The 72089-nt window shown below is 37.2% G+C and overlaps 1 protein-coding gene across 3 annotated transcripts; it reads left to right on the forward strand.

Moving 5' to 3' along the window:
- The first annotated feature begins 5757 nt into the window (after window positions 1-5757).
- On the forward strand, window positions 5758-45608 carry CEP120 (centrosomal protein 120). 3 transcript variants are annotated; one of them, XM_084505149.1, is made up of 22 exons: window positions 5758-6179; window positions 7361-7505; window positions 8009-8165; window positions 9099-9213; window positions 10162-10303; window positions 13352-13500; window positions 15238-15435; window positions 17114-17341; window positions 17557-17773; window positions 19045-19158; window positions 20393-20570; window positions 22707-22856; window positions 23668-23850; window positions 26682-26778; window positions 26862-27014; window positions 27492-27581; window positions 28146-28238; window positions 29895-30056; window positions 32991-33113; window positions 34572-34670; window positions 43289-43434; window positions 44081-45608. In XM_084505149.1, the coding sequence occupies exons 3-22, from the start codon at window positions 8038-8040 to the stop codon at window positions 44319-44321; spliced, it is 3006 nt and encodes a 1001-aa protein (XP_084361275.1). In that variant the 5' UTR covers window positions 5758-6179; window positions 7361-7505; window positions 8009-8037; the 3' UTR covers window positions 44322-45608. The 3 variants fall into 3 exon arrangements, with proteins under 3 accessions (XP_084361275.1, XP_084361274.1, XP_084361276.1); XM_084505148.1 differs by lacking the exon at window positions 7361-7505; XM_084505150.1 differs by lacking the exons at window positions 7361-7505; window positions 19045-19158 and having other exon boundaries at window positions 5763-6179.
- Window positions 45609-72089: the final 26481 nt, after the last annotated feature.

The raw sequence follows: 72089 nt of genomic DNA on the forward strand, positions 1-72089 counted from the left end.
GCCTAACATGACGTCTTGATCTCCAAATTAGAGAGGTGTGAATTTGAAGGGTGTACCATTCAGTAGATAAGGAATTGGCTGCACCACTTTGGTGGTCAGTGGCTCCGTGTCCAGGTGGAGGCTGGTGACAAGTGATGTCCCTCAGGGATCTGTCCTGGGGTCGGTGCTGGTCAACATCTTTATCAGTGACATAAACAGCAGGATCAAATGCACCCTCAGCAAGTTTGCAGAAGACACCAAGCTGAGTTGTGCAGTTGATACAACAGAAGGAAGGGATGCCATCCAAAGGACTTGGACAAGCTAGAACTGTGGGCCCATGTTGAGCCTAATGTAGTTCAACAAGGCCATGTGCAAGGTGCTGCACCTGGGTCGAGGCATTCCCAGACATAAGCACAGAATGGGAGAAGAACTCATTGAGAGCAGCTCTGCAGAGAATCTCTTGGGGGTTCTGGTGGACAAAAAGCTCAACACGAGCCAGCAGTGAGCACCTGCAGCCAAAAAGAACAAGTGCATCCTGGGCTGCATCAAAAGAGGAGTGGGCGGCAGGACAACGGTGGGGATTGTCTCCCTCTCCTTGTGAGGCCCCACTTTTCAAAGAAACCTTCTCACTGACTCCCATGGATTCTAAATTAGGCCCTTAGTTTTACTTAGATTTATTAGTGCTCTCAGAATTCAAGGGGTTTCCTAGGAATAAATGAGTGATGAGGAGAAAATGGTGATATAAGAGATTCCCTTCATCATTAATCACGATGAAATGTCATTCTGTGAAATTATTTCAGTTTAAATTTCAATCACAGTGTAACCTTTAAGATGTCTCACCTAAAGACAAGTATGTTAAAACTCTGAAAAATGTGGATGTCTAAGAACACCAGAGCATGGGAAAATAGAGCCTGTACAGTGTGCTCACTATAATTAAGTCACCAGATATTTTTTTCCCAAAAAATATTTTGTGGAAGTTTTCCTCCTTCTAAGTGATTAGGCTTACTTACTTACCAGGAAAGCAGTGAGTAGCCAAAAAACAGGAGATCAAGTGACAAGACAATCAGGTATACTTCCCACATGCATGCACAATCAACCACAAGAAGAGTAATTCAAGTCACCCTTTTAAAATACACATTACTCTTACAATTTTTCTATTCCTACTATGAATGGATAAGAGCATGTGTTCATACACTCTGTGCATGAACACATGAATTATTTTGGTGAAATGATATGCAAACGTTGAAAGAAACGCAAAACAGGTCAAATAGGAACTAAATTAAAGATTTTGAGTCAGTTACTAACTACCCTGAGGTTATTCATTCAGTTATTTATTCAGAAACAAATATGATGCATTTTTAAGCTGAAAACAATTATCAATTTAAAAGTACATTTATTTATTATTATTTTTTTTGGACAGAGAAATGTTATTTGTAGAACCCCCTCCACCCTCCAACATAAATAGTGAATAAAACAATACAAACTTCCAAGCAGAAGGATCTTCAGGACTCAGCTACTGTGAAACAAGATGCCTGAGTGGGAAGGATAATTCACTCTTTTTTGAATTGTATATGTACAGTCTGTTCTCAGCTAATCACATGATAATGGTATTCTAGCCTGTTTGCAGCATCCAGAGGGAATCTTTGAAGCTATTACAACATGCCTCAGTGGTGACTGGCTGCACAAATGATCTCTAATGGGAAATACAATCTTCTTAATTTGAGCAAGCTAACAGAAGGCAGGCTCAATGAGAAAGGACTGGTTGCCTATAGCATGGCGAACCTGGGGATGATACAGAACACTTAATAGTCTCATCACCTTCTAACCTTAGGTGAAAGCTCATCTCACATTTTTAATATAAATATATACTAACAATAATGCCAAAGCAAACATTTTCTGTATACATTCTTCTTAATGGGAGAGTCAAACTTCTAAGACATGCGTATTGTAGTGTTCAAATCCTTGGCTTACTAGAATGCTGGAAGCAATGTAGAACAGAGACTTAACGCACAGATAGACAGAATGGTCAAAGATGTAATTTTAGTAGGGAACACCAAATTCCCGTAGCTGTGAATATAGATAAAAGGGCAACAAGTACAAATCTTCTGATGTTAACAGAAAGAAATATTAAAATGTTTGAGAGAATGAAACAGGTAACCTAAGTAACCTTGCAAAAAGAGGTAAACTTTAATATATGGAAGTAAAATTATGATATCGATGGGAACTAAGGCTGTAATTGAAAAAGCAACCGTGCCAAGGAAAATTTGTTAATAACTATGAAGAACTATTACAGCTAAATAACCTCTGGAACAAGAAGATGAAAGCAATGAATTTTGACTAAAGCATTTAATAATGATAGTCATAATATATTGATACAATAATTCAACCATTTACTGTATGAAGAAAATTCAGTAACCAATACTAACTGAAATATTGTGTCAAATATTCACTACTTCATTTGCTTTCCTGAGCTATCTAATCATTTGTATTTACCTAATTTTAATTATACTGTTTCCATAGTGATGTGGGATAAATGAAGATAGTAATGAAGCACAAGATACTGGACAGACTCTATCTTCTTCATGAAAATTGGATTATAAATTGGCAAATGGATCTTGAAAATGTTGTAGTTCTAATTCTATTGCTCAAGGAGAAGCATAATGGCATTAATTTGCCTCATGTGCATTAAACAATTAAATTTAGAAAATGGAAAAACATGTTGCCTTCCACATAACGTTTCATATAATCTGATAGAAATTGACTGCATTTGAAAAAGGGTATTTTATGAAGAAAACAGTTTCATTGTTCTTAGTGAGGATTTTTTGACTCTTTGAAATATATATATATTTTTAAGCATCTTTTTTGGACAGATTAAACAAAAAGTCACAAGTAATTAAAAATGAGTGTGCTGCATGGTAACATTTAACATCTTATTAATACAATCATTGTCTCTATATTGTTCTGCTTAGATACCTTTCCAACTCCAATATATTAATGGAGATCTGACAGTTATCAGATTGTCCTACGTGCGTGTCAAAACATTCCTTTCAAAAAGGCATAACAAATTTAAAGAAAGCAGGTTTTAGTGAACTCAAAGGCTAAATAAGTTGTTGGTTTTTTTTTGGGGGGGGGGAAAGGGGAAGGGGGAATATGTTTATTAGAAAAGTAGTTTAGGAGAGATTGTAGTCCCTGAAGAAACTCTGTAAAAATGTATATGCAAGGTATTCAAGCAAAAAGATTAGGAAGAATTCTAGTTTACTTAAGCTTTTCAATAACTAAGGAGGATTAGCCAAAAATGCAGAAGAGTATTAGGCTGGCAAACACATGAGTTTGAAGTACAACCAGGCAAGTTTATGAAATTGCAATTAAAAAAAAAAAAAAAGCATTATTTGGTGGTAAAGATTAAAGAAAAAGACTTGGTGTTCTACAAAACAGTGTGAACAAATGAAGCAGAAGACCAAATATGTTTAATGTCTCTCTCCCTCCCTCCTCCCCTTCCCTTTATTACTCATTCATTTTTAGGTCTTTACTAGAAAAAGGGTAATGATGATTAGGCTCCTGGCACAACTAACGCCTGTAACATATCAGGCTACTGCATGGTGTCTAAGGATAAAGTTTCACAAGGTAGCTGACCTGATTTAATGACTTGGTGTTGTTGAAAGGGGAGATCCAACACACTTTGCTCTGTGGGATCCCAAACACCCATAAAGTAGCAGTTAGCCACACCCTCTCATTATTTTATGTTAGCCCTGGCATTTGTCTGACCCTTTGCTGAAACAGTTCAGCTTGCTAAATAGGCAGAAAACAAATCCAAGAACAATAACATGCTGAGGTGATTGTTTTTCCATCACTAGTTCAGAAGAAAAAAAGTACAGAGCATGCAGGAAAACAAGCAGTAATTCTGTTGTACAAGGTCTCACCTGATACAGGCTATCCAGCTGTAGATACTGTCAATGAAGATGGGTGTGGACTAATTAAGAGTTCAGAGAGGGGCAGCAGAGCTTAACAAAATCACAGAAAACAGCTAACAGAGAGAACTCAGAGACCTGAGATTATTTAGATACCACCATCCTCCCCACACCAAGAAGGGAGGAGTAAAAAAAAAAAAAAAAAAGTGGTGAGAAAAATAACAACAGTCTTATTCAGGTAAGCAGTATATGTTAGAACAAAATTAATTAAAAAGGATAGAAATTGATTGTAAAGACTGTTTAAAGAGGAAGATAATCAGACTACTGCTGTGTTCTGTTTTGGCCCCCTCACTACCAGAAGGACATCAAGGTGCTGTAGCATGTCCAAAGATAGGCAATGAAGCTGGCAAAGGGTATGGAGAACAAGTCTTATAAAGAGTAGCTGAGGGAGCTGGGGTTGTTTAGCCTGGAGAAGAGGAGGCTTCGGGGAAACCTTATTGCCCTCTACAAGTGCCTCCAAGGAGGTTGTAGAAGGGTGGGGTTGGCCTTTTCTCCCAAGCAACAAGACATAGGACAAAAGGAAATGTCCTCAAGTTTAGGTTGGATATTAGGAAAAATTTCTTTACTGAAAGGGTTGTGAGGCATTGGACCAGGCTCCCAAGAGAAGTGTTTGTGCTACCATCCCTTGAGGTATTCAGATGTGTAGATGTGGTACTTAGGGACATGGTTTAGTAGTAGACTTGGCAGTGCGAAGTCCATCCATTGGTTGGACTTGATGGTGTTAAGTGTCTTTTCCAACCAGAATGATTCTATGATTGGACTGAAGAGAAGGTAAGAATGAAAGTGGAAAAGTCTCTCACAGGATTAGGAAGGTTAGAGAGACAAAATACAGAAAAGTATGAATTAGTGAAGGAAGACCACAACTTGAAGTGAAAAAAAAAAAAAACTGATGAAATATAGTTGAACATTATGAGGAAATGGAGACACCTTTTCCTGATTAGAAAGAAACCTTAAGTAGCTGTTTCACCTAGAAAAAGCACTAGTGCCTTTAACTTCAAGAGCAAACATTATTTAAAAAAATAAATAAATCTTTGTTTACTGACACTAGTTTATTTTGACTACAAGCTGAAGCACTTTGATATGGAATAAGCTCATGTAAATCACCATAAGATGACGTTATTTCCAGGAATCACTCCAAGAGAAATCAATTTTCAAATGAAAGAGGCTGCCAGGTAAATTGTACATTTTGTCAGCTTCTGTAAACATGTCCCCTCTATAGCCAAAGCTACTCACTTTTCAGCAGTCTGCCTCCAGGCGTTTTTTTTGTTTGTTTGTTTGTTTGTTTGTTTTTCCCAAAATATTTAGGACCTAATTTTCAGAAGCTTATATAATGTTAAGAATATAAGAACCATGACTGCAAACGTGAGGTAGAGGGCTGTAGTATCAAATACAGTGCTGTACAACAGAAGGTGCCATGACAGAAAGCACCAGACAGAAACTCATACATTCCATTCAGAATTATGAAAATTCATTGAACAGTGCTTCAGTACTAGAATCAACCGCAGCTAAAAGAAGGTGGTTCTCCATCTCCTTATAATTGCAACTCGTGGAATATTTGTAGCATTTAAATTGAAGTTGTACTTAAGTGTCATTTATGTTAAGTATGTTTTAAATTGAAGGTTTTTGTGTCAGGACAGAGTTATTACTACAGTCTGTCATGTGAAAATAATAATAAAAAATCAACATGAAAGTTTTCTTTTGCATTATAAAGTCAAAAGAAAAAGGTATATGTGTAAGTTAAGATACTGGTGGCATGCACTCCTGTTATTACTGCTGAATTACTACTTCACATTAAAGATTCAACACCTTAGAAATGACGCAGGAGCGACAACGTTGCGTTTTGCTAGAATTTATTCAGACTGCCCTGCCACAGAATGCAAGGAAAGGGGCCGTAACGCCTCAGCGTTACCACAGGAAGATTATAACGCGAGGGCTGCGAGAGAGCCAGCCCCGCCATGGCCGCCCCCCGTCCCCTCCCCGCCATCACCGGGCGGGAAGAAGCTGCCGGAAGAGCGGGCGGAGCGGCGGGCGGGGCGCGCCGTTGCCAGGCGGAAGTGCGCCGGGAGGCGGCGGTTGGCGTTTAAAAGGCCGTGAGGCGGCGGCCGTTGTCCCGCCGGCTGCGGTCGAGCCCCGCGGCACCCCGAGGGCGGAGCGGATCCGGATCCGATCGGAGCGGGGCGATGGTGCCCAGGGCCGCCGACCGGCTGCTGATCGTCGTCTCCATCCTGGAAGGTGAGCGGGGCGGCGGGGGCTCTCCGTAGGGTTCTGCTCGCGGTGGGCGGGCGTTCTCCATCCGCTGCCAGCGGTCTGCGAATGAGTTTGTGAGTGCTGGCGTCTGTGCCTGACTGTGCCAGTGAGGGCTTGTTGTTGCTGTTGGGGGCGTGTCTGTGCTTTCTGTTTGTAACGTGCTCTAATTCCACCTAATTTTATGACCTACTTCACACAATTATTTTTTTATCAGGCAGTGTAGCAATAAGATAAGGAGTGACAGATATAAACTAAAAGAGGGTAGACTTAGATTAGACAGTGGGAGGAAATTCTTCCCTCAGAGGGCAGTGAGGCGTTGGCACAGGCTGCCCAGAGGAGCTGTGGATGCCCTATCCCTGGAGGTGTTCAAGGCCAGGCTGGATGGGGCTTTGGGCAACCTGGGCTGGTGGGAGGCGTCACAGAATCACAGAATTTCTAGGTTGGAAGAGACCTCAAGATCATCGAGTCCAACCTCTGACCTAACACTAACAGTCCCCACTAAACCACATCCCTAAGCTCTACATCTAAACGTCTTTTGAAGACCTCCAGGGATGGTGACTCCACCACTTCCCTGAGCAGCCTGTTCCAATGCCTAACAACCCTTTCAGTAAAGAAGTTCTTCCTAAGATCCAACCTAAAACTCCCCTAGCACAACTTTAGCCCATTCCCCCTCGTCCTGTCACCAGGCACGTGGGAGAACAGGCCAGCCCCCACCTCGCTACAGCCTCCTTTAAGGTATCTGTAGAGAGCAATAAGGTCGCCCCTGAGCCTCCTTTTCTCTAGGAGGCTCCTCTTGCATCCCTGCAAGAGGGCTGGAATCAGAAGGTCTTTAAGGTCTGTTCCAACCCAAACCATTCTATGATTCTATTTCTCTGGCTACTTATGTTGTTTGCCAAGGTAATTTAACTTAAAGCTTAAGATTCTGTCTTCTGAAAGGCATGTAGCCCCTTCCCATTTGGTGAAATATGCAAATCTTAACAATTCATTTTGCCACTGAAATTATTAAGCAGAATATAGGATGGTGATGAATCCAGGACAAATCATAAAATCATTCATGTTGTAAAAGAACTCTAAGATTGTGCAGTCCAATCATTAACCTGATACTGACAAGTCTACTGAACCACTGAAAGATGTCTCTAAGCTCTACATCTACATGTCTTTTGAAGACTTTCAGGGATGGTGACTGGACTACTTCCCAGGGCAGCCTGTTTCAGTTCAGCAGAACCCTTTCAGTAAATAAATTTCTCCTAATATCTAACCTAAACCTCCCCTGGTGCAACTTGAGGCCGTTTCCCTTCATCTTGTCACATGGTATGACCTTAAACATTCTGTTAATCCAATAATGATTTTTTTTTTTTTTTTGAAATCACAAGTAACTGGAAAAACACCTTTCACTATGCTCATGAGGTCATGTTCCCTGCTTTGATGTAAGACAGTGATCAAATCTGTAATGAAGGAAGAATGTTTAAACTTTCCTGTTTGTTACCTTTTGGCTTGATCTCTTCCTCGTCATAGATTTATCAAAATTAAATCATACTGGTTGCTGGGTTTATTAATTATAATTAATTGCAATTCTGAATTATGTTAATTATTATGTGTTACTTAATATCTCACTGTTTCTGCGTGCTTCACAAATGGTTTGTTTTAAACTTTTAAATAGTAAGAACACATTCTTAAAATCCAATCTTAGAGTATATCAGGGAAGATATGAGAAACATGGGAAATATTTTTATGTAATCATTTAAGATGAAAATATGAGCTCTCAATTTTTTTTTTTTTTAGTTATGATGTCTTGCTATTACACTCTGTTGCAGGGCGCTATTTTCCAAAACGACCAAAGTACATGCTTATAGTTGAAGCCAAGTTTGATGGTGAACAGCTGGCTACTGATCCTGTAGAGCATACTGATCAGCCAGAATTTGCCACTGAATTGGCTTGGGAACTTGATAGGAAAGCACTTCATCAGCACAGGTAACAGTGGAAAGTTAAATCTGAAATAAATTAAATTTGCTCTGGAGTTCAACTTATTTTTCTTGTGCTTACAGCTACTGAAATACAATGTTTGTATTATTTTCACTTGAGCTTTTTTGGATTTTTTCTTAGAAGCCTTCTTTTAGCTATATGTTGATCTACCGTTTTGTTTCCACAGCAAACTAAAGTCATGTGTGAAAGATAAGTGAGTTTAAAAGCTTCTAAAGCTTCCATTTATAGTACTTTAAACAAAAAAAAAAAAAAGTCAAATGAGAAAAGCTATAGTTTAAGCATTGGATTCAAGCTTCCCTTATGTATTGTATTCTATGACACAGAATTAAGTTAACTTTAAGCTTGAAAAGCCTATGAAAAATCTCTTTGAAGATTTCAAATAAAGCTGAGAAATTGGATTTGATTTCCATACATGTCATTGGTTTTGACTGAAAATATTGAGGTAGTACTTTTATGTGTCAAATAAGTTCAAAAGGTTATATAAACTTTGAGGAAAGAAAAATGGCTGAATGTATTTTATGCTAGACACTTCAGCTGTATTTTTAAGAACTTCTAGGTGCTTTGCAAAAATCTTTTTCTCACAAGTGTAATTGCAGTTTAATGCAAGTTGCATTACTTATTTCTTGCACATCAATAAGATTGGGTTTATTTAACATGACTGTTCTTATTAATAGCATTTGAGGCTTTGTGAGATTCCCAAGAAACTCTTCTTATAAAATTATTCATTTGCTCATTCTCTGTTGCTTCATGCTGAATTTTTGGAAGTTCAGTGTAAACTCAGTTGCTGACCTGTTAGAACTAGCTATGTTATGAATTTCAATAAATTGTTTTTGGTATGCTTGAAACTTGTGAAATACTTTTTGTGAGCTAACTGCAGAAATAACTTCAGCATCTTGGATTTCAACTGAAATGTTCTTACAGGCTGCAGCGTACACCTATCAAACTCCAGTGTTTTGCATTGGATCCTGTATCTTCAGCTAAAGAGAATATAGGCTATATTGTACTTGATTTAAGGGCTGTGCAGGAAAAGAAACAGGTATAAAGACTTTACAAATTGATGTTTTCACAACAGTGCTGCTACAGATAAAGTAGAATCTGAATCGAGGCAAAGACATAACTTCTGAGTCTTGTTTTGAAGGAGTATGAGTCCTACTTAAGATCTCTTTAAAAATAAAGTGCTATTGACTGTGTAAGAACATGGGCAAACAAAAGCAATTTTGTACTAATCTTAATAGAATGATCTACAATATGAGAAAGCTAAGTATGTATATTTAAAAAAAAATTGTGCACTTCTGAATTTGAGAATTTAAACACTTCTAGGCAACGTATTAAAGCATTGCTATCACTTACCAACTACTTCAATAAGTTTTTACAAGTTATTATTGAGCAAGTGAATTGAGTCTCCATCAAATCAAGACTTTAGAGCCTGAAGTTGTTTTTGGTGTGTGTGTGTTTGTTTTTTTTAATGTGTTTCTGTGCAAGATGTTGTAGGGGTTCTAGCCCCTTACATGGCAGGGGGGTTGGATGGGGAGGGACAGACATGGGACATTTATATTGTCTATATAAAAAGCATTCATGAAAATTCTGTGTTGTACTTGATCAAAAAAATTCTGACGTAGATCATGACCTGACCCTGGTTTCTTATTTTAAATCACAATTCATAAGGATTTGTGATTCATATAATGCATTCTGCACCCTTGCAGCTGAAAACTTGAAAGTTTTCTCTTCTAAGTGAAGATTTATGGTGTATTTTGCTTGCTAACTTGTCTACTGTGCTGATCAGTTGAAAAGAATGTTCAACTCTTTTTCCATTCTATGGCATATTTAGTGTAGTAGTGTACTCAAAACAGACTCATTTTAGAAATGAATGCCAAGGTACATTTCTGTAAGTGACAAGGTAGAAATACTAGAGCACGTCTGTTCTCTGTGACCATATTTTAATTATCCTTCTGCTTTTAAAATGCCTTTGTTTTTGTTTATGCAGACACCAAAATGGTACCCTCTGCTTAGTAACAAGTACACTAAATTTAAATCTGAAATACAAGTAGGTGTGGTGTTGGAAACTGATACAAAAGCATTGGTGGATGGTTTTAAAGCAAAGGAGGCGCCCCCTAGAGAAGGGAGGGGTAAGTAACATGCTGTTATTGGCTTTGAATTAAAGGTGTTCCTGTGACACAGATCAACGTATCACTTGTTGCAGACATGTTGTTTGAGCCTGAAGATATTTTTTTTGTATTGTAGCATTAACTAACACTACATGATACATACAGAAAACATGTCTTGTGATAATAACTCATAGGATTTCTTACTTTGGTAATAGTGTGATTTCAGGTGGACTGAGATGCAAATTAACTGGTCTTTCAAATCAGGATCAGGGACTCAGTACTAATGGCATTTCACTCTGGTTAGATTTCAGGGCTTTAGAAAGTTCTGTAAACATAGAAATAAGAAAGCTTCACAGAAAGCAGTTTCACTAGTTTGGACTTGAAATTGCAAGTCCTACAGTAGGGTACTGTACTGTTTGTTGGGTAGACTGCTTTTCTTTTCTGATTTTTTTTGTCAAGTTGAACCACTCACATTGTGTTCATTTACAAGAAATATTTGTAGCATCTACACTAAGTTAACTGTTGGGACTAGTTCTGATTCCTTTGTACTTTCAAAAAGTAATTAGTGAAATGTGTCAAGTCTGTTAGAACTTGAGTATTACTTGACAGTAATATAGTAGCCAGTGTCTTAATTTGTGCTGTGCTGATCAGTAAGTCTTGTGTCTGGGAATTTTTTGTGAGTTGTTTATTTTCTTTAAATCCCCTTAAAAGTTTGTGTTTAAAACAAAAAAGCATGTATTTACCTTCCCCCACCCAAAAATCTATTCCACTTAAAAACTGAGCCTTCGTTAGACTGGTGTATTTTCTCCTGCATTTGTTCTGATACGTTGTGTTCCTGCCCTGAAGGTAACTTTTTTGCAATTCTGCATTAGTAACTTGTTTATCATCATCATCTACATCAGTGGTTTTGTAAAAACAAAATACTCAGTTGCAGTGTTTTTCCAAGATTTCTGGCTCTGACTTTGTCTTCTCAGCCACATTGCAGGAGTAGCTAAGGAGTTCAGTTACTTAGCTTTCTCCTTTCATGTTTACAACAAAGCACCAGGAATTTTACGTACTCTTAAGTTTATAATAAATTAACAAATCATGTTCTTTTCCTCTACTACCTATTTTGTGACCTTTTGATCTACAAGCTGTCTAACCTGTCATGACACTGGTAGATGATATAGGAATTTCCTTCTCCTTTCGCCCCGCACTGTCTTCTACTTCTTGTTTTTTGTGGAGATAGAAGTCAAACAAGTTTGCAAGCCTCCTGTGTTTTTACCATCTAAAAATTAGTCAATGCCATACTTACACAATGGAGGAAAACAAGCATGTAGAATTTCACAGGTTTAAGGTTCATGTTCTAAGCATTGCATATGACAACACTAGACCACCCAGTTCTAGTTGTGTTGGATAGCTAATGGGATGTTCTTGTTTTTTGGATTCATGCACTTTGATTTTCACTTCACTGACCTGAGTGGTCTGATGTTTACAGTGTCTGAAACTGTGCCTTTTGGCTCATCAAAAGAGCTGTGCAATTATTAGTCTGCTGTAATCTGAGGTGCTTTGAAATGTATTGAATTACTGGTACTATGGAGTGGTAACTGGTAAACTAGAGTGGAAAGGGTTTATTCTTGAGTAGTCATTCTTTTTTTAAATCCCCGATTTTTATATCGTATCTTTTTTTAAAAAATGTAGGATGTGGAAACTAGAGATATGTATTTTAAGTAGTATTTTAAGTGTGCATTATGTACAACTACAAGCCCTGCATGCCCTGTCTTCTAAACGTGCATAAAATACATTGTATAACATGTTTTTGTAAGTATTATTTTATTTAATTCAGTTCTGATTGCATCATTTTACTGTTTCAAAGTATGTGTAATCTATTTTGTTAAATACTGTCTCGCTGTAGCTCTACAAATAACTGTGGTTTCCCTGTTTCCTTGTTTTCAAGAGCTCTTCTGTTTATGTTTAGCTCTGAAGATGAGTTTCAAAATTACATTGGATCATAAGTGAATTCAATGATTTTAGATGTATCGAGGCTACTGGGCTACCTGGCTGGGGCATGCAGCAGATGTTAGAAATTCTGCCTGCCCCAGGAATTGAACTGGCTGTTACACTAAGTAAACTGTCTTTTTCAGTCTCAGCTGTTTAATAGTCTGTGGTTCTGAAGTCTGACCAAGAGTTCAGATTTCACTTGTTTCACTTTAGAGTTCGTTTTTAGAGGTTGAAAGCATATGGGCTGTCAGGATCTTACAATTGCAGGTGGAAAGCAGTGATCCATAGGCAGTAGATAGTGTTTTTCATATTGCATATTTGTTCAGTTTTTATTTTTCCTTCTGATAAAGAAATACAGGTGAGAAAATCAATGCTTCTTTTTGTTGTTCAGTGACTTGACCAGTCAGCTTGTAGTCCATGGTGTATATAAAGTGGCATGATTTTAACTCACACTAAAATAAGTTAACTACAGCTCTTTTTAACTGGCTTTACTTTAAATACCTCTATGTTGCTGGAGGCTAGCTCATTAGAAACAGTGACCATGGAGCTTGCACCCTGTAATCCCATTCACCTGTGTCTGAGTCCTGTTGTGACCATTTTCCTCTATTTTCTAGAGTATTATAAAAACCTCTAACGCAAGTCTCCACTATTTTATACACTGAAGACTTCATCTAAGTCTTCAAATGAGACATTCGAAAGCTCAGTGGAGTGAAACATCATGCTTCTGTCAACAGTTAGTCTGTCATATGCAATTACTGTCTTGCATTTTTTTGACAAGTCAAAGAAAGAGTGTGATGGACTCAGCCTATGAAATTAAGTTCTCATCATTGTAACAATTAAACTAACATTCTTTATAGTAGTGTGCAAAACAATGTGTCCACTAAATAGAAATTATCTAAAAAAAATGTAGCTATTGTGAAGTATACTTAAACTTTTGCTTTGATGAAATGCTTTGAAAACAATCAAAAGATCTTCATTGCATGTGTGGTAAGAGAAATTACAGGTAAGTAAAGGTAAAATTATGATTATCAATTGCTGCAGGAATCTTGTATAACATCCTAAGTTAGTAATTTTTCTCTTCCCTATTAGTGTCTGCCTTTCTTTCTGGACTAGACCCTAAAAGTATTGTACCGGTCCTGATTGAAGAAGAGGGCTATCATCAGATTGGACCAGCAGAGTGTTGCAGAGACTACTTTGTTTTGTCTGTAACCATTGCATTTGCCACACAGTTGGAACAGGTTTGTTTCATGGCCAGTTTGGTTTTGAAGAAGTACTATAGAAATATGCCTGTATTTTTGCCTTCCTATGCCTTATTTCTATTTCTAATTTCTAGGATATTTGAAGATACAACTTCATCTTGTTGCTTGTAATAAATAGCCTTGTCCCAATATTGAATTAATAAAAAATTGAATTTTGAAACATTTATGTAGTATTTATATGTCAAATTAGAGATGAAAGATCAGAATTGGGGGGGAGGCATTACAACTGTAATTTTAAACTATGCATTACATTAAAGTGCATAATTTATATTGTAATATTAAAAAAAATGTGTATGGACCACAGCAGATTTACCTTATGAACTATTCTACAAAAATGTAAAAATGTCAATATAGCAAGTATGGTGGAATATTAAACTTCACCATCAGAGCTGCTTTCCCTAAAGGAAAGGGGCCAACTTCAAACCTTCCCAGACTGGCTCTTGAAAAGTTTGCCTAAAATTAGAACCAAAGGTGATCTTGAACTTAGGAATTGGCTTCAGTTTTCTGTTTGACATATGTTCTTTTAAGAGTGCAACAATACAGGGTTTCAGGTCCCTGGTCACCCTGCATGTTAAATGATTCAAGCCCCTGCTATTTTGTCAAAAGGATTTGGTTGACTCAGACAAAAATAGTGTGCTTTGGGGAAGCTCTCAGGCATACTGTATACTTTGCTGTTTTTCAGAGAAAGTCCAGAGGACAGCAGCTAAATATAGTGACTGTTTCTTCCAGGCTAGTTGTATGGTAGGCTTAATTTTCTACTTGTACAGCTGTTAAAAACTGAACTCAAAGTAAAAGCCTATCTGAAAGCTGATAAATCTTAGTATTTGATAGAATGTAGTGGCCATATGCAAAAGTTCTGGAAAGATTAAATACCTTTTAAATTCAGTCTGTATGAAGTGGTAGAGTTTATATGTTGCTTAAGGGAAGGACTTAATAGCTTGGATAAAGTGTCAGGCTAATGTGATTAATTCAGCTTTAGACAGCTGCTGTGTCCAAGCTGTTCTGTACCACAACACTGATATGCTCTTCAGGCTTCTCTGCATTGTCTGATTTCAAAGTACAGGCTTGCCCAAGTTATGATGGCTGGAAGTTGTGACTTTCATAATGGTCTGGAATTATTGGTAGCTCAAAGTACATGACAAACTTTGCTTGGTCATATCCACTTCAGAGAAAATAATGTAACTTTAAATGCCAGAATTACAGGGGTGTGTGAAATAAATTCACTGATCACTCCAGAGCATTTGTGCCATTTGAACTCAACGGATGCAATGTCTAAAGAAGGGAGAAGCTCTGTTTTTGAATGTTCCAATCTTTTATTCAGTCATATAAGTTATGCTATAACAATGCAGATTGTTACATAGATACGGAATTTATGCTATAAATACTTTGTGGAGGTGCTGTTATTCTTGAATATTTGTACAGGGCTTGCCATTATTGATTATATTGTATCATTTACAGCCCTTGGTTCTGGTATATGTTGCTAGTAGCTTGAAAGGGATCATTTTGAAAGTTTCTGGTGTCCTTGTTAACTGTTTTTGAATTCTATTTGAATGTTAACATGAAAATTTTCTTTTTAATTTTGCTGTAAACTGTGGTTCAGGATAGCTGCTCAGAAGTGTGAGATCACGATAAGCCCTTTAGTTTCCAAGGAAGTGCCTGAAGTTTGCTGTAGCTGTACAATAATGAAAGATTCCTTCTTTTCTGTTTCTCTCTTAGTTAGTTCCTAGTACTATGAAGCTTCCTGAACGACAGCCTGAGTTTTTTTTCTACTACTCGTTACTGGGAAATGACGTAACAAATGAAACTTTCACTGATTTAATTAATCCAAATTTTGAGCCAGAAAGAGCTTCAGTTCGAATACGTAGTACAGCTGATGTTCTTCAAGTTTATCTTTGTGCACAGTCAAAATTGCAGGTAAGTGTTTACTTTTCAAATGTGAATGGAAAACAAATTAAATGATGAAAATAAAAGAAACAGAATCTATCTCTGGTTGAAAGGGAAAATATTTTTTTCTGGAACAAGATTGTATTATAACTTGGTTTTCATACTAATGAGGGAAATGCTATAGCAGCAAGTTTTCTGTGTAGATGAAGTGCTTTTTTTTTTTTTTTTTTTTTTTTTTTTTTTTTTTCTTAAATGATGGGTATATAGTGAACTGGGTTCCACGTCATGATGTAAGGTAGAATGAATGAAACAGGACATTCTTGAGTGCTCTGAAGCCTCCTTGGAAATCAGATCATCTCAAACCCGCAGCCCTGATTAGTGCTGCCTGTTAGAACCTCATCCATGCCAGCCATGGAGTGAACTCTTGAATAAGTTCTATAATCCATGCTATCAACAGGGCTTGTGAATAATAACAGGTCTGGCTTTCTCCCAGTTCTCAGCCAAATGCTTTTTTACATACACTACAGCAATATTTGGGCTGTTAAGGGATGTGGCTTATCTTTAGCAACAACTTGTTGCTTTAACTTTGAATGTTATGTAATATGACAGACAGTGTTTATGATGATCTGCTTTGGCTTACACTTACGTGATCACAAAATTAGACAACTTTGAGGATAGTACAGGGTTTCTAAACACAGCTGGTAAATAAGACAGTGACAGAATGTAATTCTGAGTATGGGCCCTCTAAAGTTGTCTTTTTCTTCTTCCTCCTCTGTACTGGATTATAGGATTTGAAGTTGTATAGACAACTTTAGTTTTGTTATCTAGGTTAGTTTAAAAATGTTACAGGAACTTTTATTTTTTTTGTTATCTTGAAATATTCTTCTAACGCTTGGAGAAACATGGGTACTGATGTGTTTGGGAATTTACCCTAGCCTATTGCCTTGAAACAAAGTATTTAATATATGTACACACTGTATTCTGATCCTTAATATAGTAATATATGTATATACACATAGTTTTACACCTCTTGGCATTAATGTATTCATTTTCTGGAAAAAAAGGTATGTTAAATGTTAAGGATCAGAATACAATGCTGTGGTTTGCTTTTTAAAAAAGTTTGGACAAACGAACAAATTGGTGTGTAAGTTTCAATAATTAACTTTCACTGAGTGACTTCTAAAATTTTAAGATCCTTCCTTTACTTATATGGGCAAATATTATACTGCGGAAGGACGAAAGAGTTGAGACAAGGTTTGAGAAAGGAATAATGATCCTGATAAAGAATTAAGAATGTGGTGACTTAATTCCAAATATCCTTGCCATTTAAGTGGAGTCTAAATATAATAAAGACAGAGCTTTCAGAGAACTTGCTTTAATTGTTCTGTACATCATGGTTGTGCATCTCACATTAAGAGCAAGAGTTTGTAGTGTATTTAAAAAGCACAAGCTACTAAATTTGTCATCCAGAATGGATGACATGACAGGTCATCAGAGGGCAGCCAGCAATGATCTGTTGCTGTGCTAGTACTTGACAAATCCTACCTGCTCAGCATTGAAATATACTCCTCAAAATATTTGTTGTCAGCATATAGGGACTAGACGAGGGATGAAGATATTTTTGTTGTATTTGCTGCCTCTAGCAGAGCTTTGACAGACAGTTCTGGTGGAAATGCATATGGCGGTTACATTCTGGTATGTCATACAGATCCATCTTTGCTGTGGTGACCAGTCTCTTGGAAGCACTGAAATACCCCTGTCTGGACTACTGAAGAAAGGAAGCGTGGAAATTGATCAGCACCCTGTGGCAATAGAAGGAGCATTTGTCCTTGTTCCACCAAATAGAGCTAAACAAAAGATGCCACAGTTGCCCTTGGATATGGCTCCTACCGTGGGTGTATCTGTAGTTCTGCAAAAGGAGAGCTTAAATGTACAGGTATAGGCTATTCATTATTTTTGATTTAGTTATTGTTGCAGTTTCATGTCTGAAGTTATTTCTAAGTCAGTTAAGTACCCATTTGAAAAAAACTTGCTTTTATGAGTAATCTTTTCATTGTTTAACTTCTCTGTCATAAAAAAAATCTCAAAGTTAAATGTTAAAAACAGACTATTTCCATGGAGCCATGATAAATGAGGACAATATCTCTTCAGCCTCTACAGCCTTTGATTCCCCTAAATGCTCCAACTGAACCTAAACAGCCACAGAAGAAAGTTCTTTCACCTGTTAGTGGAAAAACAGAGGGCCTGCAGCAGACATCCAAGGATGTCCCATCTCAGAATGACCACTCTTCCCCAACAGAAGATGAAGCAACAGAAAGTGAAGTGGAAAGTCTTAAGTTTGAAAAAGGCACAAACCTGAAAAAAACAAGTATGTGATATGATTTTTTTCTCCCTACTTGCTAAGTGCAGTCATTCTTGGATTATGTACTGCTCATTTGTTGTCATAATTCCTAAGCAAGTAAGAATTACGTATGTAGAATAAGTGATAGGATGAAAGTAAATGTAATTTGAACATGGTAGTTGTTGAAAGCACATGGAAGATCTGAACTGGAGATTTGATGTGTGGATTACAAGTGATACGGATGATCTTCAGCTTGAAAAATAATTCCAGATACACTTGAAATTACCTGAATTTGAAAATGCAAGTTTCAGTGCAAACCCATGAAGAAACTGATTTCTTCAGGGAAGAGTAGCAGTGGTGTAAGGTTCAAGTATATTATTACATAAAACAGTAGGGGAAATGTAGGATTTTTAAGGGAAGCTCAAATTCTAAAGAAATGAATTGTACTGGGTCTGGCTGGGATGTTAACTTTCCCTGCAGCAGCCCATACAATGCTGTGCTCTGCACTTCTAGCTAGAACAGCAGTGGGTTTCACACCAGTGTTGTGTGTGCTGCTGAGCAGTGCTGGCACAGCATCAGGACTGTCTCTAACCCTCGTAGGGGGTGGGCAAAAAAATGAGAAAAGAAACATCATCAGGGCAGCTGACCTAAACCAACCAAAGGGTTGGTTTATATATACCATACCACATGATGTCACACTCAGCAATAAAAGACAGAAAAAGGAAGGGGGGGGTGGGCTCTCGTTCAGAAAATGTCTGTCCTCCCAAACACCGGTTACGTGAAATAAACGGTGAAAAAACTTTATTGTTACATACATGCTTTGCCCTGTTTTACTTAGCTTGTAGACTGACTGGGGGAGAAATTGAGAAGCAGAGACAGGAGGGGAAGAAATACCATAATGAAAGCATAATACTCAAAACAATCCTTGTTTGCTAAATTTTACTGGGTATGCATAGTCTTAAGAGATTGTATACAAATAAAGCCTAATAGTTATTTTCTAATAGCATTTGTATCACTGTTGTTTTGATGTTGGTCCTAAAGAGGTCCAGGTCTGCAGAGGAAAATCTGTGCCCTAGAACTTGTTCTCAGGATTTATCCACTATTTCAGACAAGTTTCTTTTAATTCTAACAGTTCCTATCTAAACATGGATTATCTTATATATAAAGTTTTGATACTTTCTATAAGCCCAGCAACCAGTTTGGGGGAGAAAATCCCAATTATGCTTTTTACTTATAGTAACTTTGCTACTGCTCATGCTTCTGGCAAAATGAATTGTCATTTTACAATTATCTTTCAGGGTTGGTGACTGAGTCTTGCAAAGAGGTTAACACAGAGTACACCGAAGAGATGCCAGTTATCACATTGCAGAGCAGAACAAAATCACCACTATTGTCAGATCTGCAAAATTCCAGTAATGCAAAATAACTTATCAAAATCAGTTAGTATGTTGAATGGAATCTTAAGTATAGCAGCAACTTAAATGAATTTTAACTGAAGACTATATGCAATTTTATGTTCTCTGTGAGAGCCTTAAAGCTCTACTCATCCATTTAATTGCACAAAGCAAAATTGTGACAAACTCTTACCTAAATGACTGAAAAGATTTAATTTCATTACTACACTATGCTGATTATCTGATACTGAAGTACTGAAACTTTCTTTTTTTGTGTTGATAATGTAAACAAAAGACTTCATAAAACATCAGGAAAACCGTCAATGCTAGTAGTGATATATTTTTTCCACAACAGTGGAAACATCTTAGATCAGAACAACTAGCAGTAGAAGGCAGAAGCTCTCCTCTGTCCATTCTTGCCTTTTTCTCTTCTTTAGTCTTACATGTTTCTGGGAGTTGCATTCTGGAGACATGTCTTTAAAACTTGTAGTTTGACATCTTGCTTTTTGAAACAGGTAGTGGGGAGGCTAAGACCCCAGTTTAAGTACATGAAAAATCTGCATTACTTCTGTGACTGACTTGATACAATTGAACAGGCTACTTATAGCATGGCTTCTGTTGCCCGAATTATAAAATGGGTATAACAGGAGCAATCCTGTCAAAGTGCATGCATGAGCAGATGTGCTTTGCAGACTTAGAGCAGTTCGGTTTTTATTTCAAATTAATCCTTAGCCTGGGAGCAGTAGTTGATGCTTTCTTACACAAGTTCTATGGTTGACCAGGTGCTCTGTCCCTTTCAGTTCCAAACTAAATTGTTTAGTTAATTTGAAGAAAGCTAAATTACTATTTTTTTTTTATAAGCCTGCCTCTTCTGTGTGCCCTTAATTTGGCAAGGAACAGTTAAGCATACTATTGAAACCGAAGCCTTATTCAGTTCTGCAGAATGATGCAGTATGTTAGATAATAGTTTTTTAATTTCTTGGAGTAAAATATACTTACATATTACAGAACTTCTAAGTTTTAAACTATTTTTATTTCTTCAAGAAGATTTAAAGTATATTTATTTAGAAGCAATAATTTAGAGTGGCTACTTTTCAATGTTATTTTAGTATTGGTTTATATTACAAGGAATTGAAATGTTTCAGGAAGTAACCTATTTGTACTTGCATACAAAATGAGATGTGTTTAATATATAATCTTTAATAATTTGTTATGCCCCAAGTAATATGCACGTTCTCTTCTGTGTTTTCAGCTGATGCTGCACCAGTAGCTGCATCTCAGTCCAACCCAGTGGGTGCATCCAGTTCTTCTGAGCCTTTGTCAGCACAGAAAATTGTCATTCCAGCAGCCTCTCACCATTTTTGTTTTTCAATAGACTTACGAAGTATACGTGGTCTGGAAGTTGGTTTTCCAATAAATTGCATTTTACGGTATGATTTATTTTTGTTTATCCTATTCTTGGTAATAAGTGTTTTTCTTCTCAAAACAGTATCTTTATAGTCAGTTTGCAGGCTAATGCCTTATTTTTATCATGAGTAGCTGAATGCTTTAGGATTTTCAACTAGTTCATCACTAAACTTCTGAGCACTGCAGTATTAAAGACAGCATATAACAGTTTGCCTGCAGTGTTGTTTTATTATATCTCTCACTTGAATATCAGAGCCCAGGAGGAACAGATCAATATTCAGTCTGTAGGAGATGAGTAATCCTCTTTAGGATTAAAGGAAGAATTCAAATCTTAGTAGAGAGAAGTAGCATCTTTTGGTTACACTGGTTCTTGGAGTTGAAAAAAAAAAAAAATTTTTTTGGGATACATGAATTTTGTGCCTTAGACAACAGTACAGAATTTCAGTGCTGGTTTGTAACAGCTTTATAGAAATAAGCTTGTTACTGCTGTTAATACAAAAGAAAAATTTGGGAGTATTTCTGGAGCATAAGCTCCAGAGAATATAAATTAGCAGGGAGGAAAATAAATTGAAGGAGTAAAGACTAAAAGATGTTAAAATTAAGGGCATTGAAGCCCCTATTTCTGTATTCATGTTGTGTATTTTTAGTTTAGTCTTCTTTTTTTTTCCACTCTGCTAGTGAAGAGAAAGACTTTATTAGCTTCTTACTTTTCTTCCAGGTTTTCCATAGAATTTAGGGTCAAAAGTTCATAGATACTGGAATTATTATTATTATTATTATAATTATTTTTTTTTAATGGAGAGGTGGGGAATAATTCCTGGTTGAATAATATTTAGCTCTTGACAGCATACATGTTGTTCATAGCAGTTAGTTTGTATTCTGGTTTTCATTAGGGCCACTTCAGTGTACATCTCTAATGTATGATTCTGTTTGAAGAAGTTAGATAATTGTAGCTGTAAAGGTCTGCATTTGCTTGCCACTTGTTTTAACAGTCTGGTTGAATATAGTTTTAGCTGGTCACTGGGAAATCTGTTCTTGATGATAAATTCTTGACGGAGTTTAAGCTTTTTTGAATGGGGCAAAAAGATGGTTGGGGGAATACTTTGAAACACAACTAATATAGATTTTTATTGTTAATGATTTTTCTGTTTAGGCTACATTATAAAGTGGTGTGCGTGTAAAACAACATAAAATGGCTATGAATTTCACATAAAAGCAGATTCAGATAACACTTCAAAATTATTTTTTTCAAAATAGGGATAAGAAATAGGTTTTGTTCGTTTTTGCACTTCAATTTTTAGTCTGATGTATGTGGCAATAAATTGAAAGGAAAAACATCACACTTAAAAACTACAATCAGCTGCAGGGTAAACAATTGCATTTAACAGCATGTTGGGAATGTTGTTTAATTCAGGTTTAAACAAGCTTTTAACAAATCTGCCTAAGCAGTTAAACTTTATAAGTGGCAGCTGTTGATACAGCATTTATTTTTATTTTTTTTATTTTTTTTTAGCAACTCAGCTTACAGCTAGCATTATCAGTTCAAGCAAATCAACGTTCAACAAGTTCTTGACTTCCCCTTTTTAATTTATCACAAACTCAATTTGCCAGTACAGTAGTTTTGGGTGACATTGTAGGTCTGTAAAAGGATGTGTCTTTCCTTTCAGTCAGTTGAACTGTGGACATTTAAAAACTAAATGCTTCAAATGTGACTCAGATTTTCAAGCGATTCTGGTATATATTTATACTTTGGTTCAACACCAGTAATTGATAAGTCTTAGTTGTAAATGGTTAAAAATGTTTTCAAATAACAATCCATATATGAGCACAATACTTCTTCCTTAAATTATTTTATAAAATGAGAGATACAATTTTAATTTGAAAAGAATAGTTCAAGTTTATAAACATCCATACAGATTACAAAAGCTTTTTTTTATCAAAGTAACAGTAAATATAAGTGAAGTTTGATGGGTATTGGTGTAAACGAAAACACATTATTTGAGAGATGAGTTCTACTATTAGGTACATTTGTGCAGTTTTTACTTTTATGTTACCTGTGTTTCAGTAAAAGGATTCTAAATTAGTCTTATTTTTGCAGAAGTCTATGCAGAAAATGTCTTAAAGTGTTACTTTACTGCTTTTGTTATTGCCTTTATTAGGTACTCGTATCCGTTTTTTGGCAGTGCAGCGCCTATTATGACAAGCCCACCCACAGAAATCAGGAAGAACATGGAAGTTTTTCTTCCACAGTCCTACTGTGCATTTGACTTTGCAACTACACCTCATCAACTTCAAGATACATTCTTCAGGTGATAATTTACATTCTTTTATCTTAATTAGCTTGAATGTTTTATCTTTCACTGTAAATACAGTCAGGTTCAAGTATTTTACTTAAGATCTTGAGTTTGAGAACTTAGGAATCAACATGAATATTTAATGCACTTCTCTTTTCACTCCTTCTTTATTTTGAAAGACGAGGACTCAAATTCCTGGTTTTATCTCTGAGTATTTATGCAGGGATCATTGCTTGCTGCTGTTGTAAGCTTTTAAATTAAAGGTTTGATAATTCTTCTAACACAGCATATTTATGCCAGTTGAAGTCTGTTGGCTCTGTTTTCCTTTTTTAACTTGATGGCAGTCATATCCATATTTCATCTTTGGAAATATGAAAACCTGGAAGGCTGAGTACAGTTGAGTTGTGAATTCTGACACAGTTTTCCAGTAGTCCCACATGCTTTTGATAGGGGATTTAGATGTGGTTAAAAGAATCATTGTAATTGTGATGTTTTGAAAGGAAAAACACAGAAGATGTATTCCGTGAGTGACAGTGACTGAAGTTCACATGTAGGTATTTATAAATGAAGATCTAGGTCTGTTAAGATTATTCAGTCAATCATTTTCATTGCAATGTAGTTCTCGCTAATAAATGGAGGAAAGAATAACTTCAGCGAAGTAAGTGATGAAAAAGACAAAGTTTGTGAATCTCACTCCTCTGAAAAGCAGTAAGGCTGTATCATTTTGTTGCTTTGACCAGCACTGAGATTGGAATTGCCTTTTTGAACATGAGGTCCCATTTGTCTTCTGTTGGTGACTGACGTGAAAATCATTTCATTGTTTCAGATTACCTCTGCTGGTTGAGTTGTGGCACAAGGATAAAACAACTAAAGACATGCTTCTAGGGATTGCCAGACTTCAGCTTTCAAATGTTTTGGCTTCAGAAAAAACCCGTTTCTTGGGTGGTAATGGTGAACAATGTTGGCGTCAGACTTTCAATGAAACAGTCAGTGTCACAGCAGCACAAGGGTAATAACTAATTAAAAGTTTTTTACTCTGTAGCAAGCCTTGAAGAACTATTTGTTTAGTATTTCTGTGAACAAGGTCAAACTTTCTCGATTATAAATTTGAAAGGTAAAAGGTAAACATAAATTTGAAGAAATTGAGAGTACTTATAAAGGCTGTGTTTTGTTTATGTGTCTGCATTGGTAGCCCTGCAGCAGAAAACACGACAAAGAAATAACACTTAATTTTTCACCTTTTAACAATTACTTGCAACACTTAGGTTTTCTTGATAAAAGCAGAAAATAAGTAAGAGGTTTTGGTGATTGAATCTTAAAAATCATACACTTAGGATTACTATTGATGGAAACTTATACATACATGTAAATATTTCTGTCAATGCATACATACTTAAACCTACTGTTAATATATCAACTTGCTTGTTTTCATATTAGGAGCTCTGGAGAATAAGATACCAAAAATGAAATAGAGAAGCCTGAAATTAAAACAGAATAGTGGCTATCAACAGAATTGAGAGGTCTCACAAAGTGGGCTGGTGTTATTTGAAGAAAATCCTATTTATTTTTAAGTGTAAAATGTTTTTGGTGGTCTGTAAGTATTTTGGAAATCAGTTGTAAGCTCACATGGTTTTAGATGAAGCCAAATCTATATTTTTTGCCTGGCAAGTGAACAGTTTGGGAAACAAATTAAAGGACCAGAGAAAATAACTGAAAGTTAAATATGTCATTTAAACTTAGCACTTTTTAACCTGAGCTTTCCACTCTGAGGCCAGCAGAATGGTGATTTGCTTTCCTCATTTGACATTTCACTCTATAGTTTCACAGAACACAAATCCATCACTTTCACATTGGTTCCCTTACCCTGCAAATTTACCCCCATCCTTGCACTGAAGTTTGTCTTCTAATAGCTCACATTTGTGAGACAGTGCTTTAAATTGGATGGCTGAAACCTGTATAGGAAATATTCTTAGTAAAGAGTGCTAACTGTATTGGTGAATAGGGGTGTGTGTGGTGCAGTGGAGTTGGGAGTAGGCATCCAAAACATTAAAAATTTAATTACCACAGATATATTGTGCAATCCTGCATTGATACTAGAGTATGCTGGTTTATATCCTATAATAATGATCTTGGGTAATCTTCACACACAGATCAAAGAAATAAGTACCCAATTAAATAAAATGAGGGACTTTACTGAGAAAGTTACTTAAGAATTGTGAATAGCTGCTGATGTTCCAGAAAGAGTTAAGTCTGTGTTTATCCCTAGTATGTTTTTAGACATACGTGACTTCAATTAAAGTTAGGAGGACAGTAGAGAAATTTATATTTTCAATATTATACACTGATAATTGCGGGGTTTTCAGCTCATGTACATAAGAATAAGCGGTAGTATTAGTGTGTGAATGTTAATCCTTCATGTAAATGAACACTTATCTTTTTTTATATTTATGTACTTCTGTCCTATGTCCTTGTTGAAAAAGTGAACTGTGCTAGAAATCGGTGTGTAGACCCTCATCTTCTGTATGGTGAGGACTTAATTATGCCTTTAAAAATAAACAAAAATTCCACTAAGACTGAGGTCAGCGTTAAACCTCTAATCCTATGAATAAGTAAAGCATGCTAACATTTGACACAAGAAACTTCAGGGAACTAACACAGCCTGTCTTTCATCCTCCTAAACTTGTATTAAATTGATCTCTGTCTCTCTTTAAATTTTTGTGTGGCCTGATTCAGTGGAGAGTTGGTTTATGATCTCAGCGGACACTAAGGTTGACACTTTTAACAAATAAGTTTGCTAAAATAAAACCTGCTTTTGCACAAAACCACTAGATGGCATTCTCAAATTCATGTAATTGGCTCTGTGTTTTGCTGTTCTGATACCACTATAAAAAATGTTATACCAACAAGAGCAAAGCTAGATGGGTATGTTAACTGACTTAAAATACAGACCTCAGAATTCTGAATAATTATTGCTACCTTTATTATTTATCTTGCTTTTTATTAGTGACTGATAGGAAGTTATAATAACTCAATGCAGTAATTTGTTTTCACTTTGCATGAATTAATGTAGCCCCTCATTTCCCTTGAAAAAGAATGATAGCGTAGATGATTGCACCTTTGTAAAAATATGTTGTCTACTTATATTTACTTGAAGAAGAAATTCCAGTGAAAGAAACTTCACCGGTGAATTCTCGAAGCTTTTTTGTCAAAAACTGCAGTTTCCAGGTTTTGAGGGATATTGTTCTGGACGCTTTCTCACTGTACTAGGACAGATACTTACCATACTTACTGTAAGGCCCCCTCTAGGTGGATTTAAGGTTGTAAATTGCCTGTGCTGAAACATCTGGAAATGGTATTTTTTTTTTTTAGGAATCTAAGGATGGATTACAACAAATGATGTTATCCACAATATATTGTCACCTGACATTAGAAAGTTATGGTTAACTAACACCACCAATACAGTACTAATGAAATTGAGTACCTTAAAAATGAATTCAGTAGCACAATACTTTCAAGAGGTAGACTTTATTAAACAGATTTATGACCACAAGAACAATATCTCTATCATTCTGTTCTTACAGGGATGAGTCAATTGTGACAAAATGTTAGTTAAATAGGTTCTCAATTACAAGTTGTTAAGGTCAGAAAAGCTTATTATAGTTGCACAAATTTGTACTTGTTAACTCTATATATGGGAGAGCCTGACTGTGTTGTCACAGACTTTAGCAACAGTTGCCTGACATTACACAGAACCTTCTAGCAATTCAGCTTTGTTGCTTTACTTGTCTTAAAGAACACTTTGAGTATTTTTGACTGTTTTTCGTCTGATACAATTTTCAGGTCAGGCAACAGAATAGCAGAGCTTTCATATGCCATCACTTTGGAAGACTACGGGCTTGTGAAAATGCACGAAGTTCTGGTGTCAGATTCTTCTCAAGTAAATTTTGCATTAATTTTAGCATTTTTCCTTGAACGCTTTGAAATGTTGGTTTTCTAACTAAAGATCCACTGTTATATCAGTGTGTAGGTGCTGGTCAGCAGCGGCATGCCCCCCATACTCAGCCTCCTTGTGTCCCAGAAAACCAGCCAGAACCTCGAGAAACTCTTGAATACAAAGCAGCACTGGAGTTAGAAATGTGGAAGGAAATGCAAGAAGACATCTTTGAAAATCAGGTCTTTACTCCTACTTCCTAAACTGCCCAACTGTCACAATTCTTTCATGACTTATGAAATGCAGTAGGTATTCAATGTGAAAGTTATTGCTGTTAAGTATTAACTATGCATTTATTTATTCTCAGTCACTCTACTGCTGTTCTTCCACTTATTAAGTCATTCCACTTATCCTATAAATGCTTCCTTCAAAAGTGAAGATTGTTACAGTCTCATCTGGGTTAAGAGAGTGAGAATATGGTTTCTATTAGTTGATATATTTTTCCTCAAACTTATGCTGGCTTTGCAATTAGTTTTTAAGAGTAACAAATGTATCAAAATCATTTGAGTTACAGTAAGTCAGTGTAAAACTTGTAAAAACTTTTTTTTTTTTTAACTTCACTGCTCCAGGCTTCATTTTTTTAGTACTCTGTAGAAGTTGTGCTATCAACAATTTTGATTTGAGTTTCTGTTTAGGAACTCTTTTTCTTTTATTAAAAGCTTAAAAAGAAGGAGATGGCCCATATGCAAGCACTTGCAGAAGAATGGAAGAAAAGAGACAGAGAGAGAGAAGCATTAGTGAAGAAGAAGGTAAGGAAACTAGTTTATATGCTTGCTGAAGAGTCTCATAAGTCTCATTACTGCAAATTTTGACAAGATTCTTTGACTATAACAAGGGTCTGTGATACCTCCTTGTGACTTAGAGGTGCGTATGCATTTAGACAACAGTACAAAAATTAAAATCAGAGGTCTTTTACTTCATTTTAACACCAAGGCTAGTGGTACATTTGTTTAATTTTGAACTAGAAGTTGCTAGGTTGTTTACCTTTTTTATGATGATATGTAGACAGAATATTTGTTACTGTAAAATCCTGTAGGTTAGCTTGCTGACTCCAGGGGATTTTCAGCTTTGCCGGCTTCTTGCTTGCATGGTCAAAATCTTCAGCAGTCCAATTGGAGCATACTATTTTCACTAATAAAAGAAAAGCTCTCCACCATGATTTCATGATTGAAAGCTGGAGATTTGTTTTGTATGTAAACTTGTGAACCAAATGTTGTCCATGTTTTATATCAAACAAACAATTTTAAGTTCTTCAGCTGTCTAAAGCCTATGTTTTATTGCAAGAAAATGTTTTTTTGTTTGTTTTTGTAAAGGTAGCAGAATATACTGTTTTGGAAGAACAACTTCAGAAAACCTTGAGGGATCTAGATAAGCGAGAGCGACATCTTTTTAGTGCTGAATCAGAGGTAAAAGTTGCTTGGTCACTTTTTCGATTAAGATGCTTCTATCCATTCTTTCATATGGAGGCAGTTATGACCTGTGTATAAGAACTAAAAGAGCAACATTCATACTAATGCACAGATGAGCACTAACAATTGCAAGCTAAATGTTTGTTATCTCTATACATATTCAGTGAAATAGAAGTTAAGCAAACTTGTGCGTGATTTGTTACAAGTACAGAACTGTAAGCTTAGGTTTCTTAACAGAATTAGTGTCAGTGGAGAGATTTATGTAACATTATATCTCAATTATGTTTAGTATTCTATCATAGTAAACATTTTCCATATGTACAAGAGTGCCTTACTTCAAACAGTAATTGCTAGACCTACCACTGTAACAAATAGGAGGTGCCAAGGAATGCTGGGAAGAACTGCAATTGTGCAAATTTTGTCATCCAGCAATATGATAGAATCGTTATTTTGTATTTTTTGGTAGTGACAGGACCAAAGAAGATGAGGGAGAAACCAGTAGCTACCACTGTTTCTGGATGTCATTGAACACCCCACATCTAGGGAGCAAGATGAGTCCTCAGGAAAGCTATATATGGAAAGCATATGGAAAGAGAGAGAAAAGAAACTTCCTGTTTACCTACTTCAGAAACTTCAGAACAGTCTCACAACTACATAGGTAGACTGTTGTGGTGACTTAGCAGTCCAGTGAACTTTTTTTTTTTTTTTTTTTTTCCTGTGGTTCAGCTCAGCCTCTTTATCATAGGAAACCCTCCTTTGCTTGAGAACAAAGCTACAATTCCCAGCAGAGGCACTGGCAGGCTGAACATGTTTCCAGTTCTTTACTCAGAAGCTCTTTATTGTCCTCAGGATGTAGCTTGTGCTATAAATTGTCTGACTTTACCTATAATTTAAACACACAAAATCTGGTGATTAAATTTGGATGCATTTCAGTTTGAATAAAAGTATTTGATTCTCATACACGTTTGTCTCAAAACTTGTTCTAAATGTAGTGAGATTCTAACTCAATGGTTTAGAGATAACAAAAATCTGTGGATTCCACAGGCATCTAGACAAAATGATAGAGAGTTCATGATTACATTTTGAGGGGACAAAATGGTCGATGTGGAGGAGTAAGTAGGCTAGTATGCTAAGTAGGCTAGTAACATCTATGGCTAGGCTATGTAAGTAGGCTAGTAACATCTTCCTGAAAAGTTCAAACATGTCAAGGATGGTTTTCCTGTTAAGCTCAATATGAAATCCTTTCACTGTACTCATTTTGAAGAGTGAGATCCTACTGAACAAAATACATTTTCTTGGCTGTAGGAGTAATTTAATGTTTTCTGTAGTGAAGAGATTTTAATTTTTAATTTTAGTAGGAAACTAAATTCTGTTTGTAATGTGGTTTAGAAAGTAATTAGAGACAAAAATATCCCTGTTTTTAGTAGTCAAGTAACAGTATACTTGTAGGCCAAATATATGAATTTGAAGATGATTAGTTAATCTGAAAGCCAACAAAAGGGGGTATATCAAATATGTAGGTAACAATGCAATTTCTAGTGCTTAATTTCTAAAATATATAACTTTTGTCATGAATGAATAGTAACAGCTTTAAGAGACTCTTAAAATAAAGATTCTGAATGTATGAATTGATGTAGCTGTCTCATTCTTAAGCTTCAAAGAGTAAAGAAGGAGTTGCAAGCAGAGCATGAACGAAATAAGCAGGAGTTACAGGATTCTGTGCGACGTGCAAGAGAAGAATGTGCTCACCAAATTGAGCTAGAAAGGTCAAAAATCAAACAGATGGAAGAAGACAAGCTTCGCCTACAGCAGCAGGTATTTAAATGTTTAGTCTCTATCATTTAAGTTTTATATTATTTTAAGTAAGGATGTTAAGTTGAGCAATGATATTGAGGCAACTTGGAAAATATTTCATCTCCAGTTGTTCAGTGAGCTACATGCTGGATCCACCTCTGTCAATCTTGCTTCATAATAGGGCCAGTTGGCAATGCAGTGGTTATAATTTCATTTTGTAAATGCTGAAAATCAAACTGTGATTACAAGCATATGTTTGTAGAACTGCAGTGTACAATTCTGTAACTTTAATAAATTGTTAACAATTAACATATATGAGAATATCTAGGAAGCTTGACTTTGAAGTTTGTTTTATGATTCCATTGCAAAAAAAATTACTTTGCCATCTTTGGGGGGTGAGGAAATTACCTTGATGTTATGTTCTTCTGTTTTGATAATGGAACTTTAATTAAACTGGGAAAACTTATGCTATGTTCTGTTGTCCTGTATGCTATCTTTTGCATTAATGGCAAGACTTGCCTAATTATTTTTTTTGTTGGCTGTTAAAGAATTCTATGAAACTTCAAGTTACTACCAGCCTTTTCTGAAGCAGTTACAATATTTAGAAACTTAACTATTACTAAGATCTAATATACTTAAATTAAGTATTTTTCTTACTTAAGTACTTAGTTTATGGATGGGAGGTACCTGCTTTGGTGTTTTTAAAAACAGATATACTGTATCAGACCAACAGTTTGTTGAAGCAATGGCTGGATTTTGAGGTGTAAAAAATAAGAAGGACAAGTAGAAAATACAGTCTTTTGCTACAGCTAGGGTTACCATTGAGTTACATATAATCTGACTGAGAGGCTGCATTTCATTTTTACTAGCCATCAGTGAAAGTATTCATTAACTCATCTGATCCCTGTTTAAAAAAGTTTTACTTTTAGAATTGCAACATCCTGTGTCAGTGAGTTCTGCAGTTCTGTGCTATTTAAAAAAAAAAAAAAAAACAAACAATCCCATGTTCATTTAAAGCTTCTTGCTTAATATGAATGAATAATCCTTAAGTGCCTGTGTTACATGCTATTCATGATTTCATAAGTCTGTCATGTTCGTTTTCCAAATATGAGCATCTTTGTGTCTTGTCTTCCCTTGTCGTAAAGTTATGCTCTCTAACTGATCGTCCTAGTTCCCTTTTTGTGCCATTCCTACTATTTTGCATCTCCCTTTGTGCTTCAGTATGAGATGTAGTTGTTCACTTAGTCTACATGAGACATCAAACCCCCTTGTTTTGTTGAGGAGTTAGGATGGTTTGTCCTTCACTGTGGGATAACTCAGTTTTTAATGTACACAGGCAGAATATTCGTATTTCTACCAGCTCTGATGGTGTTATGATCCTACCTTTTCAGATTATGGGGTTTTGTTTTGTCTTTTAACAAAGAATATTCTGGAGTAAAGTGGAAGAATTCTAAGGCATATACTCTAATTCATCCCTTACCCTTTAGTTTGAAAGCTATGTGTATTTACACGATTTTCACATATGAAGATCTGTAGAGGTTTCTGAATGTTTAACTCGTTTGAAGATGAGCCCTACAAGAGATTAGTTTCTGAACCATGCATTTTGAAGAATATCACTTTTATTCTCTGAACAGACAAGTTGTGCTTTTGTATGGTTTGTGCACTAGCTTAACAGTTTGTAGTCTGAGGTCTCATGAGAAATTCCATTATTTTTAAAGCATTTTCAGAAACAAACTAATTAAACATTGATGTGGAAGTTCTAGGGATAGCTTGTATTTTTCACAGCTAACAAAACTGGCTGCTGTTCTTATCATTGATGTCATATGCCTATGTTTTAAAAAGAAATTGGTAAAAATATTGTCAAGAAGCAATACTATATCTGTCAAACTAGTCTATCATCTCTTTCTGTGGAAAAATAACTGCAGTGAACTATGTTTTTGTATGGTTTTCTTATAAGGCATCTTTGCATTCTTACATCAGTTCTATAAAAATAAATTCTATAGAAAATGCAGAAATTTCTTGTGGAAGAATTATTGAGGTGACTCAATTAGGAGATCAGAACTAAAACATTGATCTACTAATAAAAGAAAGCTTTTAAACAAAGAAATTTTCTGAAGCATTTTCACCCACTATTCTAAACTTAGATACAATTAAGGAAACATTTGCATTAACTAGTTAAAGATGAAACAAGTTGTTATCATCAATTCTGTGGAGGAAAGTATCACTTATGTCAGGTGTATTAAGGGCTTTCTAATTGAGTAACCTTTATTCTTCTACTGTTATATTATTCTATCATTAAAACTCTCATATTAGATGTTTTCTCAATGTTATTAATACCGTATAATGAAAAAAGTAGCTATTAAGTGTTTAACTTACAGTGTTTTTTGTAGCAAAGTAATACAATCATATATAGTAATACAATCATACATGTACATCTTTCAAATTACCAGTTTTAAGATGAAAATCAAAGCTCAGTTATGGTATCTTTGTGAAACTCTGGAAATAGTGAGGACAGAGGTACATGTGTTGAGTCATTAGTTACTGAAGTCTTTGTTTCAGCCTCTTAAATTACTATTTGGCCGTATAAAGTATTAGGTATTTCCTCTCCCAGACATTCCTAAACAAGTTATGCCTGTGGAAGTGTGTCAGTAATAAAACTTAATACAGCAGATAACACTGGCATTCTTTAAAAGTTGTGTGTAAGTCTAAATAGTTTTGTTTTCTGTATTTCTTTTGCAAGTCCATTTTAGAAATGTGAACAGAAGTGTTTATAAATCTTTCTGCTTTGTATGAGGAGAGACTGCTTTTCTTCTTTTCCAGTACAAGCAAAGATCATCTTTAAACTTTTCCTTATTAAAACATTGCTGTATGACATCATCAAGAAATTATTAATTATGAATATGTAACTCTCAATATCTGTTTTATATCTATTTTAATGTATCTGTTTTAATGTAGCTTTATGAAGCAGAAAATAAGCATAAAATCTTGGAGAAGGAGTTCCAGCAATACAAAGAACAGCAAAGTAGTAAACCAGAAATCCAGCTACAGTCGGAAATAAATCTCCTCACTGTAGAAAAGGTATCTTATTAGTCATTAAAAACTGTCACAATTCCTTGGTGAGGGAGATGTAGAATAATCTTGCATGAACCTGGCTGTCTTGTCCATTTTGTTTTACTTTTTCCAACAATGTCTCCAAACTAAATATTCACACACAATGAAGGCCAACAGTGGCCTTATTTCTGTAGAGGAAGCTGTGGCGAGGCTAAGGCAGGAAAAACTGACCATATATAGGTCAAATGCATTATTAGTGCCATGATTTGTACTTGGGACTCTAAGCTTTCTGTTCAAAAAGTTTAAGAAGAGTTTCTTGTGAGGGTTGATTGAGACTGTGTGTTTCTCTTTAAGTATTCCTGAAAAGAGGTTGATTACTTATCAGTGGAATGGAATTACTATCACAAGTTGATTTCTTCATATGCTGCACATGCCTTCAGTAGAGGATACTCTACTTCAGATGCCCATTATCTGTGGTTTTAATTATGCCCAGAATTACTGAGAGGTCTGAATAAAATAGATTATTCTGAAAAAATTATACCATGCTTTTTTTGCACAAAGTGCACTCAGTTATATAGTGTATAGCTAGTCTGGATATTACTGTATGGTTAAATAGCTTTTAATAATGCAAGCAGGTAATTCAAAATATTTGCCTGTACAGACTTTTTAAATTCCTAACTAAAATATTGTTAGGCTTATTTTTAACTTAAAAAAAAAAAAAAAAAAAAATCTTCACAAATCTAGTGCTAAATAGTTCTTGTCCGATTTAAAAAATACTGTCTCAGATTTTTTTGATTGAAATGCTTCATTTTTTCAGGTAACCATGTTGTGTACTTCACACCTATTTTCATATGCCTTTTAGTACTGGAATATTTTTTGCACAGTGCAATGAATATTTTTTGGTAAATTGCATAACACGTTTTGGGGTAAATTGCATAACACGTTTTTAAGATTTATTGTTTAGACTGTAAAACCAGAGATACCAAAAACGTATACATATATTTTAAAGAATGGTTAGAACAGAGGTGCATTTCAGAAGAAAGAATGTAATATCTTCCATCAGCTCCAGAAAAGGGGAAAAAAAAGTATACACCTTTTAAAGGCAAGATTTGTCCATCAGCATTCCTGCTAAATTAGAGTTTATAATCTTATTTAAAAAAGAGAGCATGGGAGGGTGGGGGTGGAGAGGGGAGGTTACTAATTTGAGAATCTTAAATTTAAAAGGTTACATCAGTAGATTTAGTGCTAATAACTAATCTTTTCCTTTTGTATAGACAGCTATCCAATAAAAATAAAGCTATATTTTAAACAAGAAAATGTTCATGTGCCATAATATTTATGTTACATTATATAACAGCTTTAGATGATGTTGTATGTTACGCTACATAAACACTTTTCTTAAACCAGACCCTTTGTATATATACATCTTTCAGTGATTGTTACTGCTGTTATTGCTTCAGCTGATATGGTTTTAATTGCTTTTAGGTTGAACTTGAAAGAAAGTTGGAGTCAGCTACCAAGTCAAAGCTCCACTACAAACAGCAGTGGGCAAAAGCTTTGAAAGAACTTGCAAGGTTAAAACAGGTATACATGTTTTCTTCTTTCATCATATGAGACAACCCAGTTCATGCAGTGTTGGAAGCTATCTACAGTTACTGTTAATTACTGGCTGTTTCATTGTTTTAGTGTTTTGTTTGTCTGTAAAATTCAAGCTCGGAGATTTTTGCAGAAGTTAGTAGAATAGCTGAATAGTAGAATAGAGTTTTCCTTTAAATTCAGGGAAGAATACAGCTCAGGTCAACAAAGAAAGCTGGTTTAGCTGAAAGCAGGTGTGGCTCAAAAAAAAAACGTTAATTAATCTCATTCCTGGTAAAGCTCAGTCAGCACTTTCAGAGAACGTGCTTTGACCATCCTGACTATTTTGGTCAGTAACATTCCTAACTGTTTTTTAATTGTAAAATGAATAAAGAGTAGAGATTAAAACCAAAAATTGAAACAATGGCTTAAGACTTGCTGAATGCTGTAGCATGAAGTAAATTTGCAGAAGAAAAGTGAAATTTAAAATGAAACTTTGCTCGTGGTATCGGAAATCCTAATCCCTGAAACCAATGCAGTGAATGTACTGAACGCATTGAATGACTTTTGACTTTTGTCATTGCATCTTTCACTTATTGCAGTAAACTTTAACTAAGCAGTATATGTAAGAGTGGCAAGCATTTCGATTGTCAGTGACAAATTAATAAATCACTAATCCAGGTTGGTGAACGAACACTGACACAGACCTAAGCCTTCATAATTTTAGTAAAAGGTATTTATTACTTATCTTCACACTTCTTGTGAAGTAGGAAGGTACTTCTTAAGGATTATAATTAAGCAGGCTTCATTCCTGTTGTTTTTTTATTTCTGGAAAGTAAAAACTAAACCCTCCATTTTCTAATTGATTGTTGCTTTTTTAATCCTCTTTATTCAGTATGTTAGCTGTTTTCAATCACTATTAAAAACTAAACGTTAGCTGTCTTCAAATTTCCTTTTTGCCTACTGATAAAAAGAGAAATTTTCCTCTAATTTCTGACATGCTGTGCTTGGCAAATATGATAGAAGGAAGAACATGGATCTCATAAATTTCATCTTTCTGATGAAGATTTCTTCAGCAGCCATGAAATATCCTAGTTATTTTTAATTAATGCCAAATTTAAAACTTCCCTGTAGAATAAAGGAAAATACTGTTAGTTGCCAGATTAACACAGAGTATATCATCATCAAATTCTTATTATGAATTTCATCACAGACCTGATGATCTGAATTTAATAACATATGTAGATGGTTTCAGCTGACCCCCCTTGATGAAAGTCTGACCTATAAAATAAGTTGGCATATACAGTGAATTATGCTACTTAAGGCTTTTGTAGGACAGAACAAACCCTTTAAAAGTGGTTTCTTGTGTTTTTATACTCCCGTGTTTCATCTTATACTTGGTCTATTGATAAAGGATTTAAGTGACTTTAAAAAGCCAAGTAAAAGTTAAAGCAGAGCTGATCAAAAAACATTTACTGTGTTTTAAATATAAATTTGGAAAGTGTTGCTTCAGGAATTCTAGATCTGCTTTAGTTCAGATGATTTGTGCAATTGCACATAGTTTGACCAATTTCTTGTTTAAATTGGATTAGTACCATGTTAATTTTGCATTGCCTCTGGTGAATAGCCACAGGGCTGTAATCTGTGCCAGTAATTTGTCACACCAAAGCTCTCTAGAGAACTATACAAAACATTTGTGTAGTGAGGATTAGACGCTGAAAGCCATATCTTAGATTGTTAATAAATGTTAATGACAAAACCCAGCTGGTAAGTCTTGGAAATGAGATCTAATGCTTTGTGCCCATTGCCAAAAAAATGTTTAAACAGAGATTTCCATTACTCAAAGGTGACCTAGTACAGTCAATTTGTGAATTAAAGAAGCATAATCTACAGGCTAAGCATTTAGTAAAATGCTCTTCTGATTTGCAACCATAAAAGTCAATGTTTCCTTAATTAAAAAGTTTCCTTTTACTTTGGGACTAGTTGTTAGCACACATCTGTGATGGCTTTATATTTTACAGAATGAGATATGCACTACATAACTTAGAAAATTATGGGACTGTTAATAGAACATGCTCTGAATTCTCCATGTCTAGTAATTTGAATGTTTAAAAACACAGTGCTGGTGAAAACAAAAGAAGATCTGAGCAAATGAGGGCACATGTATATCACCTGTGCCTAACAAAGCACAGAAGTTAATTGAATTTAAACACAGTTCGTAAAGCTGAGTGAAAATAGTAAGCTGGGTCACATTCTGGTGAAGTCTTGTTTAGTCCCTCTTACTTTTTGCAACTATATATAAGTACTTCACTTATATCCCTATTCACCTTTAGAAAGACAAAAACTTTGTTATCTACATAGTTGTGCCTATCCTGGTAGGTTTTGTTATTTCCAGGGGTTTCAAAAGCTGACTTCTAAAGCTTACTGCCAAGGAAAGTCTGAACCTACACAAACAAGACGTGTGTAGTTCTATATATGTGAGCATTATTACTGAAAATAATCAAACCACTCACACGATGTTGTGGATATCTCAGGTACTAAATGGAGTGCAAGAAACATATTTTAAAACAAATACCAAAGCTAGCAGGAATTTCATTTTCAGCAGATGATAGTCTGATAATCTAGAAAACCAAACTAATCTCAAAGTGTACATACATACATCATTCAGTGTTCTGGGAAAAATATTTTTTAATGAAGTCTTTATTGTTTTTGTGTCCTACAGATCTGCTCAAACTAACACTGATGCATTTATTTAAAACAACATAGATCTTGCTGGCTGGTTGACATTTACTCTATCTTGTCCGGCCTCCTGCTTATCCACTCAGTAATTAATTTGATTAATTTATAAGTAATTTAGCCAAGGATGGGTTATAAATCTTTGACTTTTTTTTTTTAAAAAAAAAAAAAAAAAAAAAAAGGCAGTTGGAGGTCCAAGTCTTGGTTAAAAACTGTGTCTTGAAACCATCCAGGCCCTCCTACTGACTTGTCAGCTCTGGGTTATTTTCAGAAAACTTTACTTGAGTTCCTTAGCTTCAATCGTAAGTTTTCCCACAGACTTGCATGGTATGTGTGAGTGGGAGAGTGAATAGTGGCCGCTATTTAGCCATTGTTTAGTCTAGTGTATGTATGTTTACATCTCCCTTTTGGATTTATAGGCAGCTATGGCAAAATAAAGATTGTGCTTCCTTGATTGAAGAGCCTCTTAACTAGAGCACCTGGCGGCACAGAGGGGTTCTTTTACAATCTGATTGTAATTGAAATTTTTGTTTTCTTAATAGTGGCTAATTTTTATTTAATGCTGATTATTTCTCTAGTACCATAGGCTTCAAAACATGATTGAAGGTCCCACCATGCAAACTCCTAAAACAATATTCTTGCTCTCAAGTACTACATTAGAGATGCAAACCGATGAAAGAAGGCAGTAAGATATAGAATTAAATAATCTGATAACTAGCATGGGTCTTAAAGGTATTGTTTGGCTTGGCTTTGTTTGGGGTATGTAAGAGAAAGATGGCAAAACATCATATTAATAAGGAAAAGGAATATTGAAAAGTTTCCTTTTTCCCCCTCTTTTTTTTTTTTTTTTTTTTAAAAAAAAAAAAAAAAAGCAAAAGGGGATAGCATGACTGACAGTGCTGAGAAGGTAATGGAGGAAAAGGTACCTGTGCCTACTAGGTGTATTACAATAATAATATCCAGATGGTAAAAATTAAAAGTAATTTGCAGATAGTCTTCTTGATCATCTGTTATTGCCTTGCTGTGGGATGGTGGGTGTTGATAGTAAGGAGGTAATGCAAGAACAGAGTGTTTAGAGTTTCTAGTGGGTCTTACATTCTATCCACATAGCTGCTTTTAGTCCAGCAGCTAATAATTCTGGAGTGGACCCTTACCTGAAATCTTAAAAAGCAATCTTCAAGTTTCTAGAAGTTGTTTAAAAATCTAGGGGTTCTTATTCAGGCTTCGAACAGCTCGACAGGGGCACAGTAAGAAGTTGGGAATAAATCTAAAATGTACCTTATTGGAGGATATATTGTAGGAGCATATTCTCTGTGAAATAATAAGACCTATCACAAAAAGCCTTCACAGCGTGAATTGTGTGTGTATGTATACGCTTATGTGCCCTGAGGAACAATTAAGGATACTTTGTATTCAATTATATCCTTGTCATTAAACTTCAGCATACACAGAATAGAATGAAAATGTTACACATGAGGCTAGAAATGCTGGACTTCACGTTACTATTGTTTTATTAATATTTCTTTTTGAAGATTGCACAGTAAATTCTGGTAAATTTTAAGTACTATTGTGAAGTAGAGTTCCTTCTCTGGTTTAAAAATAAGCAGTGCTTATGCATCATTAAATTGTGATTGGGGAAAAAAGGGGATTTTAGAGCCTGAGTATCTCTTATAAAGTAGTACCAGTCACCTCTGTGATGAATAAGAAATACTTCTTTTTCTCCCACTGTAACAAGTCTTATCTGTCTCTGAACATATCAGAATAAAGCAAATTAATCCAAAATAAGCATACTTCACTTTTTATCAAACAAGTGTTCTAAGTTTTTTGCAATCTTCCTGTATTGATGGATTATTAAGAAATAAGTTTCTATTGCTGTTCTAAGCATCATACAAAAAAAGTTTGCTGTTACTCACTCTAAAACTTCTGTCAGACTTAAAGGAGTCAAAGATGAATTTTGGAAAATACATTTCAAAGCCTTACAATATGAAGTGTGTAACATTCACATTACACACAGGATCCATCATAAATGAAACTGCAAAATCTCTTGTCACTTGCTTTCATGTATTTTTCTGAGTTTCTAGTCTTATGCTAAGTGCTAGGGAAATCTTGCCTCAGAAAACACTTTTTTTTAATAAAGTAGTATTTTCTAGTTAAAGGTCATATTGTTCAGGGTAATCTGTACCTCTTAAAATGCTACAGAAATTGTTTTTCACTGATACAGGGCTAAAATTAATCTCATAGTTTCTCTCATCACTCCCAAACAAGGAAATTACATGGAATATTTGTCATATCTATATCATAATTGTATTAGTAACCACATTGAACATCAAACTGCACTTTTCTGAAAGGAAGTCTTATGCAGTGTTGTCTTTGGAGGCAAAATACACTGATAAGAGTTTTCTCCTTTTCTCCATAAAGTAGGAAATGTAGCACTCTTTATTCACCCTTACGTCCCACCAAATCTAGGGATATCTTGAGCAATGAACATGCTCACTAGGAACATTGATTTTTATTTTCTTGAACACTTTTCCAAGCATGAAAAGGAACACAAACTGAACAAAAGTTTCTTCAGGAAGGGTTTTTGTTCTTGCATCTTTTGGGCTTTCACATTCTTTAATTTTCCCCTTTTTTTGGTGTTACTAAATATCACTAAGTATGTTTTTTCATCAAAAAACTTACTGTTCTGAAACTAGGTAGTTCAGTGAGGGCAGAAAGGATGAAAACACCAAATGGGATTCCTTCTGCTCAGTCAAAGGATTGTGAATTTTCTGTCATATGCCTGAATGAGTTTAGGACTTTCTGTTAATCTTCAGAGAATGTACTTCTTTCAGACTTTAAAACACTTTGCTGTCGGTCTGCCACCAAGAACATGGTGCTGAACAATATAAAGGCCTGGGTCATTGACATTTTCTGCCTCAAGATAGTAAAGTATCAATTTGTAAGGAAATTTCTATTCTCAGGCCAACACAGTTGTCTTCTGCGTTTGAATTTTGTTTATGCAGTCTATACCGCATTTACAACAGGATCATATAGAACAAGTTTCTTCAGACTTACTGTCCAATCAAGAAAAGTAGCTGGTCAGCAGACCAAGTTACTAGATTCTTTACCTAAAGAGACAGACAAATAGAAATTTCTAGGCTTTATCTACATGTACAATGCAACAATTCTTCTCCTGAGATTAAATATAATTTTGAGTAGAATTTTACATTAAAACTCTACATTGTTTTATTTATTCTAATCCCTAAAGGAAAGCACAAAACTGACCATATAATCTGAACGCTTTTTTTCTGAAATGGGGCTGGCTATATGTTAATTTGTTCCATTTTGAAAAGGGTTACACTTGAACTTGGAACTAGTGAAAGCACCAAGAACAACGATGGTCTTCAAGTAAATATTGATCTGTTCTCGTATTTCTATACATCACACAATCAGGGTAATCAGATATGCTGTCTATATTCTGTAAATTAGTAGTTATAAAAACTGAAGTTGCAGTACAACCTATTTGAGCATACATAACAATCAGCATTTAATTTTACTGCTGGCATTTAGCATTTATATCACTCTTAGCCCACTGTATACTTGAAATTTAGCTTTATTGCCTGGAATCTGTTGCCTATCCAGATATTTGGAAACCAGAGAATAATCTGTAAACAAGGCAGCCATATCACCAAGTATATCGAAGATCAGGTTCTTGTGCATACCACTGCCACCTTCTACCTGCTGTGGAAATGATCAAGTCCTGTCCTCACTCTGGTCTTACTTAACCTGAGTAATCTGAGAGAGTGAGAGGACTTCCTTGGTGACAGATTAGTTTTGTGGGTTGCTTGTTGTTATTTTGTTTTTGTGTCTTAAGAGAAGTGGAAGTGTGACTTTTCTACGAAAACTGGATTCATTTTTCCTACTATATCCACGCATCCTGCTAGTTTTGTTTTAGTTGCAGTTTCAACCAATTTCTTCATAAACCAATTTATTCACTGTGGAAATAAGTCTTAGTGGTAGATCGCCATTAGTCCAAGTGCCTCAGAGCAGGAGGAAGGAGTAGTTTTATTCCATTCTATTTAAAAAAAAAAAAAAAAAAAAATGGGGGGGAGGAAGGGTGTTGGGGGTGATGGAGGGTAGTTGTTCTTGGGGTGTCAACACCAGTTTTAGTAATGGATTACACCTCCAGTTTCCCTTCAACTGTGTTTGGATTTCCTTAGAACTCTTGAATAAATATCAGTTGGCTATAGTGATTTCTTACAATTTGCTTTACATATTTGTTGGTTCGTATTCTAAAACCTATTTTACTTAAACCTATTTTACTTCAATTTGAGCCTGCTCTTCAAACGTGTACCACAGAAAAAAAATGCTTCTCACATGGTAATGTTCTTTTGTAAATAATGTTCTTTTGTAATTGTAATGAACTCTTAATGAGGGAGGAAGTGCTTTTTTTTTTTTTTTTTTTTAATACAATTTAGCCATCTATCAGCTGTAGACTCTTGGCAGGATTCCTGCTTCTGTTTTTTTTATTATGTATCCCCTTAGCAAATTGTTCTGCAGTCATTTTGGTCTGTCTCACTGAAGTAGTAGCATTTAATTTGCTGAATGGTATACTGGATTTACTATTAAAATATTTTGTAGTCGGGTGCTATGACTGCATGTAATCTTGTACAAGTGCTTCTGTATCACATTGGCTGCTCACATAAAAATGACCAATTAGAGCTTTTGTTTATATCAATTCCTTGTGAAATTTGAATTTTATTACTTAATGATAACAAGGGAGTGCTTAATATGCTTGGGACTGAGATTCAGAAAACTGCTTGGATGAAATCAAGGATTGGATTCCTCCAGAAATTATTAGGTTGGCTGTATAATGAATATATTCATGCGTATAAAGCAGTTGTGTTTTTTTACTGCTGTAATAAATATAAAACATTGTATTAACGATCAAATATTTCAGATGAAAGTGATGTCAAAATTACAAAGGTAAGCTCACACTTCACAGTATGTCTACATCCAGGATGTTTGTGTAACCTCCTACTTTGTTTTTTTAACTACAAGAAAAAATGCCACTTTCCCTCAGGCTTTCTGTTTCATTGAGTGTAAGACTGATTTTGTTGAGTTAGCACAGGAGGTCATACGGAAAATGACATGCAGAGAAAGGAACATGCTTGTCATTCAGACACTTCAATGTCAGAGTGGAAGTGGGCTACAATTCTAGTTTTGTGGCTCTATACAAGGCACTAAAACAAAAAGTAAACTTAGAACCAAGTAACTAAGAACCTTTAGAAGGATTAGTTGGATTAAATCCCCTGAATAAGTTACCTAAGGCATTGCATAGAGCTGGAAAACTCTAAAAGGAAATCTCACCAGAATTTTAGGAGTTCAAGGCTTAATCTTAAACATGAATTGCAACTTCAGCAAGTCTTTAAGCTTTGATACTATGCCTTATGGGGGCCAATATTGGGATTTTATACAGCTACTTACCATTTTGTCATACATGGTATAATCTATATATATCACATTACTAAGTTATAAAAAAAAAAAAATGTAACTTGTAATACTGAGACTGTTTTGCTATATAGTATCTTCAGCAATTTCACAAATAACTTTTATGTAAACAAGCTTAACCGAATATTTGTGAAGGTTTGTTCCTCTGTTCTTTCACTAATGCAAACATATCTGTGACTGAGCCACAGCTGCTCCAGCATGGATAGGTTTACTGCAGTTTTTAGTATCTATAATGCTGCAAGCCCAGTGACTATCACAGCTAAAGACATCCTGTTTAACATCTTTCTACTTCTACTAGAGACCTAACTGTTGTGATTTCATTCCTGAGGTTTTGCTTGTGTCACTATAATTAGCACTTTGACGTGTCAACCAAGTTACGTTTTTGTCCTTTCACCCATAAGCGTGAACAAGAAAGTGCAATGGCTCACCTTAAAAAGCAGCAAAAAGAGCTGGAGCACATGAGGTTGCGCTATTTGGCAGCAGAAGAAAAAGAGCTGGGGAAAACAGACCGACAAGAGCTGGAGGATATCAGAAATGAACTTAACAGGTATTAAAACACTTGTAAGACTCCCTTCCTGCCTCAGAATAAGAGAGGGTTCAGTTAAATCAAGACTATAATTGGCTATCAGTCTAGTAAAAGAACACATTTTAGTGTCCCTTCGGTAAAGATGGCACATCTATAAAATTCAGCAGTACTGTATTATAGAAAATCTATGTGTAAGGCCGCATTGTTTTTTAAGCTAACATAGGTGTATGACACTAGGCATCTTTTCTTCTTTCTCTTTTGAATCTTCAGTTCTAGGCATTTTAAGGGAGTTTAAAAAACAACAACAAAAAAAAAAACTATCAATATTTTGAATACATTAAAATTCTAAGTCTGTGTAGTGTCCAATGGCTGTCTGCAGTGATTCTGTACACTGAAGCCTCGTAGCTTGAGTGGTATTTGCACTATCAAAATATGAGCTTTGGTAGCAATTACTACATATTATGTATGCAGTTTAAAAAAAAAAAAAAGTTGTCAAATTGTAGCTATTATGTTGTCTTTCATTTATAGTTTTCCCTTAATTTTACAACAGAGAATTTGTTACCGATTCCTTTATTTTACTAACTACTTCAATTAATGTATTATTTCATCTGAAAATCGAAGCAGTTTTTAACAGTCATCCTCTTACCTTCCATTTTATTAATGCCAGGCTAAAGCAACAAGAAGAAGAGAGAAAGCAATTGCAAGATGTTAGAGATAATTCTGCTGGTAGAGTGGATAGTCCTCATTCTAGAAAATTAAATGAGAACATGGATGATTATCTCTCCCGTCTGATAGAAGAGAGGGATACCTTGTTGAGAACAGGCGTCTATAATCATGAAGACCATATTGTAAGTGAACTTGATCGTCAAATCAGAGAAGCTATGGCAAAAAGGAATACCACTAGATAAAAGTGTACAAAAAACTGTTAAAAAGAGACTAAACTTGAACAGACTAACAGATTTTTAAACCACCTTCTGCAAAAATGTATAGTCATGCTTAAATTTTGCACAATTTTAGCTATTTTTGAAGTCAAGGTAAATATTTGCAATTTATGATGTTAAGCACAATTGTGAGTTTTACAGGGAATAGCTGGTTTGTAATGTTTTTATACACATATATATGTGAATATATTTATCTTGTGTATTTTCCTCTGAAATGTTTTCTACCTCTTTGTACCACCGTGCCTAGGTTTGTTTTTAATATTTTTAATAATTATTCTAAGCTTTTTGGTCAATACTGTCATAACTTATTTAAATTTTTCTAAAAAGGATTCTTCAACTATTGTAGGAAAAAATTACATTAGCTATTTTCCCTGATAGAATTCTTAATTCTGACCCAAAATGTCACTTTCTATTAAATCACAAGGCAATCAACCTTTGCTTTGGTAACTGTAGTTAAGATAGCAAGTTCTGTAGTTAATACTCTTTCAAGAGTCAAGGTTTTAAATGGAGAAGAAAACTCAAACCTTATGAAACTGATTGAAATATTAAGTAACTAGTATGAATTGTACAGAATAAAAGTCCCTTTGTCCTAGCAGTTTTGCACATACGCCTGTAAGGGTGAAGACAGGACGGTAAAGCCCTGGTTCAGGAATAAAAATGCATTATATTCATCCCTTAAAACAAAAGATATATAAATTCACTGAATTAGTACCTCAAAGGTCGAACACTTGCATAAGAAAGCTTGTCTAAGTAAAGATTTTTTCCTTAATCAAGACCTGGTAATTTTATGATTCCTTAACATATATTTCAATGCATGTTGTCTTATTGCCACTTAAATTTTATGTAGTACTTGACTGAAGTATGAAAAAGATAACCTCAAGGTGCTGAATGCCACAACAGAATTCAATGAGAAATGTTAGTATGTGTATAATCAGTTGAAATAGCTGTGTTTTTTTTTTTCCCAAACTTCATTCCATGTCAGTTATTTTAAAATCATTCATGTGGATATAGTTAATTATATAAACATACAACACTGTCTTTTCAATGGGGATTTTTGTCTGTCTTGTTGGTACAATGTTTCTGAGTATTGAACAAGTCTTAGATATCTTTGTTCATCTAAAGCATAACAAATCCCATGCAAAAAACAAAATTACATAAAATCTGTGAACATCTATAGACACGTCTGTATATGTATTGCCTTCCTGTTTTGCATGGTATGAATTATATAGAAAATAGACTTACCATTGCATCTGACTTTGTGTTTTTTCTTTTCCTCCCTACCATGGGCTTCTCTCCTGCTAAATAAATTGTTATTAAGGGCCTATAAAGTTTTAAACTAGCCATATTAACTCAGATATCAGATTCTATAAGGAATTACTCGTTATCAGTGTCAGACTTCTTAAGAAATGCTTTTGTATTGCCTTGCACACTACTATTTTTTTCAAATTAGCGTGTTTAAAAAGATCCTACCAGTAAAACAAGTAATGTCTTCATAAATCCAGTACAATTCATAACATGTAGTTTTATGTTTTTTTGTTGTTTTATCAATGATGCATGATCATATGCAATTATTGTAAATGAATCAGGAGGGTTTATATATTGACAGAAAGACTTGCTCAAGACATTCTTCAAATGCTTGCTTGTGGTAGAAGTGCAGTTTCTTTTTGAAACACTGGGGGGTGTGTTAGACTTAAAGATCTTAAAGATTGTTTACTAACAATTTTCATAATTGGATATATTTTGAACCGATATTCTATGACTTTTCAGGTGTTACATTATTAAATAAAACTCAGATTTTTATTATTAATGATTTTGTGTTTTTTTCAACTATGTATTTGAACAAAAAATAAGTCTTTAGTGTTTGAAGCCATAAAGTTGCGAAGTTGATTTTCAAAGTTAATTTCATTTATGAATTTCTAATAATCTTTTTCATGGCTTGTAAAGAAAACAGCAGTCATGCTGCTGTAAGTTTTTTTTTGTTTGTTTTTGTTTTTTTTTTAATAAATAATTGTAGCTTTTCTAGTAAATCAGAGTACTTAATAAAAATCAGAGTATTTAGTAAAATACTTATTACATCACTTTATCTTTTAAAATATATTTATAAGCATGCTATTTAAAGCTGTTTGGGTCCACTTTGTCCCTTGAAAGATCAGTAAGATCAGGATTAGAAGAATGAGTTTTCTAAGTTTTAAATTTAGATTTTTTTTGGTTATACAGCTATTAGTCATCCTGTTCATTGTTTGTATTGTACACTTTCTCATCCTAAAGTACTAACTTTAGGCTTGATGTTTTGATGTAACTTTTGCAGGAAAAAAAGTGGAAGTGCTTCAGTCTAAAGTAGTCTAGAAATCTATATTTGTAGTAGATATATATAGCAGAGGGGAGCTCAGTATGGCTTTTTTATTTTTACATTGAGTTCCATTTGGCTTTTTATTGCTACAGAGCCATTTTAAACATTATAACAATTCAGTGGAACGACTATGTACTGCTTTTATCCAAAAAAAAAAAAAAGACTTAATTTTTACTTTAATCTTCTTCATGGCAAGAATAAATACCATTTGAAACAGATGCATGAGATAACAAGCGTATTTTAATTTATCCAGCATCCTACTGGAAACTGTCTTCAATTTTCTTCAATTTCAGCCTTGCTTCCATATTCATTAAAGAAGGGGGATGGGAAGAGGAGCAACAGTTAGGCCATGCTGGCATTCTGGCAGATTCGTACCATTGATTTTGATGCAGCCAGATTTCACTGGGGAAGTGGATGAAATTATTTCATAATAAGTAATTTTACTAATATCTTTGTTTAAACTCAAATGCCCATAAAATTTAGTAAATGGGGTAGCAAGGGAAAGGAGGTTTGTTCTGTTGACAAATTGATTTATTCAGGCACACAATTTTCAGTTTTGTCTGAATAAGGAGACTTCAAGACTGAATTACTTCCCATGTTTGTCCAAATTCAGTCTCTTAAAGACAAATCATTAGGCCATCTGAAAATGAGGACATTTAGAAACAGTGTTTATGTTAATCCAAAGTCAGAGGATCCCCCACCTGCCTCCTCAGGTGCTATAAGTAGTTATATGACTAGTTACAGTGGTGTGGACTTCCAGGTATTACTGATCTGTACTACCAGAATTAACTCAAATTACTTAGTGCAGAATTGAACGCAAAGCAGCAAATCTACACATTTCTACTTATGAACCTTCATGTGGAACATTAACTAAGGCTTTGAGAATCATTTATTTAAAACCAACCTTTTTTTTACCTTTTAATTATTAGTCTATTTGAAAATTTGTCTCTTTTTTGTTACTTGAAATGCATTGAGGAAAAATCTAAAAAATTACAGAAATAAGAAAAATGTTTTGCTTTGAAGCTGGTTTATTAAAACATGTAGTTACAAGACTATCTTTCCAGTATATTGTATTTTAGGGGGAAGCTTCAACTATTTTTTATAACTTTTTAACAGTTATCCAACACTTTCAACACTAACACACTTTATAAACTGCTGTTGTGGAAAAGAAGCAATGTTATGTCTGGCACTGAGCTTTCAAGTATTCAGTCCATAGCTCTCCTTCAGTGCTATTTAAATATTTCTCCCTTCCATCCACTGAGATAAACCTTAATGCACAGCTAAAGACGGAAGTCCTTTATCACATCTTCTAAATGCTACTGAAGTATTTGTACCAGTTATTACATATTTACAGAATTATTTATTTTGCTACTACTGTGCCTAAATGATCGTGACCTGTGTCAAGGCTTGGATAGGAAGCACTAGTCCCACTATTGTTAAAGACAGAACTGTAGAAAGGCGGCTGCATACTTAGATCTCATTTCATTTGTTTCTCCAGGGGGTTGTATTAGTAGTGTTTTCATTAGAAATGTTTTTACAGATGTCGGCTATCCAGATATGAAGTCTCTGTGGTGGAGAAGCAGTCAGGAGTTTGGCATTCAGAATAGAAAGAAAAAAGTCAACTTTGAGAGACTAATTTATAGAAAAATAATTTACTGACTTTCTGATGTACAGTAACCCCATGGCGGCTTTAATGTAGAGTAATTGAATTCTTGCAAGTACAGTTATTTTCTATTCTTAAGAAATGCTACAGCCTGCCATTCCCCATCACCAAAGACTAAAATAGTCCTCATTAATAATGCTTCTGGAAAAATGGTACCCACTGCTTTGTAGTCCAGTACTTCTTTTTCCCTCAAGTGAAATACTTGTAGTAGTTTGACAGAATTTTAAACAATTTATGTATTGCTACAAAAAGGTTTGTTCTAACAATATACATAGCAAGTGGATCATTATGGAAGTGTAGTATTACAAATATTTGACTGGGTTTTGATGCAGTTACTGGGACATAACTATTGACAAAATAATGTGGCATCCATATTTAGAAACGGGCTTACTCATGGCAGAGAGAGTAGAACATGGCCTGTAGCCTAATACTGTTTAAACAGCTATTGTACATTGCTCATAGCTTTAGCTGTACTGTGAGAAAAGTAAAATTGTTTTCAGAGACGCCTGTGACTTACTGTCACTACCAGAGGGTCTTCAGGAAAGCTGGGGAGGAACTCTTTACCAGGAGGTGTTGTGATAAGCCAAGGGGTAATGGCTTTAAATTGAAAGAGGCTAAACTGAAAGAGGAAAGACTTACATGTAAGGAAGAAATACCCTACTCTGAAGGTGGTGAGGCCCTGGCACGGGCTGCCCAGAGAAGCTGTGGATGCCCCATCCCTGGAACTGTTCGAGGCCAGGCTGGATGGGCCTTTGGGCAACCTGCTCTGGTGGGAGGTATCCCTGCCTATGGCGGGGGGGTGGAACCAGGTGATCTTTAAGGTCCCTTCCAACCCAAAGCATTCTATGATTAGGACAGCAATATTAAATCATCCGGTTTTAAGATGGGCAGGCAATCAAGCTAATAAATGTTTTATAGAATTTAGATGTAAGAGGTAATGGTAAGTCTTCAGCGTTTTTGTGCTCCTTTAACAGCTTAGTGTAAGTGAGGGGATTTTTTTGTTGTTGTTTCTGGAGATACAGAAAAGAATTTATTGGTCTCACTAGGAGACATTAGTTATACAAGAACACATACCATCAGTGTTTTCACCTGAGAAGGCTATTTTTGGCAATGAGATTATAATAGATGACACAGACAAGGGCTGAAAGGTACTGTAAGCCCTTATTTGCTTTATAATCAGAGATACGCCTGAAGGTTGAGTCCTACTCAGGCACGAAGTTGACATGCACCTTCTCTTCCAAGTCAGACAATTTAATGGTTTGTTTTTATAGCTAGCATACTAAACCAATACTGCTGATATGTTTTCATGATTATTAGTGCATATTTGGTGCAAAGTTGCTTCTTCTCTAGGAGTCATTCAAGCAACACTGAGGATCTGTTGTTTAGACTGTTTAACATTTTTAACACTTCTACAGCAAATAACATTTTTGACTGCACTTTTCCTGAATGCAGATGCATATGTTGCTTTATGCATTCTTCCTTACTGATTTATTTATTTATTTATCCTAATTATTCTGATTATAATACAATTATTCCACTGAAATAATGGAGCTAATAACCCAAAATGAATGAGGAGGAAAAAAAAAAAGGCAGGATGTAAAAAAGCAAGACCACGCCACTGCCCCCAAGGAATTAGTAGGCATGTCTCCATAGGTGTGTCTACCTCCATGAGAGGGCACTGCTCTTCATGGAAAAACTTGGACTCATCAACAATGTGCTTGTACACATCTGCAGTGACTTTTACTTGTCCCATCCTACCATGTGCTGCAGAACAGCTGCTTTTTTTTTTGACTCCATGACTGTACTTTCTTATTGTATATGTAAAACAAACGATTAAAATGAGCCAAAAGTTTGATCAGAATGAATACTTTTATGAAGTCCTATTTCATTTATGTATATTATCATCAATGCAGATAGCATGTAATAACCTTAAGCAGAAATAGGGAGCCTTAGCAAGAGGACATTGTAGAATTCATTGTCTTTGCACCACAGCATAAGGACAAAGCAGTGCATGTGTAGCAGTAATTCATGCAATATGGCAAAATCCTTCCTGAACCATTTGTGTGAAGGGGCAGACTGAAGATTGGGTACTGAATGCATGGTTTCTCTGCCCGTTTTGGTTGTAAGAGGGCTCTGTGCCTCAATTTCTCAAACAACAATATGAGAAATTCTGTGATTCTGTGAGAAAAGGGGAGAGTCTTTCTATATAAGTGGTTCACGAACTGCTTTAAACTCAGACTGCATGTTGTGCTGGATATGCATTTAATGCCCTGAAAGGGGTAGTTACTAGCTTCTAGCAGGATATTTCTTCAGCAAACAAGTAGAAATTACTTATACTCTTTAACTCTGCTCTTAGTAGGTAAATCAGTATATTACATTTTTCTAGCATATTATGAACAAATTCAAAAATATTCAAAAAAGAAAAAAGGCAAAAATATTTTAATCCTTATGTATGACTGATTTCTGTGTTAAAGAAGCTAAGTTAGTCCAGGGCTGATGCCTCTCACAGAAGGCTACATTAACCATTTTAAGAGATGAATAAAATCAGCTGGGGAGTGAGGGGGCAGAAAAAAGTGCAAAAAATGTGGAGTTTTGGGCACCCCTTGGACAAGGCTGCATCTGGTGTGGGGCAGTACTGTATTGGTAGGATGAAGATTGCTATTTGTTATTCTGATGTTACTCTGATGTTTTGATGAACCAGTAGTTAATGCTTGGTTGTTACAGATGCATGAAAAATAAAAGGTCAGGCATTGTTTGCCATGTCCCGTATATTGAGCAAATAAGTAATTGCAAGTGTTTTAGTGAATACTTTTATAGGAAAATCATTTCCTGACTTATTAGTATTGAAATACTAATAAAAGCAAATCCCTATTATCCTAACCAACATGACAGATATTGTTGGAGATGAGTCTTGAAGGTAGGGGGAAGCCAACTCTTCACAAGACAGCTCTCAAGTGCTGTGAAAGCAGTTGGCTGCAGCTGAGCAGGATGCCCCCACCCCGGTGCCAAACGTAGCTGTGCCCATGAAGTAGTCACAAGGTCCCCATCCAGGTCTGGAGCTCAGCATGAGAACTCGGGGGGCACTGGGGCACAGAGAGCAGGGGGAGGAAGCAGCACTCTCACTCCACTGCACTTGCCATCACAGGGAAAAGCCACTGCTATTGCTGTTTGTTTGTAAAACCTCTACATCTTCCTGCATAGCAACAAGATCCTGATTTTTTTTTTTTTTTTGTCATTTTTGACTCTTCCCCTTTTTCTTCCATTCTATTACCTGTATGCACAATGAAGAGAAAGGCAGATTTCACCAGCAAACATATTAATTGGGATGGTTTGCTTATGATGAATGGCAAGATATGTATATTAGGTATTACGCAGAGATTTACATGTGTCATTTTATATACGTTATACTGAAAGCAATCTCAATCAGATCATTTAAAAAAAAAATCACCATCTGCAAAAAAATAAGTTGTATGAGTGTTTTAAAAGGAGTTTTCACGCATTAACAGTAGTCTTTCACAAACATCTGAGGTGTTTTGGGAAGGGATTTATTTTTTTGCACTTACTTTCTTATTTATTGAATAGATTATTCACAACATCTGCACCATCGCTCCTGGAAATGTCTCACCACTATAGAAGGAAAGTATCTTAGCTTTAATAAATGCTTGTAGAATAAATAAATAAATGACTGCCCATGTCTTTATTTTGCTTGCTGCTTATTTTACCACTCCAGTTTCAGATAAAAACACATTTCATGCTTTATGGAATGCAATCTGTTACAGAGCATGAACAACATACCAACTTGTGTACCACAAAATAACAAGCTTGTATAAGTACAGGCAGGGCTGCTGTTTATACTGCCAGACTCAAACTTCTAGTTAGATAATTTTTGGCAGTGAAAGCACCCAGCCTGTTACTCATACACCAGTTAATCCTGACTTAAAAAAAAAAAAAATCAAGTCCATTTAGGGCCTTTAAAATCTTAGCTTAACTTTTACACTGTGGTAAGAGATGACTTAGGGTATGTCACATTAATTGCTATAATTCGTAAAATCTTTATTGTGTGTTAAGCATCAGGTCTTTTATCACTGTGTTTTTATACCAGTTTGCAAATGAATACTGAATCAGATGAACTACAAAGCAACTTTCAGTGGGCTTGGTTTAAAAATTTGTTTTATTTGAACTCACAAGAGAAGAGAAAACAGGCATTTGGAGTTGTTTTCTTACAGAGGAACAAGGTCTATTGTGAATAATAACAGTATGAAGTAAATAGACTACCCCATGCAATTTGAACATATATATGTGTATTTAAATACACAGATGAAAGAGGGAACACAGTTGGGAGAATCCACCCAGTTTTTCTTAAGGCAGAGAGGTTTGCTTTATCTTACAGCACTTTCTTGATTTTCTTCTGTTGTACAGAGCTGTATTTCAGTGGCTTAGCATCCAGATTACATAATGTCATTTTAAGAAGAAGAAGCAGCAAAATTGTCTTTGGGAACATGAGAGGCAGCACAACCTGGCTCACAGTATCTTTCATTTCTGATTCTCTTATGAAATTAAAAACAAGCAAACAAAATCCCACTGTCATTTGGAGCTTTCCTTACAGACATTTTTGAAATCTTGCATTTATTCATCTAAGACTCATAAATATATGTTTTTAAAATATTGCAACCTCAACTCCCTTTTCTAGCTCCATTTTTGTTATCACAGTATCTATTTTAATGGCTATTAAGCTACAATGTCCGTACCTTATCTTTGTCAGTTAATGTATCTAATTCCACCATCCCAGAGGGAATAAACCTGAAGCTAAAGCCTGCAATATATTAAAGAATCAAGAACGCTTATGCAGAACAAACAGAGGATTTAGCTTGGATAAACAGCAGAGAGCTCAGTGTCTTTTATGTCCAGAGCTCAGGACTGGAAGAAGAAAATGACTATAAATCATCCCTGTGAAACAACATAACATAAATGTTGTATGTTTATTTAAAACTTTATACAATCATTTATCTGGGCTATAGCTCAGTTTCAAAAAGTGCTCTGCTGTAATGAGGTACTGAGACTAGCAGTGATCAAGAGCAAAATGATATATAGTCTTCAACCAGAATTTGCTTATGGGAAGAATGGAAAGCACTTAAGCAGACACCAAGTATCTATAGCTAGTAGATCAAGCAGGAGGATAATGCAACAATAACAAAAACTTTGATAAATTTTTTCCTGTTTCTCTTCAAAATATCACATTTCTTGTAATGTGACATTGTTTTGAGAGCTAAGCAGCCAGCAATTTATGCCTTAATTTTCACACTTGAATAAAGGCTGATTTGTTTTCAATGCTGCTCCACCAGACTTTAATTTTAAAAAAAAAAAAAAAAAAAAAAAAAAAAAGATTAAATCTTTGTCTGGACTTGCATTCCAGGGGGAAGCACTCTTTAAAATATGTTGCTGCTTCTTGCTTATAGCATATGTTCCTGAATATTCATAGCTAGTAGTGGCTATTTATTTAATTTATGGGAAATTAAAAACTACTGATTACGTATTTACTGAGTAATGAGACAGGCAAAAAATGTAACTCAGCATTTACTGCAAAAGGAGGATTTTACCCAAGTGTTTTGTACCCACAGTCTTCTAGAGGGGAGTTTGAAGTCTCCCAGAAGATGTCAGTGCTTGGCTCCCAGAACTGCAGCCCCTGGCACCCATTGGGCACTGGGAGAGGGCTTCACCATCACGACGTCCTGGTTGCAAATGTGCCCAGTCAGGACTGAATTGACTTTCTATTTTGTGGGCACACTCTTGCACACAACAATTCCCATTGCCATATTTCTGTTCCCCTAACATTTTGATGCAATTCAGGCAGATCTTCCTCTGGGGAAACACATGCCATGACACTGGAGATCCCATCCGATGCCTCTGGCAGTGGCAGTTTCTGCTGAGGCTGCAGGCACCATCCACCTCCCCAGCTGCTGCATGCGAAGATTTTCTAGGCTGCCTGACATATCTCTGACAGTAGACATCAGTCCCAAGGCTTCTGATTTTTTTATGGCTTCCAGAGCTGGTCTGGTGGCATCTTAAAGCCTAAGCTGCTCTGCATTATCAAAAAGAATTATTTCAGTTTGAAAGACCAAATTTCATAGTGGCCCAACAATTAACCATTACCAAAAAAATAAATACAGGCATTTTTGGCACCTTGTTATTTATTATTTTATTTTATTTTATTTGATTTTGTGGCCCATGAAGAAAAGAGCCTGCAGAGATGAAGTGGCTGAAGCACCACATCTGCTGGCAAGAACATCGGAGGTGAAACCTCCTTCTCTCTCTCCATTTCCCCTCCACAGCTGACAGTGCCCTGTAAAACAGTGCTGTAAAGAACACAGGCTCATAAATTCTTCCGTGCCTACGCAGCTGTGGATGTTTTCAAGCAAATATATTTATTATGTCAATAACGATAAAAAAAAGATGACTTATTCAATAATTCATAATGGTTTCAGAGCTGCTGGAGGCTAGTATGGCTCACTTTACTTTAGATAACTTATAAATGTAGATTATTTCCATGACAGACTGAAATTACTTTCTGGTGAATATTTATTTGAGCTTTAATTTTCTTATTAACCCAATATATTCTAGAAAAGAAGATGACAGTGCTACTGTCTTCCTCAACTCTGCTCTCCCAGATGCAAGTAACAAAATCTCCAAGAAATGGTTCACGGAAACAAGGTTTTTAAAAGTTTGTCCATGCCACTGAAACCAGAGCAATACAAATAACTCCTGGCATTTGTAGTTGTTGTTGTTTTAATTTAATTGTTTTTACTTATGTGTTTATTTCTGTAGCACCTGGGTGTACCTAACTTATCCCTCTGACAGGAAGAGGCAGGGCTGGGTTTCTGACCAGGCCCAGCTCACCCTGGCTGCACTCCCCACAGGAGCCGCTGCCAAACCCTGGGGCAGCCTGGGCACTGCTGCAGGCTGAGGGCATTTTCGGCAGTGGCTGAGGGGTCCCTGCCCTTTGGTGGTGGTTGAGGCAGCCAAGGGAGGGCTGGCGAGGTGCAGGAGTGGGAGGGGGCCTCTGGGAGCTGGGAGGGTGCGCTGGGCAGCCACCATCCTCACGCACCAGGTGCCGTCATGGTGGGACAGAGGCTGTCGGGCCCCTCTGCCTGTCCCCATGCTGAAACAGAATTGACACTGACATGAAAATGGCTCTGACTGCCTCTGAAGTTTCCACCTCGCAGTAAAGAAGAAGTGAAACTTCTCCCTGAGAGCAAAAGCCAGGCACAGAGAGCTGCGGGGAGCAGGCAGAATGCAGCAGGAGGAGGGGGGAGCCCCACACGCCAACACTGACCCTGTCCCTAGGGCAGGCTGGTTTCCTTCTCTGTTTACCTAAGTAAAATACCCAATATACTCAGTTATGGACATACCTATACCCTGGCAACCCCAGCATTTTAGGTGAGTTCAGTTCTGGTGGTGTATGGATGCTAAAGAAACATTTACTGTACAGGCAGGAAAACATACAGGGAGCAAACTTAGGATAACATTTTTAGCTTGTTGTTGTTTAAAGTTGATCTTTATAAGCTGATGGGCTTTGAGATTATTAACAATGATTTTATAGCAAATGGGAAGCACAGATTCTATAGTTCTTAAATACGAAATTGCTTTATTGGTTTAATTTTGCGCATGCAAAAAATATGCAGCTGCGGGAATCCATAAATACAGTCCCGGTTAAAAATAAACCTTGCTCTAACACCAATAAAAGCTAGCAACAAATGTTTGAAAACTTGAACTCTGTACAAATATTCAAGACAGCCGCGTGGACCCTGGTCGGAGCCAGCTTGGAGGCAGAGGCGGGCGGTGTTGGGCAGCCACCGAGGCCACATGCCCTGCAGTCCCCAGGAGCACCCTCCTGCCTGCCTGGCCGTGCCGCCCCGTCCCCCTGCGCTGGCGTGGATGCAGAGCACCCTCTTGCCTTAATCACTTAAGAAGTTACTTATGATACACAGCTAAATATTTAGTTGTGCAGAGGACAGCTTGTCACAGACAGCTTTGTTGGTAATGTATACAAATGCTGGTATGGCGCTGGCTTCCTCCCTGCGTACACAGAGATACACACGCACCGACCACAGCCTAAATAAGCTGATTTATTTGTTTCAGTTATTTGATAAGTGCATCATACCTCAAACCCTAGGAAACCACTTTAGGAGGATTATAAGTTTTATGATGTGAAAAGATTACCCTGAGTGTGCTGAGCAAAGTTTATATTTGGAGCCTGTGAAGGAGGTGAGACATTCACAGAGGTTGGGGAAAGAGGACTTGATAGCTAGAAAAGGGATTTTCTTTGTTGTTACACCTCTAGTTGGATTTTTTTTCTCCCTTCTTCTATTAAAAGAGTAGCCCCAGAAAGACCCTGCATTGTGGCTCTCTGCCTTCCACTCATGAGCAGGAGTTTTGGGATTGGCACACTTTGTCAACACTCACAAATGAGGCAAGGGAGGAGAGGCTGCAAAGGGTAGCCACAGGACCCCACATGCCACCCTCAAGTGCATTGCCCAGGGATGCTCACCCCAGCCCTGGGGGCTACCCCTCCACCCTGCCCCACAGAGGCAGCAGAGTGCTCCCGGGGATCAGGGGAAGCAGCAGAACCAGGACTGGGGCTTCGCTTCCAGCAGCCAGCTGATGCTGCTCTACCAAGCATGCCAGGCCTTGCCAGGCTTTACACTTGTGCCCTGCCATGGCCAGGAGTGGGCTCTGTGCAGCAGGAGTAAGGTGGTCATTTCAGCCTTGTTGCTGGATGTCTGGCACACACTCAGGGCACAGTTGTAAAGTGGAGGTGTGCTAACTGACTAAGTGCTCAATGATCATTTGCATCCATCCTTGCCAAAACCATGGACTCACAGGGCAAAGACTGGACGTCATGCTCCTGTGCTAGGACTGTGGTGCACACAGTGTGCTGCTTTTGGAGTGCTCCAGCATGGGTGCACAGCAACACCTGGGGCTTTCATTCTCCAACCAAGCACGCCCCTGATCCCACCACCAGCCCCACCACAGCTGCAGAGGCAGCAGGGTCCTCCTCCCCACTCCCTGCCTCGCCCTGACCCTGTCTCTCCACTGCCCCGTGCTGCTGTGCTGGTGGCATTTGTGTTATATTATATATAATATTATATATAACATTAATATAACCTTACGTATAATATTATATAATATATACATGTTATGTTATGTTATGTTATGTTATGTTATGTTATGTTATGTTATGTTATGTTATGTTATATGTTATATTCTGCCTCCTGCACCTTCCAAGAGGGAATTTTTTATGTGTCACCAGAAAATACTGGGTAACACACTTTATTAGCCTCATGATACTACAGACCATCAATACTTGTCGGGGCCTGATGAGATCATGCTATGATTGTTAATCAGAGCAGAGAAAGGAGGTGGGGGAGTGGGGAATACCTTTAGGAAAGAATCAATTTTAAAAAATAGGACTGCAGGTAAGCATGCAAATTGTTTTAAAGCACGAAACAGCAGGCAGCTGGTCAGCCTGTCACTGAAGTTTAAACCTAGCTTCCATTTAATATTAAACATTTCCCTTTTTTTCAAGAAGGGAAGAGATACCGTGCTAGCAGAATATGCTCGTGAGCGGCAAGAGGCTCTTTTAACCACTATCAGTCTCCTTAAGACCCATTACTTAGGAAAGCACTTAAGTGCACAGCTGGCTCTAAACACAGGGAGCGTTACTGGAGCAGTCTCATTTATTCTTTGCTAGGCTGAAAGGTTTCAGCTTTAAGAGGTTGTCGGACGCATCTCTGCGTGGATTACTCATGTGGAAAGGTGCTCCTGCCTTGAGTTTTAACTCCTCAGCCAGACACTGTGTGCCCAGGGCGGGAAGTGATTAGTAGTGGCTTCCTTGCACCTTCTCCCTAAAAACCCCACGCTGGAGTGATGCTGAGGCTGCCGCAGAGCAGCCCCAGCTGGGGCTGGGTTTCCAAAGCCCCCCTGCTGCTCCTTCATGCTGGCAGAGCACTGTTCACCCTGCTGCCTATTTCCAGCCTGCCTGGTGTCAGAGGAGGTGTTTTTACAGCAGAGGAGTGGAGGCTGAGTGGCTAAATGACTTCTCGGACTACAGCAGAAGTCAGGGTCAGGTCTACAGCTTGGGAGCTGACTCCTTACAGGCTCCTGTTTCAGTTCTTGGAAAGCCCATTTAGATTGTGGTCAGTGGAGAAAGCCTGAGATACTTTGGTGTCACTCTTGGTGAAAATATTATCATTTGCAGACCTAGCTTAGCATGAAACACGGCACTCAGTGTTTTACATCCCTCCAAGCAATGCCAGCCTTGCTGCTGATAGATGACAGGCTGCCTTACACTGCCAGCCTAGGTAGTGCTTCGTCACGTGGGAGAAGTACAGATATCTGCACCTGAGACTCTATTATTGGTTTGTTGCCTTGCAGAGAATTTCAGGAAAATAAGATGGAAAGAATAGGATAAAATCCCAATAAGTCAAACTGGCAGGGTGCCTGCAGCACCTCTCTCCATAGTGCTCCATGGATACAAAAAAGATTTCATTTTACATATCTGGAGCCACACATTGCCTTTTGTCAGCACAGTGTTCAGACTTGCAGCAGGAAAAAATTAGAAATCCTATTGCATTGCTGTTGGTACAGCAAGGTCTCCCTCTGCTAACTTGGGTCCAAGGATCATCACGATGGGAAGCAAACAGGTGTTAAACAGGCCTAGCAGAGCAAATGCAGAGGAGAAAAATAAGACATATGCAATAATTCCTGCTGGCACAATAGCTGTCACAGCCAAAGGGACCCAGCTGAAAGATTTCAGAGATTCTCGAGTTATTTTAAGAAATTCTCATAGAAAACCCTTGATCTGAGCCATGTCAGCACTTCTGAGAGTCTCCCTGGAGACTTCTGGCAGAAGGTACCTCCTCCACGGTTAATAAGGTCTCTATTTTCACAGCACGGTGAATGTGCTGTTGTGAATGTTAGATACAGCACCAAACTCAGGCTTTCATTAGAAGGAAGGAGTAGGTTTTTAAGAGTGCAATTCTCCCTGTCTAAACTAAATGCATGAGTTCGGTGACTATAGCAAGAAGAGGAAAATCTCCAAAAAATTCCACCAGGTGGGGAAAAAAAAAAAAAGAGAGAAGAAGAAAGAAGGAAATAAGGAAAGAAAGAAGGGAAGAAGGCAAAAAGAGAAGAAGGAAAAAAGAAAGAGAAGGGAGGGAGGGAGGGAGGGAGGGAGGGAGGGAGGGAGGGAGGGAGGGAGGGAGGGAAGGAAGGAAGGAAGGAAGGAAGGAAGGAAGGAAGGAAGGAAGGAAGGAAGGAAGGAAGGAAGGAAGGAAGGAAGGAAGGAAGGAAGGAAGGAAGGAAGGAAGGAAGGAAGGAAGGAAGGAAGGAAGGAAGGAAGGAAGGAAGGAAGGAAGGAAGGAAGAAAATGGCAATCAAAAATCAGCAGCTGCTGTTACAAGCCAGTTTCCTTAAAAATCACTTGCCCCTACTTCTGTGAATAGAAATAAGCACAACTAAATGAGATGCAAATATGTTTCCCCATGACCTCTAGGAGCTGCTTATCCTGCTGGGTATATGCATTTCTGTTCTACTCTGAAACAAACATACTTTAACAATAGCAACCTACTTCCAGGGCTCTCCTGAAACAGAGGCAGAGCCAAAACCACTCCTGTGCAAGTCCTGACGTAAGTGATGACTGCACTGGGTTCAGGGACAACAAAGCTGTTTAAAACCATAAATTTACTGCCCATTGATTAGCACAATTCCTGCAGGTCCCATGAAATTCTTTTAAATGGATATCAGATACGAGAACAAAGCTGAGAAATCAAATACAAATCTGCTTTGCTCAGGGCAAAATTCTGTGTTCATAGTTTATTTCTATTCCACATAGAACTGTTCCAGTTAACAGTCCATCTGATAAACAGAAGAAAAAAAAAGGGGGGGGGGGCGGGGGGGGGGGGAAGAAGAAAAAAAAAGCATTAAATATGCCTATTTGGGTCAAATATCTGAGTACAGAAGGGGCCATTAGATTACATAGCCTCACTTCTGTGTATCAGAGGGCTCTACATTTCATCCAGCTATGCCTGGATGGAGCCCACTAACCTCTTTGGTGGCAGAACACTCACCTTGGCTAGAGCACATCTTCTGGATCTTCTCTCGTGCTTAATTTGGGCAGTGAGCATTTTGCCTGCAGTCATGCAGATCCTCCGTATCTCCACTAGGATGATGGGAAGGGAGCTCTTCAGCTCTTCTGACAGGGCCAGATCCTGAAGCAGCTAGAGGCAGAAAACTTTCATAACCCCATTTGCAAACAATTTTCACTAAACACTTCTGTAAACCTTCTGGGTTCTGTAATTCAACACTGGTTTTGTGCTCCAGCCTTTTACTGGTGATGTATCTTGGCTTGATCTCATGCTTCCAAAACTGGGAGCCAAGTTCTGAAAATTAAACTGTTGGGTTGACTATGAGTTAGGTATGCCCTTGATCCAAGCGCAGCAATCCTTGCATCTGTTTGTACAGTGAAAACAGCCTTTCAATGGCTCTGTGTAGTTTTTCCTCTATTTCCATCAGAAAAATAAATCAGTCACTTTAAACAGCTTTGCTTTCTACCATATTCTGGAGTCCTTATGGATATAAGTCATTCTGATTATTGTAAAACTGAAGTTTCCAGTAACTCAGAGCTGTTAGGTAATTTGCATACAGATATCAAATGAGGATTTCATATGAATGAAGTAAAAGGTGTCAGAAAACATTCACAAAAGTCATAGATATACAAGTTAGGATTCTCCAAAATCAAATGACGGAAAGAAGGAGGGACAAAGATTTCCCCCACGTTTACAAGAAACTATCCCTCCTAATCAGGGCAACAAAGAGGCATAACACAGATTTTGATATTAAACTTGCAATTTACTTGTCATGAGCAAGAGAATTTTGATGAGGTGGGGTGTTTTGTTTTGCATACATAGGAGTCTCCATACAACTTTATGTTATCATCTGTGGACTATATGGGATATGTCCCTGAGCTGCCTCCATGTGTTCAGTCATGACCATACTGTGACACTCAGTTTCCATTTTGCCTTTCTTTCAGACACGAGGAGTCTGCTGGTTTGCTCCCAGCCCTCAAGGTGGTTTAGTATATCGGCACCAAAGTCAGCAAATGGGGCTTCCTGTGCCCTCTAAACACAATGCAGGCAAGAGGCAAATGATGAAAGATTTGCCACTTTTGTCTAAGGGTAAGAATAGCTTGAGTCAGATAAGTTATATATGTGCATACAAAACATGTATATATGCATTTCTGCTCTTTTTTTTTCTTTTTTTTTTTCTTTTTTTTTTTTTTTTCTTTCTGGCTTGTGTAACTCCATTTTTGCTTGTCTAATAATACAACAGCATATTAATTTAAAGCTAACTTAGGAAACTATGTAGCATCAGGGACTCATAACTTCTTATGCTTCTGGGAAACTTCTGGGGCATTTGAAGTGTTCCCACAGTAAGGTGGACAAAGTGTTTGTTGGTGAGACATCACATGGCAACTTTGAGATGCCTATCATTCATCATGAGGGTTTTCTATTTTTTCCTAACAATTCATTAGGCCTCTTGGGAAAGTTACTGTACCTTAGCAGAGCTTCGTGGGGGTAGATTGAGATGCTTTGGTCTAGTAAACGGAAACATGACGTTTCAAGCACTTTCCCCACCCAAAGTACCAAAGAAGGTCAATTGCACAGCTCTCCAGTCAATCATCCCCATCAATCAGAGAGGCACCGCACTGCTTTGCACTCATTTAAACCAGGATGTGTTTGCATTTCTCATTAATTTGTCAACTTCCATTTGGGAAGCATTCTCATACAATCAATGGAAGTCAGCAGGTAGGCCAAAATATTTGCACAGGCTATACCTAACAAGATCATTTAGTCAGCAGTTGATGGGAGGTGTCACAGGGACAGGAATCCATCCTTGGGAAAAAAAGGGATGCAAGAATGTGCACAAACAGATGTGCCCTCCCCACACAAGCACACACACACTCCTTGTTCCCTCTGCAGAAACCCAGGACCTACATGGGCATATGTGGCCATCATACACATGCAATGCAAGAATGATGCCAGAGCTACAGCTTGACTTCCTCATACAAATGAAAAAAAAAAAAAAATTATTTAAATACAATAAAAACACGCAGAGTTGCATTGCCAAGTGGTGCAAGGTCACATTGCAATGTGTCGGCTGTAAAGATTTCTAAGGAGCCTGTTTTCTTGAGTAATAGCAGTTGGAGAAATGCACTTATCTGAAGAATGAGACTGTTATAGGTTTCTGTAAATCAAATCTTAGCCAAGGAGCAGTTCCTTAATATCCATTTTCCACTTCACCACTTTGACTGTAACACACACACCGGGCTAAATCCCGCTCAGCTCACATAAGTAGTCAGCTTAAATCAAAACGGGCATGACTGTGTGAGCACAAGAGAGGGACGGACCCGAGGCAGGCGGTTCTGCTGAAAAGAGGCAATGTGAAGCTGAGCTCCTTTCTTTTCGGGGAGCACTGGGGCAGGCGAAGCCCTGGCTGCACCTCTGCAGGCACTGGCTGGCAACCTGGCACCAGTGCAAGAAGGAGCAGGCAGCGGATGGCAGTGGAGCAAAAGCACCTGCATAGCAAGCACACCCCCACCCACAACGATTCATTTTGCAGATGCTACTGAGTGCCTTTATTTGCAGGAAGCCTTAGAAAATCAAATGCTACATTCACTTCTGAGTTATAATAGATGTAAAGTCTTTTTCTTTCTTTTTCTTTCTTTTTTTTTTTTTTTTTTTTTTTTTTTTTTTTTAAATCATTTTAATGCGATCATTTGTTGGGCCTTAGGGTAAAATTACATTTCACAGCTCCCTTGTTCCCATGCTATGGTAAAAAAGAGATTGATGTCTGAAATTTCAACTGTATTTGTCTTACAAATTTGTCTGACTCCCTGGAGAATAATTGTCTCATATCATTTGAAGGCTGGTAATTCCTTTGGAATGACCTCTGTGTTATAATTACAGCAAGAGTACTAGCATGTAGCTAGGCAAAGTGAAAGTTAATGTTCTTGGTTTCTAGCTTTGTTATTTTTATTAAACCGTTCCCCTTTAAAAGAAATACCTGGAGATATGGAGTCTTACTCTGGAGGACTTTTTGCAGATAACACAGAATGTCTTTTTTCCTGCAGAACACTTACACGCATTAATGGTTATCTGAAGGTTGCAATGTATTCTTAAAGTCATTGCACATTTCTGGAATATATTAGCAGAATGGTGACTTTAACATGCCATTTACCTCAGGATTATTTTTTTTCTTCTCCCACTCCAAATGTTTTGAAATTTTCTGAAAATATATTCAGCCATGGTTTATGTCATTTTTCTGTCATGATATGGGATTGAATTCAGAATAACTTAAACATGCATTCTTCTTAGGAAGGAAAGTCCTGCAGAGCTAGGAAGTCTAGAGAAAATAGTGAGTGGGTCAAAAAACACAGAGAATTAGGTGTGCTCTCACAGCAGTAACGCAAGAGACGATGCAACCCGGAGTAGTGCATTGTCCTATTTGTGCAAGTCTCTGCGGACCACTAGAAAGTGCTTCAGAGCCCATGACCTGAGAGGTGCTGGGCTGTGGGGGAGATGGACAGCTCTCCCAGGAGCTGAGGGGTGCTCTCACCCCACTGCAGGCACTGTGACGGAGAATTACTATTACCATTACTAGGATTTACATGCTCAAATCCTGTCTGCCTCAGCAAAGTGATAAATACCTCAAAATACTATACATTATAGGGTCTATTCTGTTCTTGATTTACAAGGCCAATTACCTATACTAACCTCTGTTAATGTGGGTGGGAATTTATTTTATAAATCTTCAGCGCACTCAGAAAAGACATGGGAGTTAATCTGGTGTGATTCTTCTCTCCAGACAAATCTAGTGGCATGCACCAGTGTCTTACTTCCTTTAACTCAGTTCTTACATGTGTTTTTAGGGTGATATTTAAAGGTAAAAATGCCATTTGTGCAGTCTGATGGGGCCGCATGCTTCATTTAAAAAGTAAGCATAGACCATGCTCACCACAATCATAGTTCTAAAATGGCAACATTTATCAGTGTTTTAATAGTGTCTGAGACTAGTGTCAGTACTATCAGTACTATATATATATATATATATATATATATATATATATATATATATATATATTTAAGTCTCTGCCCATAGAAGCCATGATATCCTATAGTGGATATTCATTATTTATTAGTGGATTTTATATGCACTGTGGCCTTAGCTCTTTCCAGTTACACCACCGTCTGTGCTCTGAACACTGGAGCTCTCAAACACCAGACAAGCACATCTTCAGTATGAAATGACACATATCTGTGTTTGGTTATGACTAAAGCAAAGTAATATCCTGTCTATTTTTATTTTTGCACTTTCCTGTACAACATCCACAGCAAATATTCAGAAATGAGACTTCTAGAGCTGGCTGATGAATATTTAGGGACAAAACACGCAACCCAGTGCTTGTAGTCAGTAACAAAATCTTAATCCTACCACAGCTGAATTCATCTCTATTTTTTCCTATGTATTTTCTGATGATCCTGGAGTGTTATCCCTAGTTTCCAAGATGGTAATGGCACTATATAGCTTTGCATTTTTCAGTTGATTTAAAACATACACGGGTTTTGTTAAGTTAGGAGACAAGGGCCTTAAATTTGTGCCATAAATGGCCTAGCACATTCAGAAATGCATAGGCACAAGCCCACTAAAAAAAAAAAATCTTCCCAAAGTCCTTTTAGTTAAATGATTTGATATATTTTTAAAGCAATCTTGCATGGAGGCAGTCTGGTGACAGAATTAGAGGAAAATGAGAAACTTTGTTGAAGTGTAATGAGAATTAATGCTTTGGCCATTGCACTTGATGGATATGTTGGAAAAATAGTTAAAGTGCTTGCTGTGTTAATGTCAGCTGACATAACAATTGTTTCCAGAGAACCAGACTTCTGAATTCTCTTATAAAGCACTGGGGAACTTGAACAACACAAAAGAATGTAAGGTTTGGAGGGAAGGGGGGGGCAGGGAAAGGAAAGAAAAACATTATATAAGTTCAGCTACTTCCAGCTCATTTTTCCCCACTGAAATAGCGAACATAAGCATGTCTCAGCTGCAACCCAAGCCAAGCTGGGAGGCAGCTCCAAAACTGCTATCTTTAGTGCATGAAGCATCCTGCACACTTATCAAGCCACACTGAAACAGTTTGTAACCCATGCCTTTAGTCCTACATCAGAATGAAAACTGGTTTATAAACTGAAAGGTAACACAGACTCTGGAAAACAGCGAAACCCCTGCCTAGCTGACGGCTGCTCCCGTTGCTGAGCACAGGGAGACAAGGGCAGTGTGGAGCAGTGGGCACAGTGCATGCATAGCAGGGAACAGGGAACTGATCTTTTTCAGCAGTATGACCCTGCCACTGCCCTGCATCCCTCAGAGCAGTGCTCCCCTCGGGTGGTGGAACGAGACAGGATGCTTTCCGCCCTCATCCCACCTGGAGCGCGCTTCAGCACCCTGGCACGAGCCTTGCCCCACAGACACCCTGGGCTCTCAGGAATCGCACATCCTTTGTCAACTCCTTTCTCAAAGGAAACGTGTCTTGTTTTCTAAGTGCATCATACAGTTCAAGATGCTGCAGAGCAGCTTTATTTGGTCTGGATCGACTGGTGTTTGAGCTGGCAAGTGCCCGCGGAGGTCCTCTGCCGTAGTTCTCGTGTTGCATGCACTCATTAAGACACCTCCATGTAAGGAGGCCTGAATAAAATAACGGGCAGGATATGCATAGCATTACCAGTTTCCACAAGTGAAAAGCCCAGAACTCAGAAATTACCAAAAAAGAAAGAAAAAAAAAAAAAAAAAAAAAGGTATACAGCACTGCAATAAAGAGGAGACACACCTAATTTCTACTGTGCCAACACCAAGTATTCAGTATGAGGAGAGACATGTTCATTCTCACATCACGCATGCAGAAAAGCATCTTAATGTTTTCCCATAGATGGGAGACTTATTAGCAGAAAATGCAGGAAAATATATCATATCTGTCTTCTCTTCCCCCTACACATTTTGTTGAAGCCATGTGGGAACCTCCGTGTCATTTATCTGGAAACGTATGTATATCATGGCAGAGGGGGGATCTAAACCACGTAGCTTGTACAAGGAGCAGCTTTGTAGCTCTTGCATCAGCTTCAGCACTCAGCTCTTGTGATCCAGTACAGCTGAAGAGGGGATTTTGATGGGATGGCCCTTGGTTCCCACCCACTACCAAGTTCATGATGTGTGCAACCATTCTTCCAGTTTATTGCAGTGGCCCCAAGAGGCAGCTTTGAATCACTGTGAAGTAGAAAATGTCCTTACTCTGTGTTTTTTGAAAGACCTGACCCAGTGGGAAGACTTTCGTTATAGACTTAAAGATTAGGTTTTAAGCTTCCCTACTCCTCAGACATGGGAACCCTGTGGGCTGCTGTACTCCCACCATATATGCTATTTACACATGATGTCTTTCCATGGGTCTTAACATAGTCAGTTTCATTTTTGAAATTGCTTAAATACCCACATCTGGAGACTCTGTTTCACAAGGTAATGCCTCTGATTAGCTCCAACTGTGTGTACTTCGCTTTGATCATGGAAAGTGTTAGCCATTTCTAAGCATGATCTCAAACCTTGTCTTAGAGATGTTCACCTGCTCTGTCCCTACAGTGTCCATCTTTCCTCATCTGAAGTCCTCATGTGGATAGAAGACCTGCCTCTACAGCAGTGCTGCAGTGATTACTGAGAGGTATTAATTTCAGCAAGGTCATTCCTGTTTGGCAAAGACTCTGCTAAACATCCTGCTGACTGTACTTTTTCCTATGCCAGGTATTTGGTAGAAGGTAAATGAGCAAGACACAAACATGGCCATGACCTGACTCCTCTTCTAGAGGGGTGGGGATGGCTGTGACATTGTTAGACTGTGAGGCTGCCATTTCCCAGGGCTGCCATCAGATACTCTGGAGGGAGAAGTTCAGGAACAATTTAGAAATTATAGACCAGATCATAGAGCTATCATAAAGCTTTCATCAGTCAATAAAACAGGCTTTTCTTTTCATAAAAAATGGCTCAAATTTTTTGTCTTATAAAAAGAATATTGATGTTGGAACCCTGAAAACTTTGTCTGAACTTTTATTCTCTTTGCTTCTCTTTTCATTTCCTGTTTTTCTTTTCTTTGTATGCGGTGAACTCTTTCATGAGAGCTTTAATGCTTTTTGATCCACTTATGGGTGAGGTGCCTCAAATAACACCTCCATGTTGCCCATCTCCGATTTCCACTGGCAGGTCACCAGGCAGCCAAGAACTCCAAGGAGCTGTGAGAGGGAGGTCTTCATCTGGCTCCATCTCCTCCCAAGGAGCAGAAGGGCAAGAGGTTGGGTGGCGAGGATAACTGCACTTCAAGCTCCTCTGGCATTCCCAGAGCCTCTGGAAAGAGCATCATGAGCAGTACGTACACAGAACGGTCTGCTTGCTGGCTTGGCAAGAAGAACAGCATCCTGTGAAGCACTTGCACGGCTGTCATCGCATTGCGCAGCTGTCAGGCTGCAGCCAACAGACAGAGCAGGTGTCTTAATTTCCCATCTTAGCTATCTTTTTTCTTTCTGAGTAGAGACCAGAAGTGGATTGCCACTCCTGGCTGAGTCCCACCTGACACTGAGCTGCAGCCTGCAGGCGTGCTGGTGATATCTGCGCTGACTGATCACAACTCACCCCACTGGCATGGCTGGGCACGGAGGGGAGGCCGCATAAGCCAGGAAAAAGTGCTCTGTCTTATCCATACAGGCTCAGGTCAGCATTCCAAGGACATTAAAATAAAATAGAAGGATAAAAAAATAATAAAAAAATAATAAAAAATAAATAAAGTACATAAAATAAAATAAAATAAAATAAAATAAAATAAAATAAAATAAAATAAAAACAATATTCTTTAAAAACAATGCAGTCTCTCTTCTCACTTCCTTTTTTACTTTCTCAGTGTGTCCCACAACTGCAATATGTAGTTGGTGTAGACAGACTTATTACCCAGGGCACATATCTAATCACACTGTCTGATCACATTAAGGTATTTTGGGGGAAAGATTTGGTTTTAATTTCCCATCATATGTATGATAGCTAAGCTCATTGCAGTTTAAATCCTTGCTGTAGATATAATGACAGTGATTATATCTTCTTGTGCTCTATCTGTTGGATAGTTGTCTACTTCTAATTACAGAAATTCAAAGACTAAATGCAGGAAATAGTAACAGAAAGGGATTACAGACATTGTCCTCAAAATTTTACGTTGCAGTTAAGGCATAGACTATCTGCTATGGCTTGATTACTATTATATGCTCATTTAGTATCCGTAGACATCATGCATGGCTCATGCACAAATCCTACTATGGATCCTGCTTGCATAAATACTTTGTGGCTATCTGTCAAGAAGATATCTGGAGAAATCGGTATTGGTCCATGGACAGGGGGAAAAAAAGAGAAAGAGAGAGAAAAAGAGAGAAATTCATCATATAACTTATTTGCAATGAATAATTTGTTCCACTCCATCTCTATGTCCATACAAGCAATACTGCACAGCAGCTGACAGCTCTGGGGGTGATGACAGTCAGGAAATCATCTCTCTAAAGCATTGTCCTCTACACATGACTCAAACTTTTACAATTTAACGGTAAGGGATTTTAAATTATTGCTGGGCAGTTGATTGAAAGTTGCTGTACCTGTTTTCAAAATGTTGTAAGTAAAAATTGATGTGATTTTGAAAATGGAAAACTATTGTATGAAACTCTTTAGCACCAAGAGAGCTTCCTGGACTATGGCCATAAGCTGCATTTGTTCAAGTCAATTTTGCATTAATCAGTGTGCCTTGAAGATTACGTCTTATGTTTTTTTATTTAGTGGGTCATATATTTTAAAAAGTGCCTTTAAGTGTTTTGATGAAACACATTAAAAATCCACTGTAATGCCTAGGTGGCTGACAGTGTTAATATATAGCAGGTACATTTGCCTGTGCAGTTTAAATAATCTGGAGGAGATGCTATATTATTTATTTTTAAATTTTATCACCAAACATCCATAATATCTGAAGATCAAATTTATGATACATGTCTTCAATACCTTCAAAAATATTAATGACTGTTTTCCAGTCACTCAACCACAAAATCAGACTTTTAAACGAAGTTTTCCAACTAGAAATTGTATAAATGATCTGCTGTGCTTTTGCTCCACCAGCAGAGAGTAGAAATGAGCTGAGGAGGTCTTATTATTAGGTAGCACACAAACTAAGCATACTCTACCACTTAGCAAGAATGAAAAAAACAAACTCTCAAGGATTCATATTTTCTAAATACCCACAGGTCAGATACATTTTCTGTAGTTTACGTAAATATTTTTGGTCACAAAATAAAACTGAACATCTCACAGCAACAAGATTTCATCCAAACTTTAGTCTTTGCAGAAAAATCCTGCTGTCCTGCTCCCAGCATAATCACACTTCAGTCCCAGGTCAGGTTTCAGTCACAGAGGCAAACACTCATGGATAAAGGTTTCAGGGTTTGATCCTCCACTTTAGAGTTATGGTAAGCCCCTGGGGACAGAGGCACATCCTCCTGAAAACACATGAGATGAGGGCAAAAAGCAAAGCAGAGTTCGTGTGCTGCATTAACCAGAAAAAGCTCCCCAGACCTCACTCTGGCAATGTTTCACCACAGCTTTCCTCTCCCCCAGATTCAGAGGGAAGAGCTCCCTCCCTTGCCCAGGCTGAGAAGAAAGCAAACTTTCTGCCCAAGGCAGCAAGTTGCAGAGGGGTAGGGCCTGGGAGATGGCATCTCTTGGGCACAAGGCAGAGCTGTGCGAACAGATCTGAGGATCAACAGAAAAGTGAAGCAGCAATGGGAAGAGATGTGCTCTTCAGTCACCACTTACCAGAAATCCAAACATTTGTTTGTTCTGGGACTCACTAAAAGTATATATATATATGTGTGTGTGTATAATAATAATAATAATAATAATAATTAATAATAATAATAATAATAATAATAATAATAATAGTAGTAGTAGTAGTAGTAGTAGTAGTAATAATAACAACAATAACAAAGATGATGATGATAATAATAATAAATCACCATTTTGAGCCGCCTTGTTCATGTCCCAGCACAGCCTGTATGAGCTCCTGCAGGGAGGAAGCCTCCTCCTGCGACGGGGCCGCTGCGGTGGAAGACAGGCCTGCTGCGGGAACCCACCAGGCCCGAGGCCAGGAAGGAGGGACCCAAGCTGTGAATATGAATATTCACAAAAGGTATATACCCACAGCTAAATGCTAAGGACTGGCTCCGATTCAGTCTAGGTTCTGAGCACGGATTTTGTTTCATTGCTAGTCTATCCAAACTAATTTGTTCATCGCTAGTAATTTGCCCAGTGGGCCACGTCTCACAGCTTTTAGTCTTTATTCAGGCTATATGCCCATTGACCTCAGTGAGAGCTGTGCCAGTATAAAGATTGAATGAGGATTGCAGGCTTCAGCCTGAATTTCTTGAATATCACGTAGATATGATTTCCCATCTAAAAATCTCCATGTTTCTTTAAATAAAACCATAGAGAAGGAGGAGGATGATAACACCTTTAGTGACGTGACTCAGTAATCACCATTCAAACATATTTGTGAGACAGAGGGTAGGAAATTAACCTCCTGAAAGAAATACAGTCTACATAACACACTGGGAGTGGTCAATGGGTAAACACATTCTGGCGGCAGTGGAGCTGGTGCGAATACACAGGAATTATTTAGTACTTTCCCCAGACTATGAGCAGGACCACACAAATGCAGGCCTGTCACAAATATGTATGTATGGAATGATGACTCCAATTCGTTACATTTGGTGGAATTTCATGTGTTTTGTTGGGCTGCTGACCCACTGCAACAGCATTAAAATGCATGGGGGTGAATTTTTTAAATTGCAGAGGAAATATGAGAGGAGCCTTTAGAAGGCTTTGCACTTCAAGGCAAGTCCAGCCTTGGCGAAGCTCTCTGAGTCCGCAGTCCCACTAAGGATGAGCCAAGCCCCAGCCCCAGAGCAGACGGGTGCATGGAGGGAAGTTGTACAGCAGGTTTCAAAAGACGTTCTCTTGCCATGGCTGAGTTATTCTAATTCTGCATTGCCATGCAGCTTCATACCACTCTCCATGCCCAGAGCTGAGAGGGACTTTGCTGAGCTCAGGCACAATTTACCTAAAAGAGAGGGAGTCTGCTGTGGCTCCCACCAGTGCTTCAGGTGGTGTGGGTCTGCAGAAGAGATGACGAAGCTGCAAACAGGGGCTTTGAAGAAACCAAACGCGAGAACTAGAGACTGAATAAACTTGAACTCCCTTATCTTGGCCAGCTCTGAAGTTGAAGCTTGCGGAGTTTTCTTGGCCTTCCATCTAGGTCTGACCTAGCCTCTGAGAGCATGTGGATATTTTTGGCTTTTTAGAATATACTGCGCAGATCACACATCAGAAAAATTACAGCTGGCAACAGCCTTACCTCATTTAGCCTGTCTGCCTGTCTGTGAAGGATCGTTCCCTGGTGTCTGTTTTTGTAGTATTCATAACACACTCTAAAACTGGTGAAAAGGGGAAAGTGTGTCCAGAGAGGTCTGCCATTTAGGGGAAGGGGAAAGGG

This window comes from Aythya ferina (genome assembly GCF_964211825.1).
Source record: "Aythya ferina genome assembly, chromosome: Z".
In the NCBI taxonomy this organism is placed as follows: domain Eukaryota; kingdom Metazoa; phylum Chordata; class Aves; order Anseriformes; family Anatidae; genus Aythya; species Aythya ferina.

Bases quoted from the DNA above. Each gene is read 5' to 3' on its own strand.
- CEP120 (XM_084505148.1), top strand. From the start codon at position 6,128: ATGGTGCCCAGGGCCGCCGACCGGCTGCTGATCGTCGTCTCCATCCTG. The intron at 15,436-17,113 runs GTAAGTGTTTAC...TATGTCATACAG, and splicing joins GTGCACAGTCAAAATTGCAG to ATCCATCTTTGCTGTGGTGA. The intron at 20,571-22,706 runs GTATGATTTATT...TGCCTTTATTAG, and splicing joins CCAATAAATTGCATTTTACG to GTACTCGTATCCGTTTTTTG.